The sequence below is a fragment of the Cygnus atratus genome, chromosome 2 (assembly GCF_013377495.2).
Source record: "Cygnus atratus isolate AKBS03 ecotype Queensland, Australia chromosome 2, CAtr_DNAZoo_HiC_assembly, whole genome shotgun sequence".
Classification (NCBI taxonomy): Eukaryota; Metazoa; Chordata; class Aves; order Anseriformes; family Anatidae; genus Cygnus; species Cygnus atratus.
In genome coordinates this window covers 4,810,541-4,880,973 of record NC_066363.1, presented here as the reverse complement: position 1 = coordinate 4,880,973, position 70,433 = coordinate 4,810,541, and the positions used below count along the sequence as shown (strand labels likewise).

Genomic DNA, 70,433 nt, shown 5'->3' with positions numbered 1-70,433 from the left:
CGTAAAGGCACAAGGCAAGGGGCAGGATGAGGCCAGGAGCAAATGGACAGGCCTTGGTGGGGATGAGGACTGCTTTCAGTGCTGGGAGCGTTATACATAAGTGCTTGCGAATCAGTGCTCCAATTTAATTCATTAATATCAAGTATTTAATTAAGAAAATGAAGAATTAATCATATATGTTCGTACAATAATAGTCATGATAATATTGTTGCTAATGAACAATAATTAACAATGGACTGCTTTCTGGGAGGTAGCAGCTGTGCTGACACCACTGTGATTACAAACGTGCCCTGGGGATGGTTGTGAGAGCTGGTGGTGTCCTGGCTGTCCCCAAGGTGGGGATGTCAGCCCCCAGCAAAACCTTCCCAACAGTACATCCAGCCTCTTTGCCTTCCTCGCCTTGGTGTCACCAGCAGATATCAAGGACCATGAACCGCTGATTTGGGCAGTGTGTGTTGGGAAAAGATGCTAACGTAGCTTAGGAGCAGGACAGAACAACAGTGGGTTTATCTTTGGGGGCTGAGATTTTTTCCTGTTACACCGCCAGGGGCTGGCTCCCTTTTCCCCCACTCCTGCCATGCCCACACAAACATTTTCTCCTGCGCTCCTCTGGGTAGAGGTTAGAGAAAATTGAAACAAAAGCTGGAAAACCACCATTATGCCTTCCTACGCACCTTGTGTTGGGTACTGCAAGAACCTAGAAAAAGATACTGGTTTCTTCCCCCAAATAAAGGAGTGACGAGTTCTGCCAGGGACTAACAACTTGTTGGTTGTTACCTGCCTTTTATATTTAGTCTGTATGTCTGCTAATGACAACAGCTTCTGGCTAAGTTAAGGTCTATGAGAATTGCAATAACACAAATAAGAATTAAGTAGTGGTAATTACAGTGGAGATGATGATGGCAATGTTATCACAATATATTTCCCTGCCAGACTCTCTGTGAGCTGTGGGATGAAATGTGAGCTTTCTACACAGTCAGGAACAATCCAGAGTGTTTGGAAAATTCAGGGGGAAAAACTGGTCTGATTTTTGGCTTTTGCAAGGGAGGAAACTCAACAGGAAATATTTTCCTGGCTGTGGGAGTAGCCGGTGCGATGGGTAACACGTTCTCCGTACATACGTTCCCGTCTCACTTTGCATCCTCAGGAATGCAAGGCTAGCAGGAAAATGCAGCTGGGAATCTGCAATGAAAAATCCTGCCCACTCTTCAAAGAGCATCTCAGATTGCTTTCACAGGCACATTCAGCTTCAAGGCAAAGCTGTTGATGTGAGGGGCTTCTCTGAACGGAGGGGCAACGTAGGACTGGGGAAGAATTTCTGAGGCTTTTGGGTGGGAAGAAATGTGGGGTGCCAGTGGGAGACTTTCCTGGTATTTTGGGGTGCTGCTCCAGAGGAGGTGCTTCCCTGTCCTGCAGTGCTCTGACAGCCATCCCTGCCTCATCCATCCATCCATCCATCCATCCATCCATCCATCCATCCCAGCACCATGCAGAGCCCCTCTGGGGATGTTGAGGCTCTCGATGATTTGTGCTGTCCTTTCTAATCTCTTTGATTCCTCCAAGTTTTCCTCCCTCTTCCATCCAGGCTCTGTGTTAAGTCAGTAAAGGTGTTCTGGCTCCTTCTCCTTTCCCAAGAGGTTGTCTCATAACATCCCTGATCTGATAGTCAGCAGCCTTCTTGGAACCGCTCGGTTTCATTGACACTTTCAGTTCATTTGCCCTTAATTTGGCTCTGCTTGATCTTTCATTTTTACCCCTGAGATGAATGTGGAGACAGCAGCTGCATCCCATCTCAGTTACCATCTTGGTAGACTAAGCAAGCTGGGGGATGCCACTCTTGGGGGGTAGAAGGTTCATGGATCAAAGGCATTGGTTGCACTTGCATCAAGCAATTTGCCCTAAGAGCAGATTTATTTGACATTATAAAACATAGCACATGAGAGGAAAAAAAATGATGGAATATCCTTAGTCTGGGTGATGTTGAACACATACACATAAATAAATGTTTTTTTCAAATTAATTGAAAAGGAAGATCCATCATGACATCAAGGCTTTTGGAAAAAAAGCGCATGTTCTTTTTTTTTTTTCTTTTTTTTTTTTTTTCAGAGCAATCCCATTTGTGGACTAAAAGAGCTGCTGGAAGATGAGGGCTTTCAAAAGTTAATTGATTAGAGGAAAATCCCACCTCCTTAATAGTTTTTCGGACTCATTTCATATTTTACAGCTATTACATAGTTATAAAGTAGCTGATAGAAATACCCCTGCATTACAGATGGGAAAACTATTTCTCATGAAAAGATCAAAGTCCTGGTTTCCATATTTGACCACCTCTAACAATAAATCACATGCCAGGATACTAAATTCCAGCGTTAGCATTCAGATTGCAGAGCAACAAGACCGTATGACTATTCAAGAGCAGAAAGTTACATTTTAATAGGAATAGCGAACATTTTAAAAATTAGGTACATATAAGAATAATGACAATTAATATGCTGTTCAGCTCTGTTATTTAACCAACCTTTTCCATGACAACCTTTAACCATGGCTGGTGATCAGCTGCCAATGGACACTCTTTGAAGTATTTCTTTACAAAATAGTAGCTTATTTCACTGATAAGTTGTGCTGTCATGGAGGTAATACATCATTGCTCACAGGGCTGGTTGTTGTCAGTAAAACCTTATTTACTGCTCCTCTGAACAATAAAAAGCTTTCCAAATGGCCAAGAATCCACATATCTCTACAGAAAATGAGACAGCTTGACTTTGGGGGAGAGCTCAGTTGATCCCCCAGAAGTCTGACACCACTTTTTACAGACCTGTGTGACTGCACAGAACAAATCCAACCCAGAGATCCCTCAGCCTGAGCTGCCAGCGGGACCAGCAAAGTAGCAATGAAGTCAATAAAAACTAAATGAGGGAGACTTTCTCTGGAAGAAAGAAAAGAAGGCGTTTTCTTGATTACCAAAATTCCTAAAGACAGAGCTTGTTTGGTTCAGCTCTGGGGCAAGGTGAGGTAGGATCCTGCAACTTTGGGGCAGCAGCGGAGCCACTCGAGAGGGGAGGGAGTGCATGGCATCAAGGGCAGCTCTGGAAAGCAGATGGAGTTAAGCACAGAGACAAAAGAGCTTCGACTTACCCAAAATAGCCATTGGATCTATAATGTGCACTGTCTGATACAGCTGCTGTGCTCCCAAGGCTCAGAGCACTTTGGTGGAACAAGCCTGCCAATCTGAACCAAAGAGACATGGGGGCAAAACCACTTGCAGCACTCAGGCCATGAGAGACATATGAAGAGCTGAAAAAACAGAAGCTAAAATCTCCACCAGTTTCAAGAGGATCTGCTCAGCCTTTTCATTTGTCTGCCAGCTGTAAAGCCTTCCCTTCCCTTCTCCATCACATTCTCCTGCTCATAATTATTTCATCAAATCAACTTCTTCTTCTCTCTTTTTTCTCCTGCAAGTTTCATGCTGCCCAGCTCCACTCTGCGATAAATCTGTCTAAAACAACAGCTGCTTCTGCATCCCTCATGCCTGGGTGACTGTTTTTATTGCGTGCTTTCTATTAGACATATATATGTATATATAAAATACATATATATTTTATGTGCCTTTCTTTTCCTCCCAGTGCTATTTCCTTTCCTCTGTCTTGTTCTTGCTCCCTCTCTCCCTCTTCCTTTGGCTTCATATGGCCATTTGTCACTCTTTGGATGTTTTTTCCTTTATCGAGATGTTTTCTCTGGGAATGTTTCCCGCCAACGCAAGCCCATTAACTTCCAGAGTTCAGCTGACAGCCTGGACTCCAAGACCCGTTGCCTTGTGACACTGAGCGCTCTCGAGATGCTGGAATTGGTTGGTAAAATAACCTAGTCACATGCCTAAGAGGAAAAAGGAATACTATTTCAGGGTAAGAAAGACAATAAATTTTAAAGCTGTGCTTAGGTCTCTCTCTCTTTGTCTCTCTCTCATTTTTTTTCCCTGCTTGTCGCATGGTTATATGCTAAATGGCTGTGAAAGTTTGGCTGTTTCTTAACAGCTTTATTGAAGGTTTTGCTGCTGCATACAAATTTATGTTAAATTTCTCACAAACATCCCAGAGTCCAGTCCATTGCAGTTCACGAGGATCGATCAGGCTGGTGTCCATACTGTCGATGCAGACAAAGGCCTTTGAAATCTTTGTTTAAGCACTCAACTGGTGCCCTGAATTATCTGTATTTAAATTAGCAAGCTTACATTTGAGGATTCTTTAGGCTTCCCTGTTAATTGGGTCTTGCTAACAATGAGAACATCATTAAGCTGATGTTGTCCACATCATCTTGTTAGCTGACGATTTAAGGAATCGTGACAGGCAGCCAGCAGTGAGGCTGCACGGTTCCAGAGGTTGTTGATGGCTCTGGAGCTTGCTCAGCTCTGGGTTGTAGGTTGGTGCCAGCTCACTCTGTGTCTGTGCCACAAAAATAATAGCTGTGGTTAAAGCACTGCTGGAGGAGGACGTGCAGGACACAAGGTGACCAATTGTCAGCCCTGTGCGGCCTATGAAGGTTGCTGCGGATGCTTGGGTGACACCTCCTTACATGAAGACAAACCTGAAGTTCTCCCAGAGCATAAAGATGAAGGTTAAAAGGCTAAAAGAGGATCTTTGTTGTCCAGTAGCCAGCTCAGTGCAGAAGTTAATTATTTAGCTCCTCTGTCTTCCCCCAGGGCAGGGGCGTTGCTATCAGTGCACACAGCAGACGCAGGCCCAGGCCCCACGGTGATGGATGGCCCTGCCCCCCCTGGAGAAGCACTTTCTGCAGTGAATGCTGCCCCAGGGGAAGCCAACCTTCCATTGTCCATTCGCCAACTGCTGTGGATCATTGACCACTGCTTGGCCCCATCCTCAGATGAAGTGCTGCATTCGTGCTTTGTTAGCAGGCGGGGCTGAAGGCCAGTGAGTGCAGCAGGCCAGCTCTGTTAGTGCTTGATTTTGTAAGGGGAAAAATAGTCTGCCTTTTGAAGCACCAGTATTTTTATTTCCGAGAAAGACTAGCTTTAAGTTAATACATTTAGTTGCATTCGATCTGAAAAAAGAGTAAATGAAGGTAGGACGGACCTCATGCAAAGGTATTCCTGTCAGCAGTCCTGACAGTCCAGGGAGTGCTGTGAGGCAGTCGCTCTGCATTTGGAGCAGAAAGACTCAGAAACTGTGCCTGGTTGTGTGGGGTTTCTTTTTTTTTTTGGTCTAAGTTCCAGTGTTTTTGGAAAGCCCAAGAACCAAAGGCAGGAGTATACATGAAGGGGGGACTAAAAACCCATGAGAGATGGGCCAGAGCATGCTCCAGATTCATTAGGGGGTAGATACTTGAGCCTGAGAAAAGATGGTACCTGATGGGCTAGCAAAACCCCTAGAACAGCACAGAGTGGGTGTGTGCTGACTGGATTAATTCCCCCAGAACTTCACATGGCTGATTTTGGTTCCATGGCCCATTTAGAGCCAAGCAATCACATTAGAGATGCTTCTTCTTCTTCCACAAAGCGATACGTCTTTCCCTCCTTCTGCCACATGATCTGGTTTGGGTGTTAACCTGGAAGCAGTGAGGATACTCCTGAACTTTTCCAGATACAGAATAAAGCACCAAAACATGTAAGCAACAGTCTCTATTTGGCCTAAGGAGGGTTCAGACCCAGTGGGGACAGGCAGCCAAGTACTCCCCTCTGTAAAACCTGAGCTGAACCTTGATCACCTTGGAGAAATCATGACCAATATAAGGTGGTAAAGCTCAGAGATTTATGGGGTCACAGCTTCAGTAAGGCCCAAAGGAGAAGCCATGCAGGCTTGCAGGCATCTCATTGCCTCTCAGACCACCTGGGGAACTGAAGACATCCCCCCGAGCAGGGATGATAGTGGATTTTGGTGGATCAGGAGCAGAAACTGGAAGATGGGGGGCCTCTGGACACCTCCAAACATGGTATATTTGGTACAGTTGGATAAGACCTTTAGTTGTGCAGGCTCTGGAGTCCTGGGTGTAATTCATCACATCCCAGCACAGAGGTTGAAAATAGGACAGATGAATCATACCCTAAAAGTTCCTATTTCTGCTGACTACAAAGGGAGCCTGGGGTGACTGGCTCTGCTGGAAATGTCTGCATTGTGGATACATGAAGTCAGGTGAGAGAAATCCCACATCTCCACCGCTTTGTTTCTTACCTGGAAATGTCACTTTTCAAGATAAAAGGCTGTTCCAGGCTCCAGGGCTACTTAATTCTGCACTAAGCTGCTCAAATAAATGACAGTGGTCAGTTGAGGAGAAATTTCTGCAGACTTGTTTGCAAAGTTGAAGTCAATTTTGAGGCAGGGCTATTTTACTTTAGAGCAGCGGACAAGAATTCAGCAGAAATTTCAGAGCTAAATTAAAGGTTTTTAGTGCAGCCAACAGGAAAACGAGTGATGCAATCAGCTGACTCTCCCTCGTCTTGCTTATTCTGAGATTTTAAACTATTGTATCCCACCCTGACAACATGCACATCCTACAAGTTCTTGTGCTGACTACACAGATTTCCTTCATGAGAATTATTGCGGGAGTAATGTGAGGAATTTGGGTCCTTATCTCTTCTCCACCCCAAATAATCAAGACCTATGCCTCCCCAGGAGCAAGCAACTCATCTGAACATTTTCCATCAAATTGAACCCTGGGCAAATTGTTGATAAAAATGATATGCTTAAATGCCACCAAGCTAAACCCCAGGCAAAGTGTTGATAGAAGTAATACGTTTAAATGTCATCATTAGCTTTCATTGTTATCAACCTAAGATTAGCAGCACTGTTCACACTAAAACTTACACGCTAAAGGAGACATCAGTGAATTGTTTTCCTACATCTTCTGTGCAACCATGAGGCTCAGAGTTTATACTGAGATCAGGTAAATTTATGGCCGATAGTGGATTTTTTTATCTTTAGCATTTTATTTTTATTTTTTACTTTGGGGTTGAGAAAGGAAGGTGGAGAAACTGGACAAAAATCAGCAGCCATGGCCAGTTTGACCATGCAGGCTTGACGGCAGCATGGGTTGTGATGTATACACTTGTGCAGTAGGAAATGGACTGGAGCCATTACGGAGCATCTGTCAGATGATAACTTGCAGTCATTTGCAATCTGTGCTGGAGGCAGACCAAAGGTCTGAGCCAATCCTTCAAGTTATCTAGGCCTTCTCTCTGGATCTGAACTCCATCTTCTTTACATCCCATAGAATAAGGCTCTTCTGCTGCTCTACTGTAGCACAGCAGTGACATCCAGGGGCCATTTTATTTGCTGTTGAGATCAGTCTACTGATATCCCAGAGCATATGTACCTGAGCCAACCCCGCCTGAAATCACCTGGAAAGATCCGCATCAATGTCAGCAAGCTTTTGATCCATCTGTTTTACTCTATGTTTTTTAACAGTTAACAAAAAAAAAAAAAAAAAAAAAAGTTTTCGTGCCCAATTACCTTGGTTGTTACCTTTTTGGCTGAGTTATTTAAGAAAAGAAGCCCTCAGACAGCCTTCTGTTCAATGCACAAAGTGACTTTGAGTGTGTCACAATTCGCTCAGTCCCCGTACAACTCCCAAGAACAATGCCCTACAGCGTTAGCAGCAGATCCATGCACATCTCTGGATGATGCCAATAGCACAGTCCCAAGCTTTTGACCCAAAAGCCAGTCCTATTTACTCTTCTGAACGTGGAGTCAGTGAACTACTGAGTCAAAGGCAATTGGATGTGATCTTAGTCACTGTGATGAGCAGTTGGCACCAAAAGCCTGCTAAGCTTTAGTCGTGTTGGGTGATGGATGGTCATCTGGGCTTGATGGGGGAAACCTGACCTTGGCACAACCAGCTCTGGGTGTGCCAAGATATGGAGCACAGGTCCTTCCTCACTCCTCTGAAGGGCCTTTGGATGGGTGTAAAGCACGTAATGGTGGCTGAGGACTGGAAACAGGGAGTTTAACAACCTCTGAGTGAAATGCAAATGTTTTCTTGTGAATTAGAATTTGGTCCAGTTTGCTCCAAGAACTACCCTTGTGAGAGCGACTAGAAGTGATTATTATGATCATTTATATGAGTCCTGAGAACCTCTGTTACCATCTGGTAACCACTGCTTGAGGTTTGTAACTTCTGCTGGAGTTAAAAAGATGTCCAGTCTTGTTTTAAAGGCTGCAGCTGATCAGAGAAGCTACCCTCTCCCTCAATAAATTTGTTCCAGTGATTAAATATTCTCACTGGTGCAGGTCTCTCACCTGGATTTAATCTGAATTTCTCAGGCTGCATCTTGTTACACCTTTTCTTGATGTAGTCTCCAGCATTTATACCTGGGCAGTTGTTGGTAACCTGGAGCAAAGTCACTTCATTTTTCCTTGGGTATGTTTATTTTTTACTCTAAAGCAGGTTTTCAGTGCCTGAAATCATTCTGGCAGGACTTCTGCAAGTCTCTCCTGTTTTCTTAACATCTTTTTTTTGGACATGCAAACATCAGAACTAGACACAACTTTTCAGAAACGGTCTCACTAATACTGTTTACAGAGATAATATCACTTCAGCACTCCCACTTCATATTTGCCAGCAGCACAGCCAAGGATTACTCCAACCTTCTTGGCTGAGGCATTGCTGGGAATTCATACTCAAGTGATTGTCTACCAGGAGCGTTCAGTTCTGCTCTGAGTCACTGCTTTCTGAGATGTATCCCCCCACCTCCTAGGTGTGACCCACAGCCCTTGTTCCAAAACATCTGACTTTTCCTGGGGCCGCATTGAATTAAGCTCTGCAGATGTTCCCCCTTTTGCCAGCAGCACCTGCCTGCACAATCAGCCAGCATCCATTGCCACTTCGCATCAGTCTCGTTTTCATCCCGTCTGCAAATTTTACCAGCTCTTCGCTTTCCTGCCATTTGCAAATAAGGGGCTGCTGCGTTGTGGTTATTGGATCATTCTCCAGCTATTTGCTCTTCACATTTTTCTTCCTCCCACTTTCTCTCAGCTTACATTTCACCACCCATGCGTCTGCTCCTTTCGCTAGCACCAGTTGGGTCTTCTGTTTTCTAAAGGTGACTTGCTTAGCTCATGTTACTGGGCACAAAGGCAGAGGTTTGTGTTCGAGGGCAGGTGAAATGAAGGAAGATGACACTCAGAACATGTGCTGTACCTCTTTGTCCTGCATAGACCAAAAATGCATTGCATGGTCCAATGCAGCAACTGTCCTGCACTGAAAATGAGAATATGAAAATATTCCTCAAAGCAAGAGAAGTGCATAAAGCTGCCATTGGCGGCTCTGCAAAAATCCCATATTCTCAGCAAAAAGAAATTTTCCCATGGTCCAGTAGCTGTTTTTATAACCTTTTCCCTGGTGTACCAGAATACCAATATATAGGTAGCAAAGGAAATATTGAGCTACAGGTTTGACTATAACATGGAAAGCTCTTTCTCCATTTGCTTTTTCGTTTTACTCCTTTTTCCCATTTTGCAGACCCTTTGTTGTTTTTTCCCAGGCTGGACCTGAAGGCAATCTGGAGAGCTGGAGGAAATTAAAGGACAAGGGGAGGTTTTGCATTTGTATCTTTAATTCCTGGATGGAATGTGAAAAGGAGAAATGAGGAAAAAAGCATAAGAAATTGTCTATGTAAATAATAGGCAGGGTGTACCCATCTTGGATGGAAACAGACACAGACACAGACACAGATTTCTAGGTTGGAAGAGACCTCAAGATCATCGAGTCCAACCTCCGACCTAACACTAAGTACTCCACTAAACCATATCACTAAGCTGTACATCTAAACGTCTTTTAAAGACCTCCAGGGATGGCGACTCCACCACCTCCCTGGGCAGCCCGTTCCAATGCTTAATAACCCTTTCGGTAAAGAAGTACTTCCTAACATCCAACCTAAAACTCCCCTGTCGCAACTTTCGCCCATTCCCCCTCGTCCTGTCACCAGGCACGTGGGAGAACAGACCAACCCCCACCTCACTACAGCTTCCTTTAAGGTAACTGTAGAGAGCGATAAGGTCGCCCCTGAGCCTCCTCTTTTCCAGGCTGAACAAGCCCAGCTCCCTCAGCCGCTCCTCGTAAGACTTGTTCTCCAGACCCCTCACCAGCTTGGTCGCCCTTCTCTGGACTCGCTCGAGCACGTCCATGTCCTTCCTGTAGCGAGGGGCCCAAAACTGAACACAGTACTCGAGGTGTGGCCTCACCAGAGCCGAGTACAGGGGGACAATCACCTCCCTAGACCTGCTGGCCACACTGCTTCTTATACAGGCCAGGATGCTGTTGGCCTTCTTGGCCACCTGAGCACACTGCTGGCTCATATTCAGCCGACTATCAACCAATACTCCCAGGTCCTTCTCGGCCAGGCAGCTTTCCAGCCACTCATCTCCCAGCCTGTAGCTCTGCTTGGGGTTGTTGCGCCCCAGGTGCAGGACCCGGCACTTGGCCTTGTTGAACTTCATACAGTTGACCTCAGCCCATCGCTCCAGCCTATCCAGATCCTCCTGCAGAGCCTTCCTGCCCTCGAGCAGATCGACACACGCACTTAGCTTGGTGTCATCTGCAAACTTACTGAGGGTGCACTGGACGCCCTCATCCAGATCATCGATAAAGATATTAAAGAGGACCGGCCCCAGTACCGAGCCCTGGGGGACACCACTTGTGACCAGCCTCCAACCAGATTTGACTCCATTCACCACAACTCTCTGGGCCCGGCTATCCAGCCAGTTTCTAACCCAGCGAAGCGTAAACGGGCAACATGAAATCACTCACCGGAGCCTTGTTAAACACACAAGTAGAAGTTGGGGTTTAGGGTTTTATTCATGCGAAAGTTATTTGTATTCCTCAGTTTCAGCCATGTACAGAGCTTCTTCCCCGAGTTGCATGGGAAGATCATCATCTTCTAATGGACATAAAATCATAATACCGGTGCCAATCTCTCCTTTTCCCATTTTGCAGAAGTTAGAGCAGATCAGGCGACTCGCCCAACACCCCACAGTCAGCTGAGGGCAGGGGGATGCATGATCAGGAGCTGGTACTGGCACCATCCTGCCTCTTCCCCGACTGTCCCCGTGGCAGCACGTGGCTGGGACCTGGCTGCCACCGGGCTGAGAAACCGCACAGCATCTCCTGCCTGGAGACCGAACCGAGCCCTGAAAAGCAGCATTCCTCTCTTTAAAACCAGCCTTTCTTTGCGTCTGTTATGCGAAGGATAAAAAGCTTTTCAAAATAGCCAGCATGATTATTCATGACTACTCATTTGCAGCAGCGCTTGCTCTCCGTGGCAGCGCTGATGAGCTCACCTGAATGAAGATTTACGGGGAGCACCGAGGGCTGAAGGCTCTGCATGAGTGAAGCTGCGTGCCAGCACGGTCCAGCTGCACCCTGCTAGATCTGTGGCCCCGTCCCCATTGTGGCGCCCCTGCCATGCCTGCACGTGATGGGAGCTGTACCACATCGGTTGGCACAGTGAATTCAGCCTGGTTTGGTTTATTTATTACTGTCTCTGAAGGGGAAGGACTCGGGGGGCTCTAGGCTTCCTAAAGCTCAGCCTGGATGCTGATGGCTGTACACACTTGAGAGGTGGTGACAGTAATCCCCAAATGACCTGAAGGCACATGCCCAAGCAGTATGTGGCAGCGCTCGGTGGGGATCCTGGATCATGTCGGTCCCACCATAAAGCAGGACTGTCCCCAGCAGGCAGCCTGTCCTGTCCCTCTCCCTTGTGCTCCGACCAGCAGGCTGCGGGGACTGGAATTTCCTGACTTCCGAGGCCTTCACACCCACTGAAAGTCTCCTTCTCTGCTTTTTTCCACCCCCCCCCGCCCCCTCCTGATTTTGTTTGTCTGTGGTTTTGCACAGGGGAAAAACGAAGTAACCGGAGGTTTTCTGGGAGGCTGTCCTCCGCGCCGCCCATCGGAGAGCAGACAATAATATTTAGCTGCTTTGATCAGTTTATTGTTACAGTATATTTAGATGGCGAGCTGCAAATTCCAGCGCAGCGGCGGCAGCAGCTGCGAGCAATGTGGTGCAGAGCCCAAAATACAGGCAGGGTTTGTCAGCGCAGCGCAGCGCCGCTTGGGCTGGCTTCTGCGTGATGTAACCCCTCCTTTAATTTGTTTTCCAGAAAATTCATTTCGAGAAGAGCTCCGCAGCGAACGGCTTGGCAGCGGCCGGAGGAAATGGGCTGGGGAGGCCGGCAGCTGTCAGCCCGCAGCCCCCGCTGCCAAAGCTGGGATCTGGGGGCTCACAGCGCTGCCTTCCCTGCCCAAAAGGAGCCCTCAGGGCCAGATCCTTACTGAGATGCTCTCGGGCTGCTGGTGCAGCACGTATTTATTTGTCTGCTCGCACAGCGTCCAGCACAGAGCGGTCTGCACCTGTGGATGCGACAGTAAAACAAGCGATAAATAATCAGCCAAGGAGAAGCTGGTGCAATTTAATCTGTGTAAGTGAGTGCAGCTAGCTGGGGAAGGATGCTCGCGCTGGCTGAGGATGGCTTTTTGTTCCTCGGTGGGTCTGAGGATGCACGCCCAGGCTGAAGCCTGGCAGCACTCAGAGGGCACAGCACGGAGAGCCTCGCTGGCTCCGTTTGGCTCCGTTCGACTTTTTTAATTTATCTAAAGGAGATGAAGGGAATGATGCTGAGAGAAGCACAAGGTGTGCAAGGTGCAGGGGGAGAAGGACCAAGTGGCAAGTGGTCTCTCTGTCCTTGGCCGGCCGGCCTGCCTGCCTTCCTTCCTTCCTTCCTTCCTTCCTTCCTTCCTTCCATCCATCCATCCATCCATCCCACTGCTCACATTCACTAACACAGAAGATCCCACTGTTTGACTCTGAGGTTCAAAGCGCTTTTACACCTTCTCCTCCTCTTGGGAGGCAAGGATGAGTTGCTCTTTCCCACAGACTCAGAGCTGCCATCACAAGGGACCTCCAAGGCCACCATGCCCACCTGTAGCTTTGAGCAGAACCTCACCAGAACCAGCCCTGACAGATGTTGTGGCAGTGTGTCCTTGTGAACGCTCACCCCTCTCTAGCAGGAAGCTGTGCCCGATGAGTAGCCAGGTTTCCCTGATGGGATGGAACCCCTTGCTTAGACTCACATAATAATTTAGGTTGGAAAAAAACCTCTAAAATCTTCAAGTCCAACCCTCTGGGACACGGAGAACAGACTGTCCAGGCAGCCAGGAGGTGGCCCTGGTGCTGGGACCAGTGGATGTGACAAGAGAAGTACCTGGTGCCTGTCCTCGGCTTTGGACACTCGGTGACTTCGGTGGCACTCCATGTCACCTCCTCCGTAACTCATTCGAGCCATTTCTTCCCACAAACAAGGGCAAGCTGAAGAATTTGCCTGGCCAGATATGATTTTTTTATTTTTTATTTCTGGTCCTTTTGCAAAAATAACAGCATAGCGATTCCTTCACCTTGCCTTCTCCCGTGCTGTACCGGTAGCTGCGCTGATGCTGATTGATTAGTTTAATAACAGGCAGTTGATATGCAGCCATAAAATTATGCTCTTTTACTCATCAGCCTGATTGAACTCCTCTGCTGACTGTACAGGAGCGGCATGGCAGAGCTGTAATAATGAGGGAAAGAGCCAAGGGAAAAGCCAGCCCGCTGGTGTTATTGTTGTTGTTCTAAAGCTGAGGAAGAAAATGACTCCGGGGAGGAGCTTTTCCAAAATAAATACCAAAATACAGAGGGAAAATGTTAGGATGTAATTAGCCCTGGTATAAATGCTAAATGTCTGCTGGGGTTGGAGGTGTCAGCAGAGCCTCTCTTACACCCACCTGGTCTACGTCGGGGTTTCAGGAGGCTGGAGCCGAGTGGGGCTGGCCCCCCGGGTCCTCAAAAAGGGTGAGAGGGGCTGAGCCCTTCGCGAGACAAACCAATCTGATGGGAAGAAGATGGGAATTCAGCTTCATTGCGGCCAAGAAGGGGAGGATAACAGGATGGAGCTGGGAAAAACACATCTGGAAAGTGTTTGTCCCCTCTGAGCCCGTGCTAATGGCATAAGTGGAGAGAAGAGAGCGTGATGGAGGGGGGGGAAGCACCAGGGCTCTGGCAGCCTGGCGAGGAGGAGACTCCCCCATGGGCAGCACTGCAGGGCTGTCGGTGATGTCCTTGTGGATCTCTGCTCTCCTTCGTCTGGGCACCAGTGGAAGTCAGACTCCATCCTCCACGGGGTCAATCACACTCTCCAATGCCACCAAAGGGAATCGAAGGTTCCTGTTCAGCCATGAATCAACATGCAGGAGCGGGCAGCGGTGCAAGGCTCGCTGATGAAAAGCCACACAGCCCCCATCCGTGCACAGAGAATGGCATTTACAACTTAATTTCCCAATAAAATATTTGCTGGTGCTGCTCAGCGCTCCAGCACGACCTGCTCGGTTGTCAGGCTCACTGTTTGTCCTGCATGCGTTCATTTTATTTACAGGACTAATTTGGCTGCGAATAGGTCAGCCTGCTTCTTGTGCCTCTGCTCCCCTTTGGTCTCACTGCTGAGAAACATCAGAATCCAACCCACCCCAAACCATCCGGTTTTCCCTTTGGAAAATGTTCCTGAAGGAGGGGATGGGGACAGGGGAGGGAACAAGCACTGTTTGGCATTTATTTTCTCCCAGAAAAATGCTAGGCAGATGGTTGCACAACGGTTCTTGCCCTTCTCCCTGATTGCACCCCATCCAGGTTGTTTTGGAAGCAATGCTCTTCCACACATATCTGCAACAAGATATCCAAGGGTGCTGCTTCTCCAGCTGCCCCCTATTTATTGGGGGTGCCCCTGCCTGTTTTTCATGGTTGGGCTTTCCTCCCGGGTCCTCCTATGCCACCTCCAGATTTCCTGTCTCCCTCTGGACAGGAGCTACTGGGTTGCTGCCAGTGTCTGTTATCTTGTCCAGATTCCCTCTACAAGAGCGACGGGTCGGGAAATTCCTTCACAGCCCCTGATAACCAGGTGCTGCCTGGCACAGTCCCCCTGGCTAGGGGTGATTTTCCATCCATTTGTCCCAGATACCTGGTAACGCTTTAGGTACCCTATTTTTTGTGGTTACATGGGATTTCTGTGAAACCACAGAAATCCCAAACCTCCCAGGGAGAGCACAGTGAAGATTTCAAAAGCTGAAGCCATGGTGACCTTCATGTCCCTCAAGGCAATGGCTACAATCATATGGCAGCTCCTGGCAGGGGTTCAGGGCCAGATGCAGCACACAACCTCTGGATGCTTCTTGTGGCGTGCTATGGAGAGAGCACAGAGTCTGCTGGAAGCGGTTGAAACCTTTCTATGGGATGGATCAGACGCTGGGGAGAGCACCCTCAGACGAGCCAAGCAAACAGGAGGCTGGTGCTGGGTTGCGGAGTTTGGAGCTGGGAAGTCCTGGGCTCTGTTTTCGCTTCTTATGGTTGTGTTGCCTGCTTCCTCCCTTGCAGCCTGCACTTTTTGTTCAATTTATCAAAGGAAGATGTGGAGCACGGACCTGAATTCAGAGTGCTGTTGGTGCTAAAGTAATACCTTTCTCCATGGCTAAGCACTGCCCGTAGTGGGAGTGATACGCACGCCATGCTGCAGCAGAGACTTTGCCTTTCTTCTTCATCTAAAGTGAAAGCAGCCCCCACAAACTGATAACTTTTCTTTCTGTGAGTGAGAGTAGTGGTAAAAGCAGTCAGGGTTTCTTTATGCAATAAAGCTGGAAAACAAAATTTCACTGTTCCTTCAGGCTTCCCTTCCATTTTTTTTTTTTTTTTCCGTCTGGCAAAAACCCCATTGCCAGAATGGAAAGCTTCACTGTTGAAATTTGTCCTTCAAGTTTTAGAAGGCAACAACCACTACAAAACTTTCCAAATACTTTGGAGAAAAAAAAATACACACACAAAAAAAACAGTAAAACCTATCAAAGCTTTTTTTTTTTCCCCCTCCTTATTTTGGTTAGCTGCAAAGAGGAGCCCCTTCCAAGGGAAAGTATGTCATGGGGAGAGAGCAGAGGAGGAGGCAAAGCAAGAAGAAGATAACGTGGACAGAAGTTGCAACAACAAATAATATCCTGACTCGAAGGATGTTGCAAACACATTGTATATACTTGGACATATTTTGAAAGCATTTTTAAACCAAAACAGAAGCTGAGGAGAGTAGCCTGGGGCTTCAGGAGGAAGGCGTGCAGTCAGGAGCCCAGGCAGTGACCAGGACCGTCAGCTGGGAGGGGGAGCCTCAGGGCAGGGTGAAAAGAGGCTGGGGTGGAGGCAGCGAGGTTGGAAAGGCACCGCCATGAGCCCACTGGTGTGAGACACGGCAAATCACTCATGGCCAGAGACCCCTGGGCCATGGAGCTGATGCCCGCGCTCTTAAAATCTGACTTCACGCCATGGTCGCGCAGTAAGGGGCTCTGTTTCCCTGTAATTCTCAGCTGAGACATTCACAGTGGGTTTTGAGTCTCCTTTACCTGTGGTCAAAAGGTTATATGTTCAGCTTGAGCAGCAGCGGTTCCACTGTTCACGTGCAGGAATGGGGCTTGATATGTTCCTGTCCAGAAGGCACCCGAGTGTGCAGGATTTGTGCCGCAGATTGCAAGGTGTCAGGGCCAGAGATCATCTGTACAGCTCTAGACACAGCCGCCTTGGGCTGAAATAGCGGGTACAGAATAACTGGCTGCTGCCCAGCTCCTCCATCCATGGCCCAGCCCCAGGTCTATGGAGGCAGAGTCCTGGTAGTCTTCATAGTCCTCGTAGTCCTTATAGTGCTCTCCTTGTTCACCTGGGAGAGGAGAGCAGAGGAGAGGAGAGGAGAGGAGAGGAGAGGAGAGGAGAGGAGAGGAGAGGAGAGGAGGGGAGGGAGAAGAATGCCAGTGATTTTTTAAATATATTTAAAGTATGAAAGTGTAGTGAAGCGAATGGCAAGACAAAAATGTGCTGGTTGTGTTTTCCTCTTTGCAGAAGCAGCTTTCTGGCTCTGTACTCCAGGATGGTCACTGCCTGTGTTTTCTTCTGGCTGTGACCTCCCGGTCTCTCCAAATGTCACTGCAGCACACGGAGCCTTGGCTCCCCCACAGCCCACTCCAGATGGGGAGGACTTGGCAAGCAACTCAGCTCCAGGGAGCAAATTGGTGCCAGAAAGAGCAGAGCCACCAGGAGCAAGAGATGGGGGAGCAGATCTGGGGGTCTTGCTCTCACCCATCCCCTTATGGAGCAGCATATCCAACGCCGATACTCCATGTGCTGCAACAGCAGCCCAAAATGCCCCCAATCCCCCTTGAACACCAGCCTCTGCCATTCCTTTGGAAAGGTTTCTTCATGTACTTGCATGCCCTTATGGCACCGTCTCTGTTGGACTTTGCACCCCACAGACAGGAAAGCCTCCAGTTTCACCAGCAGCACGTGGTGCTGAGCAGGGTCTTTCCCGGGCCTTATTTTGCAGTTGACCTTTAGCTATCACCGAGAAGGCATGTTAAACCCACGATAAGGCAAATATTTGCCCAGCATCAAGAGCTGTTGATAGGTAAATTGTCTGGCACCTCCAGCAGCACCTCTCACACAGCGTGGGCAGAGGCGTTGGACCCAGGAAAATCCCAAGCTCCCCTGACCTATCACAGGTTATTAAAAATACCAGCTACTCCTCCGGCAAGCTCATCTCCTGGTTTAAAATTCAACTTGCTGTGTGGACAGCCTTGATTTGTAAGTACGAGATGCAGGATTTATCTACCTAAACCAGCTGAAATCCTGATGGAGCACTTGATGGAGGCTGGGATGTACTTCTCCCATTCTCCAGCAGAAATCCCAAGTGGAGCAGATGAGTTACGGTGCCTCCAAGGTGCCTCTGTGTCCTGCCGAGGTGTCTGCTTGTTGCACACAAGGTTTGGTACGGGGGAACATATGCTGCTGCCCTCCGAGTGTGTCCTAATCATTTGTCACCATCCCTGCTTAAAAAGTGCCTCTTTTCTAATGCAAATTCACCTAGACATCAGCTTTCCAACCTGCTTCTATTGCCACATTTTTCTTCCCTAGAACAGGCAGTCCTTCATCCTCTCCCCTTGCAGGCAATCCCACACTGTAATCAAGTCCACTCCCAGTTTTAATTTGCATTCATTAAACCTCTCCCTGTGATGAATTAGCCCCAGCTCTCAGGTTATCTTTGCGACTCCCCATCCCCAACTTTCCAGTACTGTTTTACCTGCAATTTTGTCATTAGCACCTGGTGTGGAAGCAGCCCTACCTCTGCATCCCTCTCATCGACTGAGCCCTCCACCTCCAAGACAAAACACTTCTTTTGGGTGAATTCACGGTCTGCTGTTTGTACTCGCTATTTTTTTTTCATCATCACAGCTCTCCCCATGACCAGATGGGACTCTCCTTTCTTTGAACGTCACTGGCTAGTAAACAGTGGTCCCAAGGCAATCATTAATTTTTCGTCCAGCGTTGGATTCATCCATATTCACCATACTGAGCTCCTAAACTGAGCGATTTCATTTTCAATGCAGGATATTTTGTGTTATTATTATGCTAGCTCTGGTTTTAGGAGCACTAATGCTGTTCTACTATTACAGGGCAGGTTTCTCAGACTGAAATCTCTGTTAACCAAAGTCTTTTCATTTCTGCATATTAACGACTGGAGTCCCCTCCACTTGAATTCAACGGCTCATAACAGATCTCTGCCATTACCCACTCTTGGGTAATGTTAGCTCAGAAATGTGAAGGCATGAAAGACTTTCTGCTCCGAGCTATCAATAAATCTTATATGGAATGTGTTTTTTCTATTGACAGGTGTCCTCTGTTTCCTTTTCTCCTTTATTCCTTCCTCAACACATAGCAGCCCATCGCTGCAGCACTCCACTCGCGTGAATCCCTCGTTTGTCACTGTAGACTCCCCACCGTACTTCATGCACTAGCGGAAAAGCTCTCCTCCTTTGTCGCATCGATTCAATCTGCTCTTGTCACGTAAAATCTGGTTTTGTTTTGCACTTGCCTGCTTCACTCCTGCCCATTTTGTTATCAGTTTAACACCCTTTTGCTGGAATTCTGTAGTCTGCAGCCAAAGGAAAAGAAAGAAAGAAAAAAAAAAACACTTTCCTACCCAGAAATGATTGGCTTTTGTTGTTTTCTGCCCACCTTTGTCTTCTCCCACAGAACCTGAACTTTCAGCCACACATCACAGAGGAGGCAGCTCACCCCACTATTCTTTTTTCTTTCTCCATCTCTCAGAACAATCTCTCATCCGCTCCCCCCTGCCAGCTTATTTTTTTCTTCAGGCTCACAGGGTCTCTGAAGTCTTTTGCTGACCTGCGTAACTCCATGTGATGCTCCATCTGTTGTTGACTTCTGCGTGTTTACTTGCTAAAGGGAAATCTGAAAAAGTGACTTCGAGATCTGGCCAATGTCACTGTCATTCCTCAAAAATAAGGTCTCGGCTCGTGGAGAAGCAGGGGTGCGAGCCAGGAAGGAACAACGCCGTGCTGGCTTGCACGGCCCCCAGCAGTGAAGTTAGGGCTGTTTAGCTCAGAGGGGTCCCCAGCATGTCCGATCTGTACCCTCTGCTCCACTGGGGGGGGTGCAAGGCATGGGCAGCATGGTGGGCACCCTGCCCAAGGGCAGCCAAGGACTTTCTGCTCTCCAGAAGAGTCCGTAACCCTCTGGTTTGAGCTGGGACCAGTACATGTGGGCCTGTTTTAGTGGGATTCAGAACCCGATATTTCGTCATTAAGACTCCACATTCTGAAGGTGTGCCCTGGTTTATATGTATATAATACCCTCTCTGTTCTGTCTCCGTATAGCCATACGAGATGCCAACAACAGGACCTCCAGGTCAAGTATATTTATACACACAGGTATATGTGCATGGCCGGTGAGGTGTATTTAAAACAGTTTATTTCAGAAATAGCATCATCTTTCCAGGCGGAGGAGAACAGCCTCTCTTATTTTTCTGTGCCACTTGTATTTTTGGGCTTGGCAAGGCAAAATGCCAGGGAACGACAGCGTGTTTACCTAAGAGCAGTTAAAAGAGCTGTGTAGCAATCAAGGTATTGAGTGGGTCGGGCTGAAAATAGATCAGCTTGGAAAGGCTTTGATCAGAAATGTTCAGCAAGAGACTGGATGGCCGTGAGCAGTGGTAACAACCCACAGAGACTTTCACTTTTGGGGAACGTGTCCATCTTGCCGAAGGTAATTAGCTGTGATGATTTTGGGCAGTGTGTCTGTGGTGTGTCTCGCTGCCTCACGGTGCCACAGTTCCCCCAGCTGTGGGGAATGAGTTGTCCTCTTCTGTCCTTTAAGGTTTAACTTTCTAGGTCAATGCTGAGGTGAGGAGAGATGTGGAGGATCCCCCTGCCCAAGGTGCATGGTCCTTCCTCCAGTCACTCCTGGACCTTATTGTGAAATGGGAAGCATCACGGGGAGTGTGGTATTTGGGGAACAGGAATCATCTCTTTCAGCAAAAACCTCCTTTGAAAGGTGTTTGTGGCCCCACTGGGACATCACTGAGTCCTTCACCTCAGTCCTTCTGGGGAAATTATTTTTGTTTAATCCCTTGAAGCTCTCACCAGGAAGGCCTCCAACACTTCTCAAGGCTGATAAAGTTTTGCCTCTGCCTTTCTTGATGAGCAGACAGGCTCTGCCCCCTGCCAAGACTAACCTACCCACGTGCTCACCAAACTATTCGCCTGTGGCTTCACGTATCTCACTTTATATATCACCTCGTGCCAGCTCTCCTTTCTGGGCATGTCTACGTCGCTATTTTGGCCTGGGGTCTGGCATGTCTCTTGGCATCCTGACAGCCACGACAGATTACAGGAGAAGAAAGTGCTCGGCAGGTCCAGGAGAGCGCTCGGCCTGTGGGAGGAAAACACGGGCACAGGCTGGGTGCTGGCAGGTGTGGGTACACGACAGGGCTGGTCATAGGCCCTGGGCTTGAGCCGGGCAAAACAAACATCGTCCTGTCTTTGTAGCACTTTGTTTGGAAGTGTTTCCGGCCCTTAATTAACTTATTTTGTAGCAAATGGCTTGGGATGTTGCACTGGGGGGCTTTTCCAGCTGCTGGGTCTGTGACCAGGGCGGGACAGGACGATACAAGGCCCAGAAGATACAAGGCCACAAAACCAGGGGATCTCCTCAAACCACCATCTGTGGAGCTCATTCTGGATGTGGGTGCCTATTGTTACCACAAAAGGCACCTTTAGTTCAGTGTTTCCAGGCCCCGGGCTCTGTACGCCACCGGTGGGGAGACGCAAAGGCTCCATTTGAGGCGGGTTTGAACGTGGCCCTGAAGCTCTCCACAGGCTGCAGGGCTCATGGGGTCGGTGCTGTTCTGGATGATGCCGCTTGCATCTGTCCCCTTGAGCCCTGCAGATATGTAAAGTTTTATTTTTCAGACTCCACAGGGAGTGGCTTGAACGTGGTCCAAGCGATGACCCATCCAACCTCCAGCGACACATCTGCACAACCAAGCTGAGGGTGTCAGGACTGCTGGCTCCGGGTCTCCTCCTCCGTGCCATAAACCCCAGGGTACTGTAGCACTGTGAAGGAGGCCAGAAACCAAATTACTTTTTGAACACAATGACACCGGCCACGCAACTCTCCTTACGGATTTTGCAAATTGCCTTGCTACCCACATCGGTCCTCTCCTGGATCAATTAACAGCACAAGCCTCATTGATTGCTGCATGCACTGCCGCATGCCTACTGCTCTGAAAAAAACACCAGGGAGGAAAAAAAAACAACTGTCGGCACTTCTGGTTTTATCAAGAGGAAATCAGTGTGAAAAATAAAAAAATGACAGACCTTTTCAGTGCCACTATTTTCGTCCTGGGCTGTGCTGTGCCGGTTTCCTGCTCTCTAGTAAAGACGAAGAGATTTCCAAACGCACACGCTGTACAAGGATCAGCAGTTTGCCTGCTGACTTCTGCTCGTCGGAGAGATCTGCCAATGGCAGAAAGTTTGTGACGTCTCCTAAGTGAGCCTGGAGGGGCTGGGTCCTCAGCCTTGGGAAGCAACGGGCTGCAGTGTGGTGCAAAACAAGATAGCAGGGAAATGCATGACCTTCCATCGTGAAGCTGAAGGTCCTGCAAGTCTGGTGGGGGATGTGGTGATGGCACTTTTCTATCCAGCAGCCATAGCCAGGGCTATGTTTTCTCTTGCATCCTTTAGTTGGAAGTGAATGTGAAAGGAAATATCAAGCTCAGCATGGAGACCAAGCACAGGTTTTTGGTTTATGCCTGAATATTGCAGGTTTATGTGCAGTGATGGCTATCAGAAATAGAGGAGTTGGAGGAACACCTCCTAGCCCCTGGCACAGCCATTTGCAGCCTGGAAAAGACCCTGAGTCTTTCTAGGAGAGAGCCTATGTTAGTCTGGGTGGAATTTCAGCTGGGGGCTCTTTTAGACCATCCCAGATATCACCGGGTCACAGCCCAGGCATTGGGGTTGGAGAATGACTGCTTTAAGGGAGATGATTTTGGATGTTGAGGCAGACGGCTAGAAGACATGGCACAAGTCCTGCATGACCCCAGTGTGAGCAGAGCAACAACACCCAGCATTGCAGCTGGGGCAGGAAGGGGCAGCGCTGGGGTTGGGGGCTCGGAGGTCTCTTTCCTTGCTCCTCCAGGGGCTGGCCAGCTGGCTGTGGTCTGTCCCTGATCCTGACGAGCTGGCTGTGCTGTGACCCTGGTCACAGTGAGGCTGCAGCACCATGATCCAGCTGTGCATGAAGCTGCAGCAAGAAAATAACTCTGGGACACGGCGTATTTCCCTCTGGCTTCTGTCTGTGCCTTTTGGGTGCTCAAATTAAGGCATTTTTAAATTTTCTTTCTAACATGAGTGTTCCTCTACTTGCTACAACAGTGTCAGCTTTAAAATGGACAAAAGTCAAAACTGGAAATTCGTTAGTGCTGTTTCAGTGGGAAAGGTACTCGCCAACATCACAGTCCCAGTCTGTTCACAGCACCCCAATTTTAGCTCCAGGAGGACTGCTTGGACTGCCTGTTCACCATCTGGGGCAAAGGTATCACATGCAGCAAACTGACCATGAAAAATAGACACTGCTCCTGCCCAGCCCACTGGCTGTAGGGACGCTTTAACTTAGCTCCTGGTGTGGACACAGAAACACTCAATTATCTGGGCTCAGGGGCCTGATGCTGCTCCCAGGCGAGCTCCCCAGAGGTGCTCGGTGCCTGCTGTCCCCAGCAGTGCAGTGCCACTGGAAATCCCAGGTGCCCAATAATCCCTGCATAAGCAAGCACAGGCGTCTGCCCATCAGCCGGCTCCATCCCCGTTTGCATTCAGTGCGCATTTAGAAGCAGGCTTAATAAAAATACCGTGGCTGGATAACACTCTCCTGCAGACTGCACGCATTTCATATCACCTCGGCCTAATGCCACATTCAAAACTTGGCTGCAAACCTGGGAAAATTGTTTGCAGGGCTACTGAAGCTCAAAGAAAAGCTCCAGCTGAGGGCTTCTTGGGTTTTTCAGGCAGGGCTTACATGGTTAACATAGGAATCTGGTTATTTTTGAGGAGAGAGTTTCAGGGAGGAAAAGCTGTGGGTACTGGGACCCAGGCACAATGGCTGCATTTTCCCCTGGGTCCGTATGCAAAAATACCAGGAACTATTGCATTTTCTAAATGGGGGGCTTATGTGACAGTGGGGAGGGCAGGGCCTGCAGTACAGGCATGGACAGGGTTCCGTCCCCCACTAATGCCATACTTGCCTGTTTCCCTTTCTAAGTAGCAAAAAAAAAAATAAAAAAGTCCCATGCAATGTTTGTCAGAACAACTAGCGAAATGTCTTAGTGAAAATTAGGGTTTGCCATAGATTATCACAGCTAACATACCCAAAGCCTTCATCACCACTGCAGGAGGGTGCTGGCTTTTTATCATCCAGCCCAGAAGTCCCTGGCATCTCGGTCAGGGTGCGGGGCAGATGTGATCGGATTCTGCCTGCCTCCCCACCTCGCCTTCTGCAGTGCTGGAGACCTGCAGCCTACAAGGTTTGTAGAAAGAGGCATGAGGGTAGAGGGGGAAGGGAAAGAAAGGGGGATTTATCATTTATTGGCACATGGGAACCCATCCAGGGGCTCAACCTGAAGCCATGTATCTAGGGAAGGTCCGGTCACTAGGAGAAGCACTTGTCCCTCTAAACACCAGTCCTGTGGCTTCCCAAGGAGCAAGGGGACCTGTTACTGACCCCAGTGTCTTGTTCTCTGTATCACCTCAGGTTTTCTTCGGGCCCCAGTAGGTGTCCACATCAATTTCCATCTCTCCCCACTTCACAGGAGGGACCTGCTCCGTGCTGTCTCCACTCCAGGAAGGTATTTTCTGACCTAAGTGGGTTTCTAGGTGCTGATGCACCATAGATGGGCCATTCTGTGGTATTTGGGTCCACCTGGGTCCACACCAGCATCCCTTCAGCCTGGATGCAAACAGCAGCCATGCTCCTGCGTGGACATAAAACCATGATGCTGTGAGCCCTGGCGGTGATCTAAAGTGCAGTGATCAGCTGTAGGACCAGGCACGAGGGCACACGTGTAGGTTTTGGAGGACAAATGGGCTGCTTCACTACCAGACCCCGTCCCTGGTACATCAGGCTTCAGGCTGGGGGTTTTGCCTCTACGCGGAGCAGCTCAGCCATCAGCGGGGCTGTGCAAAACAGCAGGCTGCAGGAAGGAGCAAGCAGCGATCCTCGGCCCCGATCACTGCTGCTGGTGGATTAATCCCTGCCCTGTGCTCCCGGCCGGCCAACAGGGGCTTGTTAAGCTCATTTTGTGTCTCTGGCTTCAGGTTGCAGCCTGGCACCTTAAAATAAACCAGCGCTGAGTTCAAGTTGACTTAAAAAACAGGGTGCTAAGTTAGAGATGGGAAAGGAAAGGAATCATGGAAGGAGCAAATCCGAACCATTACTGCTCTTGTTGCCATTGTTTCTTGTCACCATTGTTTCTCTTGTCTCTTTTTTCTGGAGAGCCATCCTCTCCCGGAGGAGCAGCCGTCCTGAAAGCTTGGAAGCATTGCGGAGGAAGGGGGAGAATTATTTAAAAACCAATCCCCTTTCTTTAAAAAATGTGAAATTAAAACCATAATCAGATGTTTTCACTGCTCAGGAAATGTGAGGGCAGAAACAGGGTAGAAACGCCTGGAGGGAAGAAAAGCTTTCCCCTAGCTTTGTTGAACATTGGCACCGGAGCAGACAGACGAAGAAGAAATAAGAAAAGGGGAGTTTGAGGAGGGGGCTTGGGGGCTGGTTACTGCCTCTCTGCTCCCTCGGCACACGGGGCTGGCAGCTCCAGGTAACGTTTGAGCGAGTCTCCCGGCTCATCTGCCTGTGGCTTTGGGTTGTTTCGGAGCCAGGCTGAGGCTGCCAGTCATTTAAAGTTTGCTTTTACGTGCTCACACCGAGGAGAGCTGGGCTGGTTGGAGCGAGCGTTACAAAGCCTCTTTCTAGGAAAGGAGCTTTACGCAACAGAAGGCAAAATAGGTCGTTGTCAAGGTTTAGGGCATTCGCAAAAGAAAGTAAACAAGCGGGTGAGATGGGAGGTCGGCTCGGCGCGGTGCTGGGCAGGATCTGGCCCTGGGCTTGGTGCAAGGCCATGCGTGCCGGAGGGTTTCCTGGGAGGGAAGTCAGCCTCATGCCTGGGGCGGTGCGACTCTGCCCTGATTCTCTCTGTGATCCCTGGCAAACCAGTGGATCCCAGTGCCCCATCTGGACAGAAGGAGGAATCGCCGCCCCGTGACACCCAAGGGTGCTGTTTGGGGCAGGGCTTGCACCCGGGCAGCCGAAGCAGGAGCTGACATCGCTGCTGGTGGGAGCAGGAGGCTAACAGGGACAGGAGGATGGCGCTGGGGCTGTTTGCTGGGGAGGGCGGGAGGCTGGAAGGCCAGATCCTGCGGGTCCATGGGTGGGATGGACCCACCATAGGTGTGGGATAGACCCACCTGTGTGGGGTGGGATGTGCTGTTGCCATCCCTGCCTGTTCCCCTCAGGAACCTGCTGGGGATCCCATCCAGGCCACCTCCAGCCTCCCCTCTGTCTCTTCCCTGCCACGGTCCCCCAGAGATTAAGACACAAAAAGACCCAAACCCAAGCCAAAAAAATAACAACCGCCACCCCACTGCAAAAGCACCGCAGGTCCCTAAAAACGCCTCTCAGCCGTTCACCAGCCAACCCTCCTGGATGGTTCCCAGCCCAGGCACCGTCCCACCGCCTCCAGCCCTTTGCGGCCCCAAAGCTTGGGGTCCGGACTGGGGGGGATGCCGGGTCGTGCCCCCGTGCATCGCCAGGGAACACTCTGTGCTGGCGGTTTGTGGGGCTGCGGGGGCTCCTCTCCCACCCAGCACATCTGCCAGCCGCCTGGCCCCGCCGCCAGCCGCCCAGTACATCTTGTTTGTGTTTTTCCGCGAGCACACTCCCAGCGGGTTATGTCAGAGGTGAGGAATGCAGGGCCACCCTGTGTCATGAGATCAGACTTACAATTTTAGGCTGAAGGCTTTTTTTTTTTTTTTTTTTTACCGTATTTGCTGGGAAGCAGCGCGCCCGCGGGGCCCCGGAGGGGTGGGAGAGACCCCCTCGCCTCCGTCCCTCCTTCCCGGCCCTCGCTCCTCGGGAGGAGCGGATGGGGCCCGGCTGCTGGAACAAGCTCTGCCTCTGTTCCTCGCGAGGAGCAAGAGAGGGAAGGCAGGGAATTGAGGCGGATGAAAAGGCAGCAGTGAAAGGCTGCCGGGCGCCGCGCCAAGCTCTCCGAAAACGCTGGCGGAGAGAGGCGGCGGCGAGCTGCAAGCGGGTCACCCCCCGGGGGGACAATGGGACAACGTCCAAGCCCCGGTGCCCCCAGAACGGCATCGTCCCAGAGGCTGAAAGCACTGGGGGAGACCCGAAGCTACCCGGGCTGGCAGGGAGGCTGGGAAGCTGGGCTGGGAGCTCCTTCCATGAAGGGTCTGACCCAAAGCACCACACGCATCCGTGCCTTCTCCCCGTTGCATCGCTGGGAGCCAAGCCTTGCACCCCACCTTTCTAAAATGTCTTGCCTCTGCCCCGCGCAAGTCCTTCTGCTCCAGGGGAGCGGGTGCAAGCAGCACTGCCGCTGTCCTGGTGGGCTGCTGCCACTTAGGGCGCACACCCCACTCCCCAGCTAGGGCAGAAAGAGGGGTGGGTTGGGTCTGGGAACCCACCAGGGTAGGCAGCAGGACTGTGACCATGCCCAGAGCCCCCCAGGACCTTGGTGCAGGGAAAGGCTCCCTTCTCGGCTCCGACCTGGATTTCGTTTCCCTTTTTTTCTCTCCCTTTTCCTGACATAGTTGTGGCGGTAGGTATTCTGAGATGGGAAAGCCAAAAAGTGAGGAGAAACACTTCCACTGATCACGTCCAAAGCGAACACCGCTGCTAGTTTTGTTTTTCTTCTGTGTTGTTGTTCTGTTTTGCCTTACGGAGGGTTTTGACATGGTGGTGTTTTGTTCTTTGTCAGAAGGAAAACAAACCCTGAAATACCAAATTCTTTCGCACAATGGACTTTCCTTTCTCTGATCGTCCCTGTGAGATGGGCCTCTTGCAGCTCTCTCCTCTTCCCAGAACGAGAGAACAAATACTAGGAAATCTGGAGAGATGAACTGCGAGGAGCTGGCCGCAGCAGAGGAGTGTGGACCAGCCCCATCCTGCTCAGCACCCCCGCTTCTGGCTGGTCCCCCCGAGGGGCAGTTGAGCCTCCAGCCAGCCCCGATGGTCCCTCTGCTGCCAGTGGCTTTCTGCTGAGCCCCTCAGGCTCCTTTCTGAGCCCCTGCGAGTGATGGTAGGGGACAAATTCTGGTCCTCATCTCTTATCCTGGTCCCTCTGTCGTCTGCTGCCCCCGTTTGCCATGTCACCTCCATGTGCCTTCCCAAACTCCTTCAGAGTCCCAGTAATCTCGTTGGGAAGTTCCTCCTTTTGTGGCAAATCCTGGTCTTTGGGTCCTCTCCGTGCTTGTGGTCCTATGGAGAAGTGTAAGGCACTGGAGGGTGTCCCGAGGGAATGAGCGAGGTGACCAGCAGGGACAGGAGGAACCAGCAGAGAGACCCTCAGACTTGCTGGGCAAGGGGGTGGAGATCCCACCGAAGCTGAAGGTGATGAGCTGAGAGCACGGGGCTGAGTGCTGGCTCACAGAAGTGAGGAGAGGTAGGCTATCGGTCTGTGGGGTCCTTGGGGAAATGAGGCTTGTGTAGCGGTTCGGGATGTGATCTTTTCTTTCTTCCCTCTCTCTTTGTCTGCCTTCCCTTTCCTAAAGTTGGGCTTTGGTAAGATTTCCTGTTTTATCACTTGGGGTGGAGGAAGCAGAAGTCACGGGATGGTCTGAGACTGGGTTTAATTTTTGGAGGGGTTTGTAGGGGGAGAAAAGGGAGGTTTGAGGCAGCTTTTAGCAACAGCCCTACACTGAGCCAGCACCTTACGACTGCCATGCAAGGGCTGGAGAAGGGATTGCAGGTCCATCTGCAACCATCTGATCCAGAAAACTCCTGCACTATAAATGCCACGAAGAAAGGAGCTTGGCTGTCATCGCATCTTCAGGTGCCCGGCATGCTTTGAGGAGCAGAAATCACCATTAGCAATGATAATATATATTTATACCTGGTTCACTTCAGCTGCAGAGAACTCATTTACTTTTGTCACTCTCCTTCGGCTTGGGGGAAACAGACGGACACCGCTCAGCAACCTCGCATCACTTGGCAGCGAGCAGCACCCCTGGGAAGCCGGAGCCTGTATCTGTTCCCCTGCCCCAGATGGGGACTCCATCTCCCAAACAAGAAGTTATCTGGCCTTGCCATTTGCTTATCTAATCAGCACTATTTTCCCAATTGCAAACGAATGTCCTGAAATGCGTACTGCTTGACTTCACGGCCGGATTTTTATCCACGTCTTGGGCAGACCCGAGGATCCAGGGCAGCAATCTCCCTCCCTGGCTGACCCAGGCAGGCGGCTGCTGGTGCGAGAGGCTCGGCAGCGAGATGTGCTGCCCCTGCCAGAGCAGATACCGTGGGTTCTTTATTTCCTAATTGTAGCTTTTTTGATGACTGCTTCAAAGAGATACGAGGAACACGGAAAGAACAGTGCTTCCCCTGTCGGGGATAGGGAGGAAAAGGCAGAAAACCGACCGCAAGAAGAATGCGGTGAAAGACACCACCACAGCCAGGGGCCTGGCTCCGGCCTTGCTTGAAGCAGTGTAAACAGGCAGGTTATAAAGCCTACGAGATCTGACTCAGGTGCTGGAACTTGAGCACCAAAAGAATGAGGAAAACTTAATTTAGAGCAATTACTCTGTAGAATATAAATGGGATTTTCAAAGCACCGAAGTCCATCAGCATCAGGCAGTGCAGTAACTTCAGTTTTAGGGTCAGATCTGACAACGAGGGGCACAAGAACCAGCTCTTTAACCTGATGTGAAGTGACTCGGTTGGATCACTGTTGTTGGAAGGATTTTCTGCCACAAGCTCTCTGTGTTGTTCAGTTATCTTCCTGCTGGGCTTCCCCGCAGCCAGCCCAGGCTCATTTCCCCAGGCTCCCAGCTATCATTCTGCTCTCTATATCAAATACCTACACAGCTCTGCCGCCCCCTGACAGCTCGCTTGGGTTTGTCCTGTTCTGCTGGATGCCCACCCAACCTTTCCCAACCTATTTTTTCCCTACTTTTTGTAACCATTTTGCTCTCTGCTCACATTCACGATGGGACTGCCCTTGCCTGTGCTCTGCCCTATGAAACTCACTGGAAGAGCATCCCACACGCTGGGATGGTTGAGCAACTCAACCCATTTACAAAGAGGAACAACGAGGTAGAGCAGGTAAGCCTGACTGTGAGGCCTAGGCCCCTGTGGAGCAATAGGACAGGGCTTGCAGGGAGCTCTTGTTCCTTGATGTTTGCCAGGTTCCCGTGGGGAGCCAGGCAGAGCTACCTGGCTTGCTTGGATTCAGCTGGCTGTCCCTCCTGGCCACCTCTGAGGTCACTGGTCCCCTTGTTGGTGAGGAACTTGAGGCTACACCTTTGAGGAGCATCTGATCATGGATGATCTATCTGAAGGCTGAGGACACTGAAGGATATGAGGGCCCTGGGCTGGGACATGCATCACTCCGGAGTACGGCCAGGGCTCTCCTACACCATCGCTGCATCCAGGAGCACCAGGTAACCCAGTCCCACGAGCACATAGATCTCCACGCCTCATAATTTCTTTGGTTCCCGTGGGGCAGTGAGGGAGCCCTAGGATCCCCTGGTGGTTTTGGCTCTCCCCCACTGAGATTCATCCCTCTACTCCTCCTTGCTCTTAGGTCCTGCACGGCAAAGCAGAAGCGGTCCCAGAACATCCCCAGCAATGGACATAATGCATAATTCCTTATGCTAGCTGAGTGCGTGGCCATTGCTGCCTCACAGCTGGCCACGAGGAATCAGAGGACACCTGCAAGATGCCCAGGGGCACTTTGTGAACTCTTGAGCAAGCCACTGCAGAAAAGGGGCGTAGGGAGGCTTTCGGGCAGCAGCAGCTTGGTGATTTAATCAACTTCTGCCGGCTTTTTCCCAGGCATATCCTGTCCGGCTTGCATTGAACTGGCTGCCAGCGAGGCGAGTCAGTGGCAGCCAACTTCCAGTGACCAAGACTAGCCTCATTTCAGTCCTCGGCAGCTGATTCATGCTTTGGTCTTCTGCCCCACCCAGCCTGCAGTGAGTTCAGCACGTCTCCCCAAGCATCGCCTTCCTGCCTTCCAGGCTCTCCCTCCTTCAGAGATCTTCCCATATCCACGGCCCAGCCCTCTGCCACTGGGCCTCTCTGTTCGCCTGGACTGGACACCACACAAGGCAGGAGCCAGCAGCTCGTTGGCTTTACTTCGTCATCATCTAGGAAAAATGCTAGCCTATGCTGGCGGCTCTGGTTCCTCTTGCACCATCTGCTGTTTGGCACGGCCATCAAAGCAGCCGGGTTTATCTCCATCACCCCTTCTCCTGGCAAAAGGCCACTTCTGGGGTCACTGCTCCCGTCTGGCACTGCTGAAGGTGGCATTTGGGAAGTGGAGCTGCCCATTTCTTTGCATTTTCTGAGGCTTTTGCTAAGGCAGTAGCTCAGAAACATCAGGCGGTGCTCAGACCAATGACGTCCACAAATTTCTCCACCATGTAAGAGCACCCACATGTCCTGCTGTGCTGCAGTGGCCTGTAAGATCTACTAATGGACACTGCAGCATATACTCCAAATTTGGAAAAAAAAAAATAATAAAAAAGCATGGCCAGGGGGTCATGGGAACACTTGGTATCCCACCAGCTCTGCACCACCGGGTAGCGCTCACGTTTGGTCCCGGTGACGTACCTGTCTGTAGCGTGAGTTAAGAATCAAAACCTGATGGTTTCCTGTGGGACCTGGACCTAAATAATGCAAGCATGTGTGGTCCCTTTCCTTAATAACCACTGAGCGGAGCCAAATGGTTTCTCTCTCTGACAGATGGGCTGCTCACAGGTGCTGTTGGAGGCTGAGAGGAGGAAGATCACAGGAGATGCCCTGATGGGCTCTGTCACCAGCTTGAAGAGAAAGGAGCAGATGAGAAAGGGCTCCCTGTTTCTACCAGGCTGTTCAGATGCAGTACAATAACACAAACATTTATTATTTTTTCCCCTCTATTCTTGTGGGTCAGGAAAATATTATTGCTGCAGCTTAAAGACGGGAGACTGGGGTATGTCTTAAAGACAGGAGGCTGCGATACGTCCTCTGGGACAGAAAGGATCTGCTCACGTAGCACGGGGCCCAGAAGAAGCAGGGTTGTGTCAGAATGGCATTCCGTAAAATAACAGAAAACAAAAGCTTTTCTTTCTCCCTAAATAAATCAGTGCTGTGTTTCCTTTGTGGTTCACTTTTAAAGGCTTGCTGAATTTAAGGAGGATGTGGTCACACGCATTGGAAACTCCAGATGCAAAAATATATAAACACAAATCTGCACTAAAGTCACATTTCTGAGGAATTAAACCTCATGTGCTTTCACTCTATTTTTCTTGCAGGGCGATGGCAGGCTGCTATAGTTATCATGTCCCTTGGAGAGCATTTGCCCACTACATCTGATATCTCCTCCTTCATTTCTTTGTCAGGATCCAGTCTTTTATTATTTACTGATGTCATTGTAGCCTAGGAGAGAAATCAACACAGGAATGAATTATGGCCTATGCTGGTAGGACATTTCACTCTGATTGTTAGATTTTAGTGTGAACAAACTCTGGGTAATTAAAGATGAGCTCAAGCTACAACACTCACTTCTGGCTTCTGAGTCGCCCTAAGCGGGGAGGAGGCTGGATCGAGTATTTCACGTGTGTCCTTAGGAAGGTGAGATCCTTCAGCAGAACCCGGACCTGCAGGTAGCTCTGAGTTTTGAAGAAACCTAGTGTTAGAGCAAGGCAGCTGCATTTCCACTCAGGACACTTTTACCAGATTTAAAATCAAAATCAAAATAAATCTCAGAATCACTGGGATGAAAACCTCATGTGTGGCTGCACGGCTGCTCCAGGCATGGCATCCTCCAACCTGCAGCACTTTTCCATCCCACCTACCGCCCCGTGCTGCTCAGCAGCCGAGGGAGAGGGAAAGCAGCACCCTGGTGTCTGTGTCTGAGATGGGAGATGCACCTGGGCACCATTTCTGCAAAGGCTACCACCACCATCCTTGGTTCCTTCACAGAAATAACTCCAAATGTCACTTACAAATAAATAGAGTAGAGTAGAGTAGAGTAGAGTAGGATAGGATAGGATAGGATAGGATAAAATAAAATTAAATTAAAATAAAATAAAATAAAATAAAATAAAATAAAATAAAATAAAGATAAAAAGGCCAGAGTCTTGTTTTCTCATTGAACAACAAAACTTCCTTACTCCAAGCAAAAACAAAGTTTCGGGGCTTTAGCTCATGGTTTGCAACTCCTGGACATCACCTAGGAAAATGCTCCGCTGTCAGACGAAGGCCACAGTTTCCAGCCAAGCGTTTGACCTGCAGAGTGAAGCCCATTCCTGTGTGGCTCACAAGGTAAAATCACCACCACCAAAAGTCTTGGGAGCACAGCCTGGCTCACCTGCCCTGTAAAACATTGCTGTGGCACAAGCAGGTACGGGGCAGGACTTTTCCCACCGGGAGGAAAGAGGACACTGTCCCTCTTTGGGTTTGACAATTTTGGGGTTGGCAAGGTGAGGGGCTTTCGTGGTGGTGGGTGGAACGAGGAAGTCACCGAGATGCTGAAAACAGATAATGAATAAAATGAATATTTATGCCTCCGGGGGAAAAAAATGCAGGACCTGGGAAAATATTTTCTATTTAAGTCCTTCTATAGGGCAGTGGTTATTGCACTGGTGGCCACGACTGCTCCCAGTGCTTGCACACCTCAGGGTGGACACCTCGGTCCCCAGGGACCCAGCGTCAGGTGACACTGGTGGCATTGCTGAAACCCACAGGGAAGCCGCTCGGGGAGGAGAGCAGAACACCCCAGCCCAGCAGAGGCACCGCAGCCCCTGGGGGCAACTGGAAATCCCAGTGGGCTCCGAGCGCCCTCCAGCCACGGGGTGAAGGCCCTGATGTGATCGATGGCCTGTCCCACCAGAGGCTGGATGGAAAATATGGATTTCCTTTAAGTACTCAGGGGAGGGACGGACTCTCAGATGCAGTTGTCTCTTTGCTCACAAGCAGTGAGAGTGAGGACTGCCAGGGCTCAAGTTTGCCACGTATACACTGACCCCCACGGGCTGAGCATCAAATCTGACATTGCAGCACCCAGCTGGGGCCCTCTGCTTGTGGTGGGCTTGTCTTTCCTTGGGGACAAAGGGATTACAAGGACAAAAACCCCTCACATGCCATCTTGAAGGCTCCATTCAGGCACCAGGAGGATAACACTGAATTAAATCCCCATAACGCACAAGATCCCGTGTTTCTACACCAAACCTCAAGACAGACGCCTGGCTCCCATGGGGGCCAGCCCTGAGGTGCCACCTCCTGCTGCTTCTTCTCCCAAACGCCTTGTCCTCGCTGGAGGAGGTTTTCAAGCCAAGGCACACTTTTGGACCCAAACTTCAAGGCTGTGTGGGATCAGGCACTGAGGCAGAAGAGGCTTTAACCAACGCGTTTCAATTAAAAGTCAAGCCTGAATCACTGCGAAGTGCTGGAGACACGAGTCATTAATACTGGAATGCAAGTTCGGATTTATTTATTTATTTTTAATAAAAAGCTAAAAAGGCCCTTAATCGATAGGCATTTGAGTTTCCTGTGCTAGGGTGGCAGAACTACCTGAGCTCTGGCACAGCCAGACCTGCGGCCAAGCTACCAGGCAGGTGCGACCAAAGGGATTGTGCCAATACGGACAGCCGGCCTCATTCCCTGGAGAATGAGCACATCTGGGACATGGGGGCAAGCCTCTGAGCCTTTGAGCCTTTGGGCTGGTGACGGCAACCAGCCTTTTGCCTGGGCATCTCGGCCACTACCAAATCTTCACAGGTGCAACCGGTGATTTAACCACAAGGTGAGCATCCTCGGGCAGAGAAGATGAGGATGGGCTGAGCTGCAGGCGTTGGCTCTCAGCACAGGATTTGCTCTCAGCATTCACGGTTTGGTAACTCTCTCCCCATGTGTATAGGGCCAGTTTTGTGGCACAGCAAGGCACGCTGATTTTCCTGCCTTCCAGCAGCAAGAGGAGACCCACCGCAGGAGCACGGAGAGGCAGGAGCTCATCCCCGTGCAAGCAAGCCCTGATGGGAGTGCAGGGGTTTGAAGCTAAGCGTGTGCTTGAGCACTCGGTTGGGTCAGGGCCAGGGGTGCAGAGAAGAAATTTCCGGCAAGGAGAAACTTCTAGGAAGAACCAAACCCTAGAGGAAGCTCAGGGTGAGGTTTGCGCTTCCTATTTCGGTCTAAAAAAAGCCCTGTCCCAGGAGGGGGGCGAATTTCAGTAGTACCCGGTGTGCCTGCCCAGAAGGAGGCTGGATGCAGGCACCCTGTTTTGGAGGGGAAAAAATGCAGCTCTATGGAGTTGAAGCCATGGACATGCATGCCTCAGGCCCTGCACAGTTTGCTGCCAGCCTAAAAATTCCCCGGTGCCGGGAAATGATCTCGAACCTCATGTGTATGTTGCTGCAGCTTGGCTTGCGTTTGGAGGGATGCATCTGGCTGATTGTGCTACCTGGGTCCGTGAAACAAGCTAGGGGAAGGCAGGCAGCAACGGGACTTCCTGAGTGAGGAGAAAAAGAAAGGAAAAAAAAAATGAAAAAAGGAAAAAAAGGAAAAATGGAAAAAAAGGAAAAAACGGAAAAAGAAAAAAAATGAAAAAAAAATGGAAAAATAGAAAAGGAAAAATGGAAAAGGAAAAAAGAAATGAAAAATGAAAAAAAAGAAAAAAGAATAGAGAAAAGGATGAAAAATGAAAAAGGGAAAGGGAAAGGAAATGGGAAAGGGAAAGGGAAAGGGAAAGGGAAAGGAAAAGAAAAAGGAAAAGGAAAAGGAAAAGGAAAAGGAAAAGGAAAAGGAAAAGGAAAAGAAAAGGAAAAAGGAAAAGGAAAAGGAAAAGGAAAAGGAAAAGAAAAAGAAAAAAAAGAAAAAGAAAAAGAAAAAGAAAAAGAAAAAGAAAAAGAAAAAGAAAAAGAAAAAGAAAAAAGAAAAAAGAAAAAAGAGAAAAAGAAAAAGAAAAAGAAAAAGAAAAAGAAAAAGAAAAAGAAAAAGAAAAAGAAAAAGAAAAAGAAAGAAAAAGAGGAAAAGTCCCCGAGGAGCCGGGTGGGGGCGGATTTCGGGGCTCGGGGGCCCCTTGGCGGGGCCGGGGGTGGCGGCGGGAGGCCGCGAGGGGCCGCTGCCATCTAGCGGCACCCGCCCGGCGCTGCCTCTGGGGCGTTATTATTTTTTTTTTCCTCGTTTTTCGCCCCAAAAGGAACCCCCGCCCCCTCCACCTCCCCAGCCCCGTGCTTCCAGGGCTTCCCAGGGGGTCGCGGTCCCTCTGCAGTCCCCAGGGATGGGGACCCCCAGGAAGGGCACCCCAAAACCAGGGGCTGGGGGGGCTCGGCTGCTCTCTGCGCCCCCCCAGGGGTGTTGTGTGCAGCTCTGCATGGTAGCACGCTGAGGAGCTTTGTGCGTGTGCTGCCCCATGATTTTGCAGCCCCATATGTTTGCAACCCCAATGCATTCGCAGCCCTGTACCCTTGCACCCCATGTGTTTGCACCCCATGTTTTTAGCCCCATACATTTGCAGCCCCATACGTTTGCAGTCCCATACGTTTGCAGCCCCATACATTTGCAGCCCTGTTGCCCCACAAAACGCCGCCCGGTTCCCTCGGGGTGCTCTCCCCGTAGCCCCATGCCAAGCCGGCAGCCCCGCGCCAGAGCCGCTTCTGAGGAGGTGCGGCAGCGAGACGAAAACAGCAATTTGCAGCCAGGCAAAAATACCAATTAACACCGGCAACAGGAACGCGTCACGCAGCGCCGGCAGATAAATAAATACCCGGGCATGTTTGGTAGGAGGTCGGGGCTGCAAACAGGGGCGAGGAGCAGCCAGAACACCCTTATCACCCCAAAATCGCTGCTGGGACGAGCACGGGGTTGGGGCACCTGGTTGATCGTTGTTTTATTATTATTATTTTAATTTTTAATTTTTATTTTTTATTTTTTGCTCTCATTGGGGCAGAGCCGCCAGCCCCGGGGCCCTGCACGGTTCAGGGGCGGCTGGGGATCAGGGAAAAGCAAACCACGGCCTGGTCCAAAACCTACAAAGCTTTCGCAGCAAAAATACCACAGCAGGCTGGAAAACCAACACAGCCCCCCCGGGGCGGCCCGCAGCACTCCGGGCAGGGGCTGCCCCGTGCTGCCGCGGCGCTGGGAGTGCAAGAACCCCGCTTTGGGGGTGCAGGAACCCTGCTTTGGGGTGCTAGGGGCCTGCTTTGGGGGTGCAGGAGCCTTGCTTTGTGGGTGCAAGAGCCCTGCTTTTGGGATGCAGGAACCCCACTTTGTGGGGTGCAAGAGCCCTGCTTTGGGGGTCCAGGAACCCTGTTTCGGGGGTTCAGGAGACCTGCTCTAGGGGACAGAGACAGGAACCCCGTTTCGGGGGTTCAGGAGACCTGCTCTGGGGGACAAAGCTCTGCTTTGGGGACACAAGATGCCAGCTTTAGGGGGTGCAAAACCCCTTCTTTGGGGGTGCAAGAGCCCTGCTTTAGGGGGTGCAAGGACCCCACTTTAGGGGTTGAAGAGCCCTGCTTTTGGGGTGCAAGAGCCCTGCTTCAGGGGTACAAGAACTCCACCTTGGGGGTGCAGTAACCCCGCTTTGGGGTGCAGGAACCCTGTTTTGGGGTGCAAGAACCCCATTTTGGGGGTACAGTAACCCCACTTTGGGGTGCAGGAACCCCGTTTTGGGGTGCAAGCACCCCACTCTGGGGGGCAAGAACCCCGCTTTGGGGTGCAAGAACCCCGCTTTGGGCGTGCAGTAACCCCACTTTGGGGTGCCAGCGCCTTACACGAGGGGCGCAGGAGCCCCCCACAGCCCTCGAAGCACCCCTCACCCCTCAGCGCCCCGCGCATGCGCCGCCCTCCCCTTCTCACAGGCGGCGCCTCCCCGCTCCCTCCCCGCGTGTCGAATCTGCGGCGCCGGCCCCGGAAAAAAATAAATAAATAAATAAAAAAAATAAAAAAAATTAAAAAAAAAAAAAAAAACGAAAGTGCTGCGGCGGGGCGGGCGCCACCTTTACCCGGGCGGGATTTCATCAGGCGGGGGCGGGGCTCGCTCCCCCCGTTCCCCCCCCCCCTTCCCCGCCCCTCCCGCCCATGCCGCGGCCGCCCCTGAGCGCCGTGCCCGCGCTGCGCCGCCTCGTCCCGCGCTGGGCTCCGCCGGTACCGGCACCGGGCCGGGCACCGGGACCGGGATCGGGGCTGGGACGGGCTCAGACACCGGGAAAGGCACCGGCAGCCGCCCTCATGGACGGCCCGGCAGCCGAGGGGGTGCTGGCGCCGCTGCGGCAGGCGGTGCGGCATCAGGTAATGGGGGGTTCGGGGGGGTTGGGGGGGGAATTTGGGGTTTGGGGGGGGGCTGGGGGGAATTGGGGGGTCATGGGGGTATGGGGGGGGAATGGGGGTGGGGGGATATGGCGGGGATACGGGGATATGGGGGGGAGTGGGGGAGGCGTAGGGATACGGGGGGGAAACGGGGATTTGGGGGGGGACTGGGGGGGTATTGGGATTTGGGGGGGAAATGGGGGTATAAGGGGGGTTTGGGGGGGTTATGGGGATGGGGGGTGTGTAAGGGGGATACGGGGATTTAGAGGGGAATAGGGGGAAATGGGGATATGGGGGAGAGTGGGGGGATGCGGGGAGGGGGGGAATGAGGGGGAATGGGGAGGCTGGGAGGGACACGGGGATTTAGGGGAGGCTGGGGACACACGTGGGGATGTGAGGATATGGGGGCGACACAGGCGGGGGGCTGTGGGGATATGGGGGGGACATGGGGATGAGAGAGGATGGGGGGATATGGGAGGACAGGGAGGACACGTGGATATGGGGATATATTTGGAGGTACGGGGGCACACACGGGGCTGAGGAGGGGGTCCTGGTTTCAGGTGGTACCTGACATGCCCCTCACCTTACTGAGGGGGGATCCCTGCTGTCCCAGGGGGTCCTGCTTAGGGTCGGGGCTGTGTGACAGACCAACATCCCCCTCTCCATGGCCCAGCAGTGGCCCCCTGGGTCCCTTCTGCCCCAACTGGGTGTGGGGTCCCCCTGTGCAGCAACCAAAGCCTTTCCCCACAGCCCCACAGGGCCCTGCCCGCCCCCATCCCATGATTCAGGATTTGGGGTCACTGCAGTGCCCTGCACACCTCCCCCACGAGCCCACAGCGAGGGCTCCCGGTGGCTCTGTCCCGAAACCCCCCCAGTTTGGGGTCTCTGGGGGTTCCCCATGTGTCGCCCACTGGATCCATGTGTCAGCCTACGTGGGCTTTCCTCCCCGCGTCTGGAGCCAGGCCCCCCCCTGCCATGCTTTTAGGGCCCCCCGTCATGCTTTAGGGCCCTGTGGCTGGCTCTCGGTGCTTTCTTCATAAAGCAGCCTGCAGAGGTTTCCTCATCCAGCAGGGTCATGTGATGACTTCCCTTTAGAAATGACTTCGTGCTGGATTTTGGGGGGTGATTTACCTTTTTTTATAATTGCGTATTTGCCTGATACAGTAAGGAATATTAATTTCTTTACACGCTGGTTGTTCGATCATTCTTAAACATCTTAAAGGTGGCTGTGCCCTGTAAGCTGGGGCTGCACACGTTTCTCCTTCCATCTCCTTGGCACGTGAAGCTATTATCTTGAGCTTCCTTCTGCCCTGAGAAGGATTTGCTCGTCCTTTTGTTTCGTAAGTGACCCTCGATCTCGGTACCCGTGCTGCGTGTACCTGGGATTTCCCCGTACCTCCACGTGTGGGTTCCCCTCCGGGCTCCTTCAGCTGGCCGAATCCGTGGTCTTCTGCTCGGCTGCATGCCTGGCTACGTGTGTGTCCCATGTGCTGGTGGATTTGTGTGTGTTTCCCCATTAAATGAGTGGATTTACGGCCCTCTAATTACACCGGCGCTTCGGTGAGGTTTTAGTATGAATCATTGTGCAGCATAATGCCTTGGCAGGGGAGCTCCTTGTAGAGAAAATGATGATCCCTAGGACCAGCTGATGTATTTATTGTAAAATCCTGCGTCTTGGACGCTGCCGTTTGCCCTGTTGGTACCGGTGCCCCCCTTCTTTGTGCTGGTGGGACTGGAGCAGAAGCGTGGGGTGCCGGGGAAAGGTGTGTGGGTGAACATGTCGAGCTGGGGCCGGGGATATTTCACATACAGCTCACAACAGTATCTCAATGAGATGTTTGCACAAGAGCTCAGGGAGGAAGGACGATAAGCTGAGACGTTACACTACAGTGGACCCCATCTGCCAGCCCCTGGAGAAGCGGAGAAGAGGCTTTAATTAAACCAGAGGGACTCTTAACCTCCGGAGAGGAAGGCGAGCAGCCCGTCTTCTTCCTGCAGCAGCGCCTGATGCAATAAGCTGCCGTGATCCAGGGGTGGATCCCTCTCTGCTTTACTGGTCCGTGGGACAAAGCTGCAGCGAAATTTGCCACATCGAGTGCTGCTGTGCACTCCTCCTCTGGGCTGGGCTCGGAGCTTTAATTAGATTGAGTCCTGTCAGCAAGCATAATTGCTTGCTTCGGTTGTGTGGTGTTTTTTTTTTTTTCCCTTTCTTCTTGCCTACGTCTGAGTGCTCTTTCGCTTAGGGATCAGGACAAAGAGTTGCTGTGCGCTGCCTCTAGATGCTCAGCCGCGAGCAGGGTGATGGCTCTGAGTCAGCAGCAGCTGCCTTGCTGCCGCCTTGCTGCTTTTTCCACTGCCGACCCCCCTTAGCTCAACAAAGGCGATTGGGACCTCTTATTTTAAAAGAGGGAAAAAAAAAAAAAGAAAATCAGATCCCTCCCTCTGCCACGTTACCCAGGAGCAGCAGTTGAAGCCCGCAGCGAAACTCTCACGTTTCGGTGGGACCGGTTAACAGGAAGGAAACGTGCAGGTCGTGATCCGTGGGGCTGGGGAGCCCGGCAGGTTTCTTACGTTTCTCTTGTTTCCTCGTGTCCGCGCTTTAATGCACTCTTTTCTTCCGTTTATTAATAAAATCAGCCTTTGAACTCCCCGGGCTTTGAAGCACTTGAAAGGACCCTTTCTGATCTGATTGCTGTGGGTTCTCTTCTCTTTGGGTTCCTGTAACATTCACGTCAGAAAAGCAGCGACTGTAGGAGAAAGCAGGTGTAGTGGAAGTGTTGCAACCTCCTTTTTCTTTCCATTTCATGGAGAATTTCAAGGCACGAGAACAGTGCTCAACTCGGAGCATCCCATCGTTAGACCATCTCACTTGAGGCATCGATGTCTCTGTGCTTCTCCTCCTGGGCTGTTTCTTCGTGTCCTCATAATTCAAGGTGCACCTTGGTTTTTGGCCAGAGAAGAGTGGACAGAAAGGAAGGCTGTGAATTAATTCCTCTCCGGGAGCAAGCTGGGCATGGCTGCTGAGGGTCCTGTTCTGCAAACACGCTGCTGGGTTTTGCTTCTCTGAAATACTTGGGATATTTTATTTTTACTCCGTTTTTTTCCAAAGCTACTGGTTTTAATAGCAATAGTATTGACAGATAGTGCAGTGTCTTCCCTGCTTAGATGTTATGCTAAAAAGGTCTGTATTCTGTGAGACCTACAAATTTGAGTACTTACTGGGCAATTTTGACTAGATTTGGCAGAGGATGTCTAAAGTTAAAATTTGGAAGACGAGTGAAGGGGGCAGAAAGAAGGGGGCCTTATAATGAGAGAGAGAGAGAGCACAAAGCCTGTAGTAACCACCTGGGAATCCACTTGGTACATCCTTAAAGACAGAAAATTAGGGTTTGTGGAAGTCTGTTGCGAAGTGGTGAACAAAGAAGTGTGTATTTGCACATCGAGATATAATAACAGATAAGGGATTTAATAATGTTTCGGGGTGGTGGGGGAGATGGCATTAATTTTTCACTAATGGTGTCCAGTTTTGCTAACTCCCCAAGGTGTTTCTTACTTGAACTGATTGACTTAAGCCTCTTGAGACCCGTGAAGAGTTGGGAGACAGCACAACCCCCTCCTTTTGGGTTGCCAGAGGAGCTGAAAGAAGGAGAGTGGTTGTCGGTGGTATTTGAAGAAAGAATCCACATTTTCTGTTCTGTCTTCTTCTAGGGAGAACTGGTAAGGAAGCTGAAGGAAGAGAAAGCTCCCCAGGTGGATATAGACAAAGCTGTAGCAGAGCTCAAAGCTCGGAAGAGGATCCTAGAAGCGAAGGTGAGTCTGGAAATTAAACCTGAGCTCTGCAGTTTTGCCTGAAAAGCCTTGATATCTCTGCTTAACAGTTTTTTTCCAGTATCTATAGGTAGAGCATAGAGTGTTTGAATTCACTTCTGAAATAGTTTAAAAGAGTGATTTTTACAGCTAGCACCAGCAAACTCCTGAAGCATGAAAACTCTCAGGTCTGAAGCTTCACCTAAAGCTGCTCGGGTCTTGCTAAATTATATTTCATTGCTTTGGTGCTGCTTCTAAAAGAGAGAATAAACGAATGCAGCACTGCTTGGGGCTGACTTACTGCGAGAGTGCGGGTATCCGAATTGAAACCCGCTGACCCTATTTGTCTTGGGTGAACAGTTAGTGCTCCCTGGGCCTGGCAATGTGGCTGGCTGGCTGCGTACATTTAACCCCAGCAAGGCGATGTCGTTTCCACTTGGTATTCAGCCCAGAAGCGTGCCGTGAAACCATTGTGTGAGACCTGTATGCACGGCTAGGCCTTTTTGCAGCGAAGAGTTGCGGAATGCCTTCCCGGTTCTGCCTCTCAGCCCTCAGAAACTTGACACAGGGCAGCGAGGAGGCGGGTCAGGAATCTCGGGAGCCCTTTGAGCCCCACCTTTCCTTTAGGAGAGTGCCTGTGGGATGCAGTGGAGCAGCGTGCTTGCCTCTTACACAATACTTGTGGGCTGTATCGCTGTCAGCGCACAAATGACCTTGCACACACAGCATGTTCCCTTGCCAGTGCAGCACCCAAAGTTAGGTGTTTTCTCTTGACAGTGTTTCCAGTGCTTCCTTGTTTCCAGTGTTTCCTTGCAACTTTTGCAGGAGGCAGCAGTGTGAATGCTCGTTAGCTTTAGCAGCTGCTGGTGCAATTGCCCAGCCCTCTGATTCCTGCTTAAGGAGAGCAGAGTGACTCTGAATTTGATGGTTTGAAAAGGACAGAGTAGTGTTTAAGTTCCTTGGCTTTATATTCTCAAACCATATCTTTTATAAAGTCAGTAGATGATTCCACTCCCATACAGGATCTTGACAGCTACCACGGGTACTTTTCTACCTTCTGTTTATGAATACAGTTGGAAGTTGGATAGAAGAGACTTTCTTTGACTTCGGCACCATTTTATTCACCATTTTATTCACCATTCTCTCTGGGTTCTGTACCTGCTACAACTATCCCTGCCCTGCTGGCTGTTTCTCCCTGCCAGTTCAAAACTGGACTTGTCACTGTTGTTCTCCTGTCCATCTCTGGGCAAAAGCCACCCTTTCTGTTAAGAAATGCTGGCGATTGTGAAATGTGGTTCTGCTCTTTAAGCAGAGTGTCCAATGGATTCCCTTGCCATGCTTTAAAGGTACTGTTGTGGTGTTTGCTCTCCTGTGTGCCCTGTCTGTCTTTCACTCGCTCTCCTGCAAAATCACACTTGGGCTTCTGCTAACGGGAGCAGCAGCGCTTCGGTGGTCTTAACAGCAGATGGTGCTTTTTTGTATGTGTCTTCCGGTGCTTTAAAAAAATACTGGTCATACTATATATATTTAAACCAGAATGCTGTTCAAAATGATGGTGCTAGAGGATCCAAATTCATTTAGTGAACTTCATGGCTTAATTCTGTTCTAATTGTCAAAATGTCTGCGTTGAAGAAAATCATTCAATTCTGTTGACGTCTCTGTTGGGGTTGGTTGCAAAAATCCAGGTCAGGTAAATTGTTCCTAAGCTATCAATTTAGGGTCATAAACAGTTGTTCTGTCTTAATTACTTTTGTCAGAGATGTACCAACAATAAAATAATGTGTTTTTTGTGTTAAAACACTCTGTCCTTCTTGAGATAAGCCAGTAGACGTTTATATGTAATTGCCTAATGTAGGATTTCAGGTAAAGTAGTGTATCTGCTGTAAAACATTTTTGTAGAATTCAGTTGGGGCATTTAGACACTCTGTAACAATAAAATTTATTGCTTTTATTTTGCAAAAGTCTACATTTTTCAAATAGATATTCTTTGTGCAAATGGCTAAATACACACCTTTGGCAAAGCATGGGAATGATGCTGTTTATACTTTTTGCAGTCAAAATTCTTTCGTGTGTGGAACATTTTAATAAAAGCTTCATCCACGCCACAAGTTATGTGCTTGTAGTCTAAGCTAGTCATTTTAGGCTCTCCTTGTAGTCAAGAGAGAGAAATAGGTTGGAAGAATTGCTTTGGAAATTGCCGTTTCTCTCCATTGTTTGTAAAGAGAGCTGAAGGTGGCTAGCTCAGGCTTAGTTATCTGAAAGTCATGGCAGATGAGCCCACCTCAAGTGTCTAAAATGCTGTGTTCAGGTAATCATGTTTGTCTCAGCGTCCACTTCTCTTTGGAAAACGAGCGTGTTGGCAGGATACTTTTGCTTCAAAATGGTCTTTACAGACTTTTGACTCCTGATGGTGAATGGAGATGATTTGTCCTGTCAGAAACTGGAGCTTTTTAACTGCTTTTGGTTTGCTTCAATTACAGGAGCTGGCCTTGCAGCCCAAAGATGACATCGTGGACAGAGTTAAAATGGAAGACACCCTGAAAAGGAGGTTTTTCTACGATCAAGCCTTCTCTATTTATGGAGGTACAGATTTAAAGAAATTTAAATTTTAATCCCTTCAGGCTAATGTTCTGGTCTTTCTAGCTATCTGAAATGCTGTACTCTTGGGATGTTATCTTAATGCAACTTGAAAGATCTTTTTTTGCCTTTAAACTTTCTCCTGCTTGAGTCTGTTAGCCTTTCCAAAAGGTTTCCTCTCCCTAAAGTCTTGGAGGGGAGCCTCATAGTTTTTTTTTGTTTTCTGAGTGCAAATCAGTGGATGTTAGGCTGCAAGTTTTGAGCATTACACCATAGAAGGCAGTTGCTTTGCAGAGGATTGGGGTGTTTTGGTGTTTAAGGGGGTGAACAAAAGCTTATTTCCTCATAACCATTTTCTGAGCTTTTTTGGCAAGATAATGCTTAAAACTAACTTGAACTTTAGAACCTGTTACCTTAATGAACTTTATTGGGCAGGTGAACAAATGTGGCTGTTAAACCTCTTCAGATAGCTGATTTGAGGCAGCTCAAGGTCAGCACAGTGCCTGTAGGGTTACTGCTCTTTCATTTTAAGTAAAATAAATACTCGGGGTTGTTTATTGGCTTTTTCTTTGTTTCAGTTTTTGCCTAAACTGGTGATTGGCAGGCATATCTTATTGCTGAAAGAACATCTTGTTTTGGAACATGCGTTACCACCTCATTCGTGTTCAGTTTGCCCCCAACAAAACCGTCTGCAAGATATTATCTGTTGGCGAAGGGGGTTTGGCTTTTATAGCTGTCGATGTATCTGTTTCACCTTCTGCCACTACCTGATACCCCCGTGCACCCCACAACTGAACTGTACTTAATAGGGTAGGGATAGGGTAGGGTACTGTTTCTTTAGGTGCTTCACAGAGTTTACTTTCAGACTTTGTCATGAGTCTTTATGTAAAAAGCACCCCACAGTGAGCCGTGGTCCTTACTCTTCTTAGCACAGAGCAGTTCGTACTCAGAAAAATGACCTCAGACTCAAATGAACCGGTGGGGACACTGAGAAGGGAGGACTTTCCCTCCAAACAATACAGGTTCACGCCATCTTGCACCTACCATGCTTTTTTCCTTTTTCTCCTTGCAGGTGTCAGTGGGCTGTATGACTTCGGGCCTGTTGGATGTGCTTTGAAGAACAACATCATCCAGGCATGGAGACAGCACTTTATACAGGAGGAGCAAATCCTGGAGATTGACTGCACCATGCTCACGCCAGAGCCAGTTTTGAAGTAAATACGGATATTTCTACAGCATGTCGTTTCTGGTCATAGCTGCTTTTTACAGTCTTCTGTAAAATTGCCTACGGGGATCTTGAGACTGGGTCACCCAATTTCATCCCCTGCTGTAGTGCAGAATAATTAGGTATCAGTGCACAGGTCAGTGAGAGAAGGTGTTGTTCCATAAACCAGGGAGAGCAGTGGGACCCATCTGCCTGAGAGCCTAATGTCTTAATGTCTCCTAGCAGTCCCCTTAGGTAAGAAATTGCTGTTATCCTTTTTTCTAGCAGGTCAAGAAGACGAGAAAAAGGATGACATGCCCGTCCTAAAACTGGGACAGCTGGGCTGTGGCTTAGAACAGCGGCTCGGTTGCTGGACTATCCTTCCCTTCTTTGGGGGGGAATGACAATAGGCAGTGTGTTTCTGAATGGAAATGGTGCTTCTGTAGCCCTCTGTGTCCAAAGCCCAGGTGGAGGGACTGTCTTCAAGGGTGAGAGTGTAATTCAGGCTCTGGACCCTTTCACCTCCACATTTCTGCTAAAACTACCAACAGGTTTGCTAAATATCTCAGGAGCTTTTGGAACGAGTCGGAGCTGAGGCAACAGCATTACTTTGTGTGGGTCACAGCACGAGTGTCAGGAGCTTTCATGGGTCACTGGTGTAAAATAGTGAAATCTGTCTACCTGAACTGCTGAGGACCCCTCACATGTGTCTGTGTCTTGCTTCAATCACAATGTGGTTTCTAAAGGTAGCTAAGTGTCATCTCACTTACCCTCTTTAAGATTTAGTTGTATAGGTACTTTGTCACAGATCAAATTATCTGTAGGACGGCACTGCTTAATGGAGATCTATAACCTGGAGCAAAAGTGACCCTGCAGCTTGGGCACATGGTTTGAAGGGCTTCTCTTCGGTGATGGTCCCTGCACTGGGCTTGCACCATACCCAGCGTTGTCCGGTGGCAGCTTTCATATTCCTGTTTTGTTTGTTGTCTGTTCTAGGACTTCTGGCCACGTAGACAAGTTTGCTGACTTCATGGTGAAAGATGTGAAAAATGGGGAGTGTTTTCGTGCTGATCATCTCTTAAAAGGTTGGTTTTCATTTCAAGGGTAGGTGGGTTTGGGGATTTCTTGCAGTGATGTGATCTGGGAAGAGAATATCGTTTTTGAGGAAGGCCAGTTGGTGTATCCAGTCATTCACAGTTGTGTTTGTAGTTTGTTATTCAAAACCTGTTTGCCCATATCAGAGATGCCCTAAGTTCTCAGTCCCACAAAAATGTTGTGCTAGTGTTTTTAAATGAGTTATGGGATCTCTACCAAAAACATAGTTGGGGCCCTTTTTACAAAATCCTGTGCCTTCAGGCCATCAAACATTACTGTGTTGTCTAAGCTGAGGATTCCCTATATAACAAGGTTCCTATTCTCTGCCGTGTTATGGACTTCTCTTGTGTTTCAGTTGCTTTTTGTTCAGAACTGGGAAATGATTTAATGAAGATATGAGGGGACAGAGCATGCTTTCCCTATACAAGGGTCCGTTACAGGGCAGCTGCTGACCTTTGTATACCCTATAACTCAGCCAGCTTTTGGGAATGCTAAATAGACTTCAGGTATTTCTTAGGTTTGCAAAGTCCTCACATCTTTTTCTCCTGGTTATTGATTTAAATTTGTTTAAAGAAGAAAAAGAAATCATATGAAGGAATCTTAAAAGTAAAAAACTTCTTTTAAAACATTTTCATGTACAGCTCTGTTGCGAAAGGAGGGATTTTTCTGCTGTAGGTTTAAATGAGTTGTGCTGCTTAGATTTCTAGCCTTTTATCTTGGAAGTTAGGTATGTAGAACAATCTATATCGGCCTTAAACTGTTTTTGTAGTACTCAGTTTGAATCTTTTTTACTGGGGGGGAACAGAACAAACACAGAAGAAGCCCATCCAGCCTCTGCCCACTTCGCATGCTGAACGGGCTCGCAGACAAGAGTGTCCCTGCTCTCTTCTCCCATCGTCGGAGAACAGCCACCTGCTGTTAGTGCCACTAAAAAGGCAAATTGCTTTTCCCAAATGGCAGTGGGAAGTCTTGCCCTCGCTGTTTACCTTTGTATCTCGTGGAGGATGTTGTGCTTTAACATGGAATGTGGCCTAACCCTACTGTACCAAGTCAGTACGTGCCTCCAAGTGCATTTGGATAAAATTAGCCTTGCTGGCTTGGGATCAGACGTTACTTTTAATTTTCAGGCTGCATAGAAGGAAAATCAGGAGAAAGAGGTTACAAAGCCATTGCTTGGGTTCACAGGGATCAGGAATAAACTAGAGCAGGACCTGTTATTTTCCCTGTTGCATGTTGGTACAGCAAAGTGGTGCAGCTCCTGTGCTGTAGATCAGCATTGCCCTGGTGATGTGAGTGGAATTAACCTGATGCCCACCAGCAGGACAGCTGGTGGGCGTACGCTTATGCTCATGCTGGAGGATCCTCCTGTACTGTCTACCTTTAGATTGGGGTCGGTGTTAGGGTTGCAATATAAACTCAACGTGTACTTTTCTTGCTCACAGCTCATCTGCAAAAGCTTATGTCTGACAAGAAGTGCACAGCAGAGAAAAAGGCAGAAATGGAAAATGTTATAACACAGGTAGGTGGCTGCGTGAGGAGGTGGCTGCTTTAGGGATGCCTGTGCCATAGGGGAAATGCAGTACTGAGTAGCGGTTTCCTCTTTCCCTCTCTAAGTCTGTACCTCAGAGATGCGTGTAGGACTGTACGTGCTCCTAAATACCAGGAACTTACTGGCTAATCACATCTCCCTTCTTCTCCTGCACTGGAGAGTTACTGCTGTTGAGTCTTTTGAACGCAAAATTGTTAGGCTGAAGCTCTGTCCTTGGAGCTAGTCTGCTGTGTTGCACTCTATGCTCTGTAAAAAGCCTGTTTCTTTTGAATCCCCCTTTTACCTTTGTTGAAGCCTCAATGCGGGATTGTGATGCAAAGGAACAGAGACAGATGGGAAATTCTGGCAGGGTTTTCCTAAACCACCTCAGCACTGAATTGGTATGGTTCAAGACTTTGAAGCGCTTGAGATTTGTTCCTCTGTGTCCAAGACCCTGCAGAAATTTTCTTCTGTTTACTGTGAAAATAGCTGGGGCTCCAGGCTGGTGTTCTGAGCAGCTGTACAAGCATTTGCCTTTAGATTTTATTTGTTTTGTTTTTTTTAACTTTGTTTTTGATGTTTGTTCTCATGACATGTTCTCATGACTTCTGGGATAGCTGCTTCCAGAGCCATGTGTAACAGAGTGAATGTTTCCTTCCAGAAGGAGCAACTTTTTTTCTCCAATGCATTGCATCACTGAGCAGCTGCCATTAGCTTTGTCACACTGCAGCTCTGAACCTTGACTATCCTTTAGAGGAATCCTTTATTTTTTTTAATCCCCTATCTTGAGGCTTCTCTGATATATGGTCATGACAAAGCTAGAAACAGCTCATTTGATTATTAGCTTGAGTGTTAAATCATGATTATAATGTGCAGTATAGGTCCTTTATGGTACTTAAATTTATAGAAACTACATTTAAATGTGTGTGTGCAAATGCTAGTGCTTATATGCTCAGAACAGTGCTAGAATTTGCTGCTCTTGTGCAGTTAGATTAAAGTTTTCTTGTGCTCCTACTGTTTGTTTCTCATACTCCAGTGAAAAGTAGGGTTCTGGAAGGGGCTGACATTATCTCACAAGTGAAAGCATCAATCTGTTACCAAGTTGTTTTTAGAGCAAATGAAAATTCTTTTACCAAGAAGCCCTGTGCTACAGATTTGCTCTATTTGACTAAAATGCAGAGCAGCTCTAAAAGGGAGTGTTGAATGCATGGCTTGAATATGGCGTTTTGTGCAGCAAGAGGAAGAGAAGTGAATGCAGACAAAGCACTGCAGAGATTTTAGCTTTCTTCTCCGTCACTGCTGTATTTTTTTCTTCTCAACGCACTGCTCCCCATGTTTTAGCTGAAACTGCAGATGAAGCCACCAGTGGGTGTTGATGTAGTCCCAATGACTTTTCTTCTGCTTTACACCCACTCTTACCCTTAATGCTTGCGTTTCTGTATAGACTTTTATGGAATGGCGGAGTTGTGGACCAACATTACTAAAATGGGTTTGCAGCTTCCTGAGATATACTTCTGTTGTTGTTTCAAACTTCAGGTTGCTTAAAAAATTAGGCTGAAAATGAATATTTTGGGCAGGTGCTTCAGAGCTGTGGATCAGGCTCAGTAAAAGATGAAGAGGACATAATTCATTCCTGTTACCTTGTCTGCTAATTAAAATATTTCTCCTTTGTTTTGATATTAGTTGGACAACTACGGCCAGCAAGAGCTTGCAGATCTCTTTGTGAACTACAACGTGAAGTCACCTATCACTGGGAATGACCTTTCCCCTCCTGTTTCTTTCAATCTGATGTTCAAGACCTCCATTGGGCCTGGAGGAAACATGCCTGGGTGAGTACCAATCACATTCTGCTCACCGTTCTTCCTAGATCGCTTAGGATTAACATCGAGGTCTCAACAGGACTGAAGTACGCAATTTCCTCTTGAGTAGCTCACTTCAGTCTGTCTTCTCTAGCAGTTTAGCATTCGTGTTACCCTTGGCACTAGGAACACGGAGCTGTTGCAGTCATAAAAACACTTGAAGCAGCCAGACTGTGCGGATCACAGCTGTACCCTTGCTGGTTGGCGTTGTGCTTTCCAGGAAGCCAGTTAACCTTGGGTCCACAACCATCAGTGACCTGGTGCCTGTAGAGAAACTGTTCGTACCTTTCTCAGGATGAAGTTACTTAGTGGGGTGATCCAGTGGTAACTTCATTGACTAGGTGTTTGTAGTTTTTGCGGGACTGTAGAGGCTTTTTTCTTCCGTTGGGATCTCCAAAAGTAAAACCGAAACCCCTCTTGAAAAGTGGAGATGTGATACTGGTGCCTTGCGATAGGAGATCGAGGAAGCACACGACGCCTATCCCAGTACAGTACGTGGAATGGTTTGTGTAGGTGTTACTGCCTTCGTACTGTCAGATCACTGTAGGGGCTGTAAGGGCCTTAAAATGAAACCACTTCACGGTTTGTGTCATAGCAGAGCTGCAGTCATGGTTTGCCTACAAAATCCACGTTTGTAAGCAGCCTGGCACTGCCCGGACCCACATAGGGCAGGCAAGGAGAAAACACTCCCTCTGACCTCTGTGATGCTGTGACTTGGTAACTGATTAATACGTTGTATTTCATAAAAATACCCTTTCTATCCTTACATCTCAAAAGCAGCCAAGTCATCCAGTTTGCTTTTAGGAGTACCTATGGCGTTCTGTGTTTGGGCTGCAGCTGATGTTTGTTTGTCTCCCCTCAGCCTGTTGCTTCAGTGTTTTGTGTCTCTAGTTAAGACTTGGGACAAAAAAGTACCTTCAAGTTTTGTAGTAACTGTGTTTTTCTTTTCTCACTGCTTCCCCCACCCATTTTTGATGGTGATTTTTTTTCTTCTCTCTCCCTTCTGCCCCATCTCCTTTCAGCTACCTGAGGCCAGAAACCGCGCAGGGAATATTCCTCAACTTCAAACGTCTTCTGGAGTTTAACCAAGGCAAACTCCCTTTTGCTGCAGCCCAGATTGGAAACTCCTTCAGAAATGAGATCTCGCCCCGCTCCGGCCTTATCAGAGTGAGGTACTGCAAATTTCCTCTTTCAGCAGGGGGTATCCTGGCACAGGTAGCACCTCCCTTTTGTTCTGGTGTTGATACAAAGATTTATTATTTCACTTCCGTGCTTTATCCGAGAGTGCTCCTGATAAGGTGCCCAGTCAGTCTCAGGGTTCGCGGGCAAAGAACTCGTTTAGTTAAGGTTTCAACTAATGATTTCTCTCCAAGCCTGGCTGGTGAGAAGTAGGATCTGTGAAATAGCTGTTCTATTAGAAACACCTCGATTAAGCTCAGTTCTACTAGCAAAATTTGGCTTCCACCATGAACTAAACAAATCATTAAAGGTAGCTGTGTTCTCTACAAGGTGTGCAACTTTGTTTAATTACATCATACCGTTTACCTTAAGGCTAAAATCTGGAATCAAAATGTGATTGACCTTGCAGCAGTGTTTCCTTGTTTCGGTTCTGCAGCTTATTACAGAGAGGAAGTGAGGAGATAACCTGACTCAAGACGTGTGTTTGTGTCCCAGCATCAGTCAAGCCGGAAAGCTCAGGGTTATTACTGAGAATTATTTTCAAAGCTTTCTATCTCAGGGTGAAAGTGATTACTGCACTTCTTTCAGGGTAATCGCTGTATCTTAACTGAATTATTCTGAACAGATGCCTCTGTCTGATTCGGAACGAGAAGTCCCATGCAATCAGTGTGGTTCTGCTGTACAAACAGGCAGCGTGTATTGCAAACTTGGTAACTGATTAATACAGTGCCATAAATGTCGCTGAGTGGCAGTGCCATCATTAGCACTAAGGGAACTGTTTGGAAATTTCTCAGTCCTCCTGTTCTCTCACGCATCTGGAAATGAGCAACTTTTGTTATGGAAATACATTTCCAGTCAAAAATAAATTACACGCTTGTGGCACATTTATAGGAGACTGTGTTATTATGCTATCATAGCAAATTACATCCTGATGCCTGTGATTTAAAGTTAGTGATTACACAGAGGTGTTTTTAAAGGTTCTCAATAACAAGATAATTCAATGTAAACTGATTTCAAGCAAGAAGGCTAAATCGATGTATGAGTATAGATGTATTAGAGACAAGCTCCTCAAACAGAACGTATACCATTGCTGAATGTGGCAGTGTAATTATTTTCAAGAAATTATCCTCTCACCTGTTTTAGGCACCTCTGATGCGAGTTAAGACTGCTGAATTAGTCGGTGGGTTATTCCTCATTGACCCCACAGGAAACCTCCACTTCTAATGTGGATATCACGATAGCCTGGAAAAACTACAAAAATCTTTGGGGAGAATTTTCAACAGTGGTATTCTCTGCTTTGAATCACAGTGGTGATAAACATGGCCTGGATGTCTCTCAAGGAGTTTATGGAGAGTTTTGTTAAGAATTTGAAGATGAAAATTAAGCCAGTGTCGAGTCTGGTTCATGTGTTAGTCTGTCCATTGCCTTGGCTCTGGGTTTGCTCATGTTTTTAAATGCTGACTTAATTCATGAGAGGCAAAAGCACAATCGTTTATTAGAGGGGTTGTGGCTGACGCACAGAATATTGAATTAAAGTGGTTGTTGATGTCTCCATTAGGGAATTCACCATGGCAGAAATTGAGCACTTTGTGGATCCCAGTGAGAAAAGTCATCCCAAGTTTCAGAATGTGGCAGACCTTAACATCCTCCTGTATTCTTCCAAGGCCCAGGTCAGCGGGCAGTCCGCCCATATAATGCGGCTGGGAGATGCTGTCCAACAGGTAACGTTCCTCATGTGAGCATGTGGAGCTTGCTCTTTTGAATACTCTTCTGGAAGCTAAATTACAAACTGCTTTGTTGGTGCCAGCTGGGGTTTGCTCCCTGATTTAAGACTCAGTTATTTCGGGTACATCGCTGTGACTGTGATCCAAACGTGGCCCTTGTTATCACAGAATGATTTGGGTTGGAAGGGACCGTGAAGCCCATCCTGTTCCAATATCCTGCCACGGGCAGGGATACCTCCCACTAGATCAGGTTGCTCAAACCCCATCCAGCCTGGCTCTAACCACTTCCAGGCATAGGTTATCAGAGATAAAAGGCTGCAGGTAGTGTTGGGATAGTGGTAGGTATCACTCAGCTAATGGGAGAGGAGTATGGAGTACTAATATTTGCCAAAAGCTGTTTGTGGAGGTATGATAAATCATGCTTTCCCTTCCCTGCAAATTAATGTCTGCGTGGTTTTTCTTCCTGTTTTCTCTCCTTCCAGGGTGTGATCAATAACTCCGTTCTTGGTTACTTCATCGGCAGAATCTACCTCTTCCTTACAAAGGTCGGTGTTTCCCCAGACAAGCTGCGCTTCCGACAGCATATGGAGAATGAGATGGCTCATTATGCCTGTGACTGCTGGGACGCGGAGTCCAAAACATCCTATGTAAGTGGCAAAGTGGAACGGCAAATAGCACTCCCTGTCACATCTGCTGTTAGTGCAGGAGGAGGCTCTGATGTGCTGCTTGCTTTTTTAAAGCTAGGGCCGATGAGTCTGATGTTTCTGTCCTGTGTTGGTATGTACGCACTGTGTTGGAATTATTCTGATTCAAGGAGGACTTCAGGGGAGAGGTCAGCTCCCCACAAAGTCTCTGAACTGTTTGGACTCCTTTGCTGGAGTCTAAAGTCACCTGTGGACTTTGTGCAGGTTGAATTTCATCATGAAAGGAAAACAAATTTTCCAAAAGCTGTAACCCCCAGTAACAGTGGTGGGTAAGGATTTGTTTCAGTGGAGGCGTTATTCCAGGACACATTCCCTCCTGCTAGAAAGCTTTCTCTTCCTTTCCCACTTCCAAGCTGTGAGAGTTCAGTCCTGCCAGCTCAGGCAGCTGGTGCTGAGAGAAAAATTTCCTAAGAATATTTATCTTCCAGTTGAGTCACCAAGAGCTGTTCAGTTCAGGCCTTGTTGTATGTTTTCTTTTTCTCTTATCTTCTTGGCTTGATTGTGAAGGACTGTAGTGCTTTTTTTTTTTTTAGGTGAATCAGCAGTAAGTAGCTAGGGGCCAGACTTAAACTCATTTTAGATTCTTTTGCTGAGCTGTCAGCCAAAGTGTATCACTTGAAATGATAGTTTCAAAAGAAGTATTTTGGAAAACATAGTAAGTAGACTATCAGTTATGAGTAGAGGAAGTCATTCCTGTCTTCAAGAGTACAGAATCTATTTTTCTGACTTGAATGAGGAAAAAAAAAAAAGATACTTCATTATACATTAAGGAAAAAAAAAATGAAATAAGTGTTCTTCCCAGTTAGCCTTTCCAAAGAGTTTAGGATATGTGCAGATTTCTGAAAATACCTGGAGAACTCTGTGATCTAATTCCAGTAAAGGGTTGAAAGATAGAAGGGATTCTGCGGAGGTCTATAGGGTTAGCCTGTGATGTTGCAGGGACTCTGATGTGAGTAGACCCCATCCATGGTCTCTGTCAGGATAGCCAAACTGGGATCATGCAGCCCACAGGTGTCCACAAAGGGCATGGGTCAAGGCATCGCATGGTTCAGGCAGCTTTATTTGTGGGCAGGAAGAACCTCCTACAACCTAGGGGTGAAGAGGTTGGTGGTTGAAATGAGTGTTGTGTTTTTTTTTTTTTTGTCTGTGGGTTGTTTCCCCCTCTTCCCTTCTTTTGAGGAGCTGAGACAAGCTTCTCAGTCCAGTGATATTTCATTACAGCCAGTTAGAGGAACAGCAGCCATCAAAATTATACCAAAATTAAGATGAAGAGGAGGAAAATCCAGCAGCTTGGATGAGTGGTTTGTCATCACATAAAAAAGCCCCATAGGGACGAGTGAAGGATTGGCTTCCTCTGAGTATAGATAACTGTCTGCCGTGTATTCACAGCTTCTCTTCCCAGCCAGCTGCTTGGGAGCCAGCCTAATACAGGCTGGACATACGTGGGCCACACCATGTAAGTGAGGTTAGTGAACTTTGCGAGCCTTGTCTGGGATCAGTACAGCACTCGCAGAGCAGTATGTCTAACAGCCCAACCCTGAGGTGAGGGCAGCAATCCCAGGAACAGGACGGGACAAAACCTCCTTGTGAGCTAGATGCAGATTTTGTTCTGTCACTCAACCATGACCAAAAATGTTTATACCGAATTCCAGTACTCAGTAGTAAGTTAACTCCTCTGGGTAGCTTTAAATCCATTCTTATAAAGTCATTATGTTTTGTGTTGCCTGAGAAATACCTGTAGTACCTTGTTGGTTATTTGTGTAAAAATTCCCCAGGGTGTTCTGGAACAGAATGGGTTTTTGAGCATATTCACAGGTGTTCACATACCTTCCCTGACACCCTGCAAACTGGAAAACCACAAAACAGGTTCTGGATGCCTGTCTGTCCATGCTGTTGGGCCGGTGAATGGAAAGCAGCTGATGCACCTTTACTTGTACAAGATTGTAATTTCGAGAACCCAGCTGGTGGTTGTATTTGCTGCATGTGTTGGGAGACTTGATCGATTTTGGGCCCATGAATGGTGTTTTCAGATTTCTGCTTGCCATCCATGCTGACGTGTTGAAAGAAGTACTTCCCTTACATGTTATTCGTGTCTTAGTAGCTCATAAACCAGTTTTTGGCCGTTCTAATGTGGCTGGCTGCTTGCTGTCTATTCCATGCTTGCAGAGTGGTTAAACCTTGGAGGCATGATGTCTTCGTGTAGTATGGGAGCGATAGGCCTGTATGCTCTGGCCCCAGCCCCAAGCTGTTGGGACAGTGCTGTGTTCTGCCAAGCCATGTGGAAAACCTGGCCCTGAGTACAGACTCTGGTTAGATAGCTGATCATTTCCTCTGGAAACAAATGGAGTCATTCAAACGAAGGAGCAACTGGTGAGTGAGGGCTGCTTGTTGTGATAGAGCTAATTATGTAGAAAAAACAGTCATGGAAGCAGGGGGGGCTTAAGAACAAGTAAACATAATTTTGACGGTTAAGTGGACAAAAAAGTGTGTTGGTGAAAGCTTCTGCTTTTGTTTTTTCAGGGCTGGATTGAGATAGTTGGCTGTGCTGATCGTTCCTGCTATGACCTCTCCTGCCATGCCCGTGCCACCAAAGTTCCTCTTGTAGCTGAGAAGCTTCTCAAAGAACCTATATCCTTTCAGAATAAACCAGAATCTCTTGAAGAGAAAAGTCATTCGACAGTGAGATGTCTTGGAGAACTGTGCAGCTCTTTTTAAATTTAGATCTGTAAATTTATCAGGGAACAGATTTAGCAGTTACAGATCAACATGGCTTAGGGAAGTAAACTGCAGAGAATTGAGTGTGGGGGTGATTTTACTCTGATAGGCAAAGGCGATTTAGTGTCTTGGCTTTTTTCCTAGCTTAATCTGGGCTCTGTTTTGACCGTGGAGCATGGTTTAATTATGAATTTGAAGTTACTCTACTGGGTAACTCCATGTCATTCCTTGGTTCTGCTCCTAGCTATACTTTAAAAAATTGTATTCTTTAAAAATCTGTGACCTTCTGCCTTTCGATACTTTTTTACCCCCCTTTGGTCTCTTGGAGGGAAGTTTCTTAATCCAGTAGTGTGCTCTTTGTGGTGTGTAGCAGCTAGCTTTGACACAGCAGAAGCACCAGACCCTGCTTTCTGTGATCTCAGACTCCTTAACTGCACTGTACAAAACAGTCAGCGTTGTTCAGTTTGAGGCAAATAAGGGAGCCATTGGCAAAGCTTATAAGAAGGATGCAAAGGTGGTGCTGGAGTTCCTTTCCATGTGTGATGAGTGTTACATCACCGAGAGGGAGCAGCTGCTGAATGACAAAGGGTGAGCTGGCTGTGTGTGGGGTGCCCTTCTCTGACACATCCCATGTGGGTTCCCAAAGTGCTGTGGGATTAATTTGAGCTGCCTGAAAGCAGCTTCCTTGTGAGAACAGGCTGGGTGGATCATCTGAAATGATTTAGTGCCGTCTCTTCCACCAAATCATCGCTGGTCATCCGTCAACATATCTCAGTATGCACACAGCCTTGTAGCCATGGCATTTAAATATTTGTTTGTTTGCATGGGAACGAGCTTCTGGCTTCAGGGGGATTGTCCCATAAAAGAGACGCACCTCAGAGAAATGGGAGATGTTTACCACCTTCCCTACTCCGGTTCCAGAATTGACTGGGGCTAGCAGGTAGTTTTAAAATTGATCAAACAGTTTTGAGTGATGTAACTAAAGATTTAGTTAAATGAGAACCAGAGCTTTGGTATGAGTGTTCTCCAGTGTTTAGTGATCTGCTTTAGCACTTGTTACGGTCTTTCATTGGGTCACCAATTTGTATATCTTTCCTCAACCTGCCTACCTGTATTCCTAACACATGCAGAAATTGAAAATGTAAGAAATCTCAACAGTTGTCAAATTTGGCTGAAGCAGGGCAACAGCTGTGTACGTCATGGGAAGGCTAATGATGCAGTAATAAACTTCATTTCCTGTTTGAAAAGGTGCAAGGTGTAGGAGCAATGAATGTATTCTAGAATGGTAGCATTTTTTCAACTTTAAACAGTTTTTAACATTCTTTCCCCGATCTAAGAAAAAACAACCACTAACAACAAAAACCACACACAAACGAACGATAAAACCCCAAATCAGTAATGCTCAAAATGAGGAGAGAAACTATTGCAGGATATGGTGATTGTACGCAGAGCAGAACCAAAAAGTGAACCTGGGTGGTCCAGAGTCCCACTGAAATGATTCAATGATTTAAAATGATTAAATCATTAAGAACGATTAAAAAATCATTTAAAATGATTTAATCGGTGCTGTGGGTTTGAATGGGTAGGGGGCTGCAAGTCGTGACAGTTGTTTAAGTTCAGCATCCCACTGTGGCTGCTCTCAGAGTGAAGCCTTTATAAACTCCAGCCCATTTGGCATTGGGTCCGAACACTAGTGATTAGCACACGCTTTTCCTAAACACATTTTCAGTACAGTAACCCTAATGCTTCAGCGAGGCGGGTGGCATAGGTCAGTACAGCCTAGATTGTCCTCAGCAAGTCGTGTGTGCCAGTTGCAAGTCAAATAAAGGAGCAAGAGAAAAGTTAGAGGACTGTAATATCAAAAGCTTTAGAAATATGCAAAAAACGCCACAAAACCCTGTTTGCATATTTATCCTCCCCTTTGTTTGGTGTCTGAAGATGTAGGGTACCTTCTGACACAGCTCAGTTTGAATGAGAAGTCCATGCGTCTGCAGCAAGTGCCTGTTTCTTGTGCTTTCTTTTTTTCCTTTTGGTTTTTATGCTTCGTTCTGAGATTCTTCCATTTCCTAATTGAGTTTGCTTCAGGCTGTTAACCACAACTAAGTTCACTGTGATTATGAGAATGGTTGCTTTTAATTTATAAGTAGTAATTTTATTATTAACATAAATTTCTTTTAATGGATACGCCACGTTTCTTTGATCTCTGGGATTTGGTCTCTGGGATCGTCCCTCTCCTAAAGTCAACCAACTGATGTAATCAAGGAAATAAAACCTGTTTATTTATTGGTATAGCTTTTAAATGCCTTTTTTTTTTTCCTTTGCAGGGAATTCACTGTTGAAACTGAAGGGAAAACTTTTACGTTAACAAAGGACATGGTTACTGTGAAAAGATTTCAGAAAACATTACATGGTGAGCTTTTATTTTTTGTTGTTTGGCCACCCAAGATAAGAGGCAGTGCAGGATATGCTTTGAACGTGGGCTTTATTAGTTCCATTTCCCTGTTAGTGTTGTACCGTGGCACAGGAAAAAAGTCAAATGTTACTTTCTTGAAAGTTTGAAAGCTTTTGAACAGCAGTGGGGCTGCTCAGTAACCTGTGTAATAGGCTTGGGGCTGCTTATTGTATTCCTGCTGCGTCTTCTGGGATTTGTAAGGTGATGCTGAGAACCAGCTGCTGCAGCGATGGAGGAACTGGGGAGGGTACACCAGCTTGGGGAGTTCCTCAAAGAAGTCTAGACTTCCCAGCCAGCTCTGTAAGCACCTCACCCAAGGTTATTTGAGAAGTCTCTGACAGAGCTGGAGCCTGAGGTGGATTTTCCCCCAGCTCATAACGTAACTAGTGGATCGTCTTGCCCTCGGCTGGGAGCACGATGTGTGCTCCTAGGAAGGAGTACAGCAGCTCGTAGCGTGTACAGACTGTATTTGTTCTTGCAGCTGCTGAGCCACTGAGACATCCAGGTGTCTTTTAGTCTGCAAATGCTGGTGCTGTGCCAAGCTTTCCCTAGTCATAACTTCAAAGAGTTGTAACTGTTAGTGACTGTAGTACTGCTAGGGCCCAGCACATAGAACCGCAGTGGCTGGTTTTACTTTAAATTTCAACATTTTGGCAGTTCGGCTGCTGTCTGCAGCAGGAGGCAAAGCTTATGCTTTCCTTGTCTCTTAGCTGTTTGCAAGCAGAGATCTGTGGCTCTGATTTAGAGCTGTAAAGTGAGGTGGAACAGACCTTGCAGGAGAAACAGCAGATGCGGGGTCAGCCTGTTGCTCTGACAGAGCTGCTGCTCACCTGTTTCACTGCTTTGTTCTCCATTTTTCAGCGGACTTTCTTTTTCTGACTGACCAGTGTTTGGAAACTGATTAGTTAGGGCACAAATCAAATGAGATCACCCTTTTGGAAAGTGAAGTTCCACTTGGGATTAGGTGCTTAACTGAGGAGGGGTCGGTTCTGTAGACATACAGAGTGTGCAGAGCTGGAGAGTTGGTTTCCACCCTTGATTTTCTAAAGCAGCTGGTGCCTGTAGCTGTTGTTTCTTCTCCAGTTGCTATATCTGAGCTTTTTCTAAAAAGCTGCCCTCTCTGAGCAGTGCAGCTGCCCACTGAGCTCCTTCCCTACTCAGAAGGGAGAAGGAGGAAAAAGCCTCTCTGACAGATGTGTGGCGAGGACTGGGAAGAATGACAGGTATATAATAAAGTAGCACAGCACAATCGCATCTTTGCAAACTAAGCAGTAAATCCTTGTTCTCCCCTCCCTCCCTTTGACACGCTGTTACAGTAAACTGAAGTGGACCAGAGCTTAAGCTTTACCCTGCCATCATCGAGGCTGTTTAATTGTTAGCATGTCCTCTGGCACAGTTTTGTCCATGCCATAGAGCAATCTCCTGGACATAGTTTGTGGCCTGGCATTGGGCGAGGACTGTTTGGAGAGGGCCTTGCTGTCGTGAAGTGGAAGAGGTTTTTATCTGCGTAGATGTGAGCTGTGCTGTTTGCTCGCAGGGCCAGGGAAGGGGCCCTGACTTGTTATTTACAGCCTAAATACATTCTGTACGTGGATTAAGTCCAAATTTTTTCATTCAGGTATGTGTATTTAGAGCAGGAATGCTTAACCTTTTATTTTCATGTGCTCCGCTATGTATAATCAGAACTTCTGAGCAGAAAGGCAGCTGCAGTAAACACTTTTGTGTAAATTCTTTCATGATGATGGGCGTTCTTTTGTATTTCAGTGGAAGAAATCATCCCAAATGTAATTGAACCCTCGTTTGGTATTGGGAGGATCATGTACACAGTGTTTGAACACACGTTCCGCATTCGGGAAGGAGACGAGCAGAGAACGGTGAGCTTTCCTGCTGCTGGGCCTCAGCTTAAAACCAGCTGCAGGCATTTGCCTTCCCGTAACATCCAAGGGAAGGGCTAAAATAAGACTGCATAATGCACAGAGGAGATGAGGAAAACCCAAGTGGGCTGTTGAATTGCTGTTCTTGCCAGTGTACGTGTCATACACATGCACCGAGAGCATTTTGGGGCTGTGTGTGTGAGGCTCTCACTGTATTACTGGCAAGGGGGGTGAGGAATTCTTCTTTCTTGATTCATGCTTCGTTGGCACTTTCCCATCACTTAGAGAAAGGCACCTCCTCAGTGTTTTTATTTCCTCTCTCTTTGCTGCTTTTCCTGGAATCGTACTTCTGTGCAGCAAGAGGGACAGCAGATTTCTTTCCTCAGTCCTCCCTGAAACGCAGCCTTCTGTAATTCTGGATTCAGGAGCTCGGAGTGAGGCCACAGCTGACTCTGAATCAGAAACTGCTCATGAGGTCTAGGATATTGGACTGTACCTTCTCTGCTTTCTAGTACCTCTTTATTTTCTATGGAGCCTGGGCTGCTCTGTGTCTAGTTCACATTACAATCCACAGGACCTGTAAGGGTACAGAAGTAAGGGACAGGAAATACTCTTTTCCCCTTTTGGCACCTTTTTTTGCTTGCTTCTGAGGGTGTCTGTGAAGGGTTCTGGGCGCCTTTGAGCTACATGTATTCCCTGTGTATGCTAAGCCCCTGTGGGAATTAAACAGGGAGTGAGATGATTGGAAAAGCTCTTCCCCTTAGACTGTACATAAGACTAAATATCATCGAAAGACTCCTCCTACCCTTCATTTTCCTGTAATTCAAATGGGGATCGCTTTCTTCAGGGAGGGCTCTTGTAGACCTCTCTTCTGGTGGGAAGGATTGAAGGGGGAGTGGTTGACAGCTGGAGGAACTCAATCTTTCTCCAGGTGTGTGAGGTGTTGCTGCTGGAACCCCGAATGCTAACAGCTTACAGGAGGACAGCTACTCCCTGGAACCGTCATCCTGCCTCCAACCTCAATCAGAGCTTATTCTTAGCTCCTAAGAATCTGATCTAACAATTAAACCCATATTTATTTGTGTTTTTTCTATTTTTCCTCAGTTCTTTAGCTTCCCAGCTGTTGTAGCACCGTTCAAGTGCTCTGTTCTTCCTCTAAGCCAGAATCAGGAATTCATGCCTTTTGTCAAGGAATTATGTAAGTGAAAAACAGCACTGGGGGGTCCAATGGTAATGTGCACTGGGAAGAGAGGTTTCTTCCTCAGATCCAGGGGGAAAAAATAGCATTGGGATCATGTGGCTCTCACAGGTGCAAAGGGAGAGTTGTTGAACTAAAATGGTTGGGATCAATCAGTGTTGGGGGTCTGTTAGACTTCCCCGTCTAGCCTCAAGAAGTGAACTCCCTGCCCTTCCATGTGTTGGTTTACACTGTATAAATCATTTATTTTTTTGTTATTGTGTCGAAAAGAAACTTTTCCCCACTGCCTGGGCGAAGCCTTCAGAAGCAGTGCTTCATGTATTATTTGTTTTGAACCAAATTACTTCCTTGGCTCAGGTCGGCCAGCTAATTTTTGAATCAATCCCAGATCTGCCAAGCCTACGAGCATTCTATCGCAATTGCCACTCGTACCATCTAAAAGTGAGTCCCTGAAGGACAGGAACACGGGCTGCCTGTCAGACAGTGCCTTTTGCTGTCTGCATCAGGCTCTGTGTGGGACCTGGCCTCCTTGTGCCTAGTGTGCCCCTGCACACGTGTAAGGCTGGCATGTTCCTGAGCTAAAGCAGAGCTGTGGGACTGTGATGACAAGCTGAAGTCGGTGACTTTTCTGTTTGTCTTGCCCTTTGGGTGAGGGCTGGGTGATGCTGTGTGAGTAGCAATGTACTTGTGGGGTGGGTTTGAGTTCGTAGTATTGGTGGGGACTGGAACATTGAATCTCCTGTCAAAATAAAAATGAGTCTCACACTGTTAGAGACCACGACACACGGTGCCTCGCCCCAGGCAGTGCCGTGAAGATGTGGGAAGCGTCTGCCAGGAACACGTTGCCTGCTGAGTATGTAACGAGTCCTGGTCATTTCCCCTTCTCTGCTTTTTGCAGCTGAAGCACTCACCAGGAACGGCATCTCTCACAAGGTGGATGATTCCTCCGGATCCATCGGCCGGCGCTATGCCAGGACCGACGAGGTTGGCGTGGCCTTCGGGATCACGATCGACTTTGACACTGTTAACCGGACGCCCCACACGGCCACCCTGAGAGACCGGGACTCGATGCGCCAGATCCGAGCTGAGGTAAGGGCAGGCAGTTCGGTTTGCTGCTGACTGAGCCAGGTCTGTTCCTTGTGTGGGATAGGGGAGAGCTTTAGCTGCTGTATCTGATCCCACAACATTTCTGTGGGAGCTGTCTCCAACTCTTGGGGGCAATTTTAGCTGTTCTGAGAAATCCCCAGGGAAGAAATGCTGGTCAAAAAGGAGATGCAGGCCCTGCTGATAATGTCAGGAGAGGCGTTTGTTTCCCTGCGATGCGGAGGTGGTGTTCTTACATGAAAGCCGTGCTTCAGGCTGATTGCGTTGCTCTTTAGAGTGCCTCTTTCTGAGCAGGGGCTGCTGAGTAAATGTGTTTACTTGTCTCTTTGAGGGCAGGGCTTCTCCGAATCTACAGGCACCAGAGCAGGAGAATCGTGCCTGCTGCAGTCTGTCTGACAGAGCACAACAGGAGCACAGTTCCTCAAAGCTTGCCTCCTACCCGTGTTGCCTGTGAAGCTGGTGAAGCATTGCCCTAAAGCTGTGTCTGCCCTAAGCACGCTCTGCTAGGACGGACTGGAATAGTGAATCCCTCTATAGCGGCCTCGTTACCTTGGAGCAAAACCTGCTCAGAGCTGTGGACATGCAGTCTCGGTGCCTCTTTTGTGCCTTTCCCTCCCTGGCTCCCACCAGGAGCGCAGTTTGGCTCCTGTAGGAGCAGGAGGTAGCGCTGATCTGCCAGGCCGAGCAGTTCTAGCTCTGTGCAGCACGAAAGCACCTGGACTGCTTGGGGCTACCGAGCTGGATGTGGGTTCAGTTTGGTGTAACAGGCAGGGCCAGCTCCTCGGGGCACCCATCTGTCTCCGTATCACCTGGACAACCTCTCACTGCCTTGTAGCAGAGATGAGATTTGTCATCCCCCATTTTCTGCAGATTTGCTACTTTCTCTAGCTGATCCTTCCCGCTGTGACAGCGTACTGTGAGGAGCAAAGAAAAGGCAACTGACAGCTCCTGTTGTTCTGGGCTTACAGTAAATAGGGCCTGGCTAAGTCTCGGCATACAGCATCTTTTGGATGTGTGCATTGTTTTCTTTCCCTTCCAAAACTGTAACTTAACATTGCCAGGGATGAATCTTGCTGTGGCCCACCACAGTGACAGTTGCATCTCTCTCGTGGGTCACCCTGAATAGCTGAGCAATCTTTGCTGAGATGGCACAGACTGAGATTTAAGATGTTTTATTAGCGACTGGTTTTTCTCCCAAAAAATGATCACGCAGGAAGATAGCCGTCTTGCTCTCGATCTGTTGCTGCTGTAAAAATTGCCCATTTTCCCCAAGTATCCAGCAAATAGAAACTGGTAGCTTCATGTTTCATATGTCTTTGCGACTTTGTCTACAGATCTCCGAACTTCCTGCTGTCATCCGTGACCTGGCAAACGGTTATCTAACTTGGGCTGACGTTGAGGCAAAGTACCCACAATTTGAGGGACAAGAGACTGGCAAAAAGGACACAATAGAGGAATAAATAAAAGGAACTGAAATAAAATCCAATCACTTCTCCAGTTTTTATTGTTCATGTTAATATGAAATAAACTTAACGTGTATTATTCGAAGCTGCATTGTTTGTGCACACAGGGACTATTTGTTTTTTTCCTCAACTGCTGCCTGAATTTAACTTTAAAAGCTGAAATAACTGCAGTCCAAGTTAAAGGTGTTATTAATAAAAACGCCATTATATATACCTGTTTCTCTGTGTTCATGCAGCCTTGTACTTTCTCCAGATTTCTTTTAAATGCTGGTTATGACTGTGGGCGTTACACATTTATCATGGCCCCTCAAGAATTTAGGGATGACACCTATCATAGATTCTGATCACCTTGGATGCTCGTGCGAGATGGTACAGGCTGCCTGGCCTCACTCGTAAGGGGATGATCAATATGTCAGTCCTCTTACAGTGCTTCAAGCAGCTCCTGTAAGAGACGAGTTCAGCGCTTTCTTTTGGCTGCAGATATTCAATGATATTCTGCAGAATTCGGAGCATTTGCCTGCAGGTGAACAGAGGGGGGGGTGGAAAATCCAGTTCTTGTTCTTGCTTGGCATGGTTGGCTCGCTTGGCTGAGGGAAGCAAGCAGCTAGGAGTGTGGAGAGCAGGAATGTGGGCAGGATCTCTATCTCTGCTTTTCCATTAACTGTCTCTTGGCAGCAAGGACCGAGACTGCCCTAAGCAGGTGAGAAAAGAACCCAGGTACCCCTTGACTTCCAGGGGTGCTGGAGGAATTCAAACCTATGTGCCGTGTGCCTTAAACCCACTGGAGAGGGGAATGGCACCCTTGTGTTTGGGGAGCACTAAACCCCGTGTGAGCCAGACCAGGTGAGAGACCTAACACCTGCTGGTGTTTCAGTCTTACCCCACTAAGGTGGAGAGGCAAGGTCAGCTCACCTTCCACATCATTTCTTCTCAGCCTGTTCAGATGTCCTCTAGCCCTTGGGGTGAGCTCTGGTACTGCTGTTGTGGGGTTTTCCATCCCTGGGCTAGAAACCTCTTGTAGGGTTTTCCATCCCTGCTAGGAACCAACCTAACAAAGTAGTTGGGACTGGGGTTGGTGCTGTTGGAGAGGACAAATGCCACTCAACTGCCTGGCTGTCTGCTCCTGTCACTAATGCATCTGAGCCAGTCACCCTGCGGGGACTCTTGGCACAGCTTCCAAGCCACCCAGCTGCCTGTCTTTGGCCAAAAATCCCAAAGTGAATCTCTCAAGATGTGACTTCTACAAAAAGATCTGAATTCTACAATCTGGATATGGTGCAAGGATGTCAGCTTTGCTGAGGTTTAAAACAGCTAGTTAGAGTTAAGGTGGGAAACACGAATTCTAGCACCATGCTGGATGTGGCTGGCCAGAGGTAGGTGATGTCCTGGGCTGGCAGCTTCGGGGAGACCTGGCAGCAGGGTCAGCGTTCAGCCATTGCCTCTCCTTGGCACGTGCCTGCAGGCCGAATCCCAAAGCACCTCTCGCAGGGCTCAGTTCTGTTGTTGTGATTTGGCTGTAGGGGAAGCCAAGCTGGAAATCATTCAGCCGAGTCTTCTGCACAGTTGCAAGGATTTTCTTTAAAACACGACCAGAGATGGTGCTGTGCACTGATATCAAATGATGAGCCAACATAATAAAAAGTTACTCTGTGATTCAGAGGAATTTGTATTAGGTAGGAAAAAATAAATAAATCCAATGCTCTCGAGGGTCTGATCTGAGTTCCTTTGAGAGAAGTGATGGTAGGAAGAATGTGAGCAGCAGAGCTGCAGGTTGCAATTTACCTGCCTTCCCTTCCCACTCTGTTGGCTAATCCTGAGGAATGATCCATGCCTCAATTTGGCCTTGGTGTACTCGAGGCATCTGCTGCTGCTGGCACGTGGCAGCTGCAGGTGCATCAACCTGTGCTGAGAGGCTGTAGCTGCCTCGTCAGAGCCTTGCATACGCAGGTCTGGTGCTCAGCAAGGAAGGGCTTTACAAAAAGGAATGAAGAAGAGGGTGCTTGAAAGCACCAATTGACTCCTGTGACTGGAAGCTGCTTTTTCTGTGCTAGCGGCTGATACATTCTCCAGATCGGCAGGCAAACAATAATTAGCGAGCATTTCGGAACAATTTCCTTTAGGTTTAGTTAAACTTTTGCAGCAGCAGATGGACTGGGGGCACTGGGAAAGGAGGGGCGGGCACAGGCACTGAGGGTGGGAATTTCACCGTGCCAAAAATCACCGTGTTGCCGCTTTCGTTTTGTTTTGCTGGGCTTGGTTGCATGAATTCATCGTGGTGGTGACAGCTTTCAATCTTCCTTTTCCTCCCCAAACTGTCTCCTTGAGTTAAAGTGGCAGTTTTATGGGTCTGTCATGTGCTTGAGAGGGGCTGATGGAAAGAGCCCACGACGTAACTTGGATTTCGGGCTGCTCTGAGGGACCTGCCTGTCTCAGAGCAGGGGTCAGACCCATTCCCAGCCGTTTCCACTGCCCAATGTCCCACGACCACTGGCTGGAAACGTGGGTCAATTCCTCTTTGGCCATCTTGCCAGCCCCTGCTGCTCTGCATGCTTGATAAAGGTCAGTAAGTAATTAACCCCCCCTACAGGCAGCAGTTCCACTTACTTCGTGTAAGAACAGACCCAAATTCACAGCCACAAGTGGGAAGCCACCACCAGGAGCTAATTAGGCAACAAATTGTGTCTTGATTTTGCCACTTTGCCTCCGAAGGGGAGCGCAAGTCCAGAACACACATAAGCCAATGGCTGGTACTTATAAACTTTGTTATTTAAACCACAAGCAAGCCCTGGAGCCGGCTGTGCTGCTAAATCCACTCCAGTGGAGACCTCAGAGGGCAAAGGATGAGGATTGGTTTTGGAGGAGGATTCCGCAGCCCTGCTGGCCACATGCTGACGGGGGTACCGGAGGTGGCAAGGGGCTCCAGCCCCTTCCCAACTCACAGCAAACTGCTTCAAAGGGGGCTCAGAAAGAACAGACGAGACTGTTTGGTTCCACCCTGCTAAAATCCCCCCTGGGAGGGTGCTCGGGCACCGAGAAGCCGATGCAAGGTGCAGGGCAGTGAGCAGGGTGCACCCTTCAGCAAGCAGCACCGGCTCCCAGAAGAGGGTGCTGTCAGGCAGAAAATAGCAAGCACCAGGAAGGTATTTGCACACTGAAACTGCAGGGTTTATTTTTAACTTTGGGTTTCTGTTGTGTTGCAGCCTTGGTCCTCCAGCACCGCATTTAACTGCAATTAATGATTCTAACTCTCATTAATTCAATGGCTGAAAATGCTGCTGAAACCCAGATTTTAATGCAAGTAAGACAGTGACTCTAAGAAAGTTTTAGAAATGAGGTATATTCTTTAGAGGAGTGCACAGCTGGGGTGTAAGAGTGAGGTTTGGACCCCCATCCCCACGTGCTCACGGAGTTGGGGGCATCCTTGTGATAAAATGCAATTAATTTACAACATGGACAATTGTAGCCTCCTGGGCAGCCTCCATGATCAGCAGAGTCTGGGGCACGATTTATCTCAGTTTTAGGCAGGAATTGTGAGCAGGGACCACAAAACCACCTGTTTTTCTCTGCTGATGGATGGGGACACCAGGGAGAGGAGCCCAGCCGACGGCTGAAGGCGTGCGCCTCGCCAAAACCCCCGATACAAAAAACTGAAGGGGCAGGGCTTGTCCTAACGAAGACGGAGCCAACAGATGTACTTTGGAAAGTCAGCTTAAACCTTTTTGATTCCTATCTTGGCTGTGACCCGTGATTCACCTCCTGCGCTAGATAGGCAGAGTTAAGTATTTATAAGCGGGCGCTGCTGAATCTCAATCCAACTCCGCATCGCGCTGCCACCCTCATTTCCATGTTCCCATCCGAGCTGATCAAGTAACGCTCCGCTTTCTGCTGTAACCTGCAGCTCTCTGCCCTACGAAGGGATGGGAGAGCATCGCTCATTCATTTCATCAAGCTGTGAAAAGTGAAAAACTCTGAAAAACCCTGTTGGTCTTTCTAAGCCGTGATTCGGCTTGCATCGCCGGGACCCTAGCTCTGGCTTCACATGGTGTTCCCTGCTTTTCGGAAGTAGAAAATAGCTGTTCATTTTCTCTTCTAAAACAAGAACTTGTGAATATTTGGTAAAACTTTCAGGTGACAGCTTCAAAGTAAGTCCTGAGAGGCAGGATCCCAGTGTGTCAGTGCTGTTCCTCCCCTCTTCCCTTCACATCCCCTGATGGCTGCGTCTGGTCTGTGAAGGCCCACGCATGGACTCCCAGGTGCTGGGAGGTGCAGGACGAGCCAGGGCCATATCCTGCCGTCCTCCTTCCCTTCAGCTTGACCCACACATCCGTCAACCCTCATCCAGCCACATCCATCTGTGCCCACTTTTAAGTGATCAGAGTGGCATTTGAGGCAACTCATCTGTGATCTGTTAAGCAGGGGGTGCTTCAGACCAGGCCTCTGTGTCCTTGCTTAATATATTAGGAAGAAACACAGCTGCTCTGTGGCACTGAATGCACACTAAGAAACCCTCAGCACCTATTTCCAAACACCCACAGCAGGGAATGCTGGTTGTGCACTTTCCCTTTTGGTTTTAATTTCGGGAGCCAAGCTAAGCTCTGCTCTTTCTTCAAGGGCTTCACGTTAGTTAAAGGCAACTTACAGGGCACTGTGCCTGCAGCTGAATAGGAGACAGGGAATACATAGCTCTGATTCCCTTCCAGGTAAATAATTCCATATTTCTGAGTTTTATTTATTTGTGGTGTTAGGAGGGAACAGTGATATTGTCAGAAAAGTGTCGTCAGGGCTGCCAGAAAGCTGCTGGTTATACCGAAGTCACCGGACAGGTGTTTGGGCCTAGCTGAGGCCTCCGGCCTGGCTGCTCTCCCCAGACAGATGATTCCTGCTGACTTCTTTCTCAGAAGAACGAACAGAAGTCTCATCCCCCCTTGCTACCTGTCCCCCCTGCCTCCGACCAGGAGCCCCGCAGTAATTTTCCAAATCCCACAACCCCATCTGCAAAAATATAATGGGGAGAAGAAAAGCCCACGATTGAATTTTCTGCCTCTTGTAGGAAATCAAATATGAAATAATAAATATATATTATATCCTCCAGGCAAAACCCTGCTGGCCACTAATACCTACAGATTAATTGTACTAATCTGGTGTGTTCAAGGGGAGATGGTTGGCTACTTGGCACTATTTTGGTCTCTCGCTTATGAAACTCCATCTCCGTGTTTGAAAGAAAAGTCTTTACATAACCGTAATCACTCAGATAAGAAAAGGACTAAACTGTCCCGAAACATTTTATCTTCTGCACAGATGCTGCCTATGAATTTTGACATGATTAAATAACACGACAACATAATATTTTGTTCTGAATAACAAATGTCTCTCTGTAGGAGGGAAGGAACAAGTCTTGATCAGCTTTTTGGTGCAAACAGAAATGGGGATTGATGGAGGTGGCGGTCGAATGATCTGGCAATTGACCCAGTTGGAGAGAATTGCTCAGGAATTAGCCTGGGGACATTTCCATTGTCCCTAATATGGATGGAGCCACCCTGCTGTGGCACCAAATGGCCCATGACACAGGCCTATGTCCCCAGCCACGTAGCCCAGGTGCCATCCCAAATCCCAGAGCTGCACTCAGGTCTGTGCCAAAGCACCTGAGGGGACCACAAGTGCCTGGGGTCCAGCAGAAAGTGCCAGCAGGTGATTTGTTAAACAAGTATATTTTGTGTCTTTTCCACCACGTCCACCTCCTGCTTCTTAAAAAAGGGTCTTCTTATGTGCCAAGAAATACAGAGCTGGGCTGGCACAGAGAGGTGTGGTTTTGGGATGCTCATGGTGCAACATGTGGACACGAGCAAGAAAGACCTCACAATCATTTGCTGTTTTGCTGCTCATCCCCTGGTGATGGCCTCCTGTCTGCAAGGAGCAAAGAGCATTATGAGCAAAGAACAATGATTTGAGGAGCAGAGAAGCAGGACGCACTGATGCTTGGAGAGATTTCTCATCAACCAGTTTTCACTTTTATTTTCC

General features: G+C 48.5%; 1 protein-coding gene across 1 annotated transcript; it reads left to right on the top strand.

Annotated features, from left to right (window-relative positions):
• Positions 1-37,697: 37,697 nt before the first annotated feature.
• On the top strand, positions 37,698-64,634 carry GARS1 (glycyl-tRNA synthetase 1). The gene is made up of 17 exons (XM_050708995.1): positions 37,698-37,914; positions 41,641-41,742; positions 44,220-44,322; positions 45,389-45,530; positions 46,517-46,605; positions 48,058-48,134; positions 49,827-49,972; positions 51,025-51,174; positions 52,740-52,902; positions 53,388-53,552; positions 56,130-56,238; positions 56,768-56,912; positions 58,649-58,734; positions 60,541-60,650; positions 61,755-61,848; positions 62,747-62,937; positions 64,287-64,634. Exons 1-17 carry the CDS (start codon positions 37,705-37,707, stop codon positions 64,410-64,412), a joined length of 2,208 nt encoding a protein of 735 aa, XP_050564952.1. The 5' UTR covers positions 37,698-37,704; the 3' UTR covers positions 64,413-64,634.
• The last annotated feature ends 5,799 nt before the right edge of the window (positions 64,635-70,433 follow it).

What these genes read in the sequence shown, in the direction of transcription:
- GARS1 (XM_050708995.1), top strand. Translation starts at nt 37,705, where the DNA reads ATGCCGCGGCCGCCCCTGAGCGCCGTGCCCGCGCTGCGCCGCCTCGTC. An exon ending in GAAGCTTCTCAAAGAACCTA is followed by an intron (nt 56,239 to 56,767) that starts TATCCTTTCAGA and finishes CTGCACTGTACA; the next exon opens with AAACAGTCAGCGTTGTTCAG. An exon ending in ATTTCAGAAAACATTACATG is followed by an intron (nt 58,735 to 60,540) that starts GTGAGCTTTTAT and finishes TTTGTATTTCAG; the next exon opens with TGGAAGAAATCATCCCAAAT.